This window comes from Ambystoma mexicanum, chromosome 14 (genome assembly GCF_040938575.1).
Source record: "Ambystoma mexicanum isolate Mex_15411 chromosome 14, UKY_AmexF1_1, whole genome shotgun sequence".
NCBI lineage: Eukaryota > Metazoa > Chordata > Amphibia > Caudata > Ambystomatidae > Ambystoma > Ambystoma mexicanum.
The window spans coordinates 461,324,460-461,396,548 of record NC_090940.1 but is presented as its reverse complement, the minus strand read 5'-3'; positions in this window follow the sequence as shown (position 1 = coordinate 461,396,548).

Sequence of the window (72,089 nt, the reverse complement as noted above, 5' to 3'; positions counted from 1 at the left end):
ACCAGGGAAGGGTAGTTTAGGGATCAGAAGCCTTTCGAGAAATTGGTTTCTCTTAACATTTCCTGCCATAAGGTCTCCAATATATACAAGCTTCTGGTTAGGGATACGGGAGAGGAGGCAGAGGCATACATGAGAAGCTGGGAGAAAGATTTGGGTCACATGATCCCTAACACATCATGGTAAATTATTTGGAGGAGGACCTCTAGGGCATCTATATGTACCACCATGTTGGAAAACACCTATAAGATTCTCTACCACTGGTATTGCACGGCTGGCAATTTGCATACTATGTACCTGCTCGTCTCTTCTCATTGCTGGGGGGGTGGAGGTCGGATCCAAGGCTCATGTGGGGGGGGGGGCATTGTACTGTTATTAAGCCATAATGGGGAGCGGTTATCACCTTAATCCATCAAATTGTGGATATTCATTGCCCCCCCCCCCTCAGTATTATCCACTCATATGCTTACAGCAGCTTAGTTAACTATTTCCCAATACTGGAGAAAGATACAGGCTCTTTCTCTTAACATGTGGTGGGCAACAATTTGTAATTTCTGTGACATGGAAAAGATTACTGCCAACCTTTCCGATTCGTTAACTAAGTATAGGCGCATATGGGGCCCTTTTGTAACTTATGTGATATCAAATATCCACAAGTCGCCCACCAATTACAATCGTTTTCATTATTGCAAATAAGAGACATTATGGGTGGAAAAGATGTACGCTGTTCTGAAGGTGGTGTCCCCTCTGTTTCTGCCCCCCTGGGTACATTTGTTTTGCACAGCTGCAAATGATTTTGATGCTTTCCTCTTTGTGTTCAGACTTATTCCTCTCCCCTTCAGCCTCATTAATTGTGCATGTACCTACAACGATAATATGGATGACGCCATTGTTCTGCTATACCTCTTCCTCGTTATTTGTTTGTTTGAGTTGGCATATTGCCATTTCTCTTTTCTCTTATTTGATAACCTCAATAAATATATGGTTAAAAAAAAGAAGCAGTCTATGTAAATGTACACCCGCAGGCACATGATGTTCCGAGGAAGTCGGGTTCATTTGCTAGTTTATAGCTATGAGACACTTTCAATTCATCTCCTTTTAAATAGCGAATGCTGCCAGAAAATGCTCTGGACTTCCTTAGTGTTTTGCAGATAATAGGTTAAGATAAACATCAACACTTGCTTCTGAACATCTTGAGACACCCTGCTGCCATGTAGATAGGTTACTTTATACTCACAGTTGCCTTTCCCCTCTCAGGCACTCATTAGTTCCCAGGTAATTACCTTGTTATGAGCTTCTCCACTGAGGGTTCATATCACACAAAATGATTTCTTGCTGTTAGTTCACCTCTTCTGATTTTTGTGTTGATGCACGTCTTCCCTTCTGTGAAGCAGTTGGCACATTTTATTTTGCTTCTGAATTGAAACATTATTACTTAGCTTTCCTCAACAAATGTTTTCTACCGATGTGCCTTCAAAAATGTACATGAAGCTATTTACACACTAACACGGTGGTTGCATTGTACAAGGCTCTTGTACGCGAAACTACGGAGGGGGCTTTTTACATAAATCTCAAATGAGAGATTTAAAACATGGACAATTAACGAACGAGTTGAATGTCTTCGTAATTAGGGAAAGATTGCTTTAAGTGTTCGGGATGGTATATGTTGCGATAGAATGTAGAAATGCTGATAACCATGGAAATCATACCACAGAAAGCTATCTAAAGGCAAAATTAAATTCATTTTACAGGTTCATATAGTCAATCAATCAATGTTAACTTTATTTCGGTTAATAACCATACAAGTACAAAACATTAAAAAATTACTTTTAAATACAGCAATTGCACACATCATTCCTAAATAATGCAATACTCCAAAATTATTGCTATAAAAACAATTGGTAAATACATTAATATGATATTCCTAAAATAATTGTCCTTCAAGTCAGTGAAATCTCTTTAGCTAAATTTACTAGACATGTTCTCTCTTTTCCACCATGCCTTACCAAGACATCTCAACACAGATAGTATGGTGTCATTGGTGTTTGACAATTTGTATATTTCTTTCGACTTTAGACTGAGACAGTAAGCCCTTTTTCGCCAAACCAGGTTTTAAAGTTTTCTTACAATCTCTGCGTACATGGGACAATGAATGAGAAAATGATGCACCGTTTCTAAAGACCCCAGATTAAATGCACTGCAAACAGAAAAAGCTTTGTCCCAAATCGCCTTAACAGAGGCCATTGGTGGTGTGCCCGAGAGAAATGTAATACATAATGCTCTCTGGGTAGGGTTTATGATAAGGCACAGGTACAAGTACACTTGCAGCAGATTACTTTGCAAATAAGCGTGTCCAGTTGCAAACTTCAGACACTTGCCCATAGGATGTCTTATGCTATATAGAGAATAGGCATCCAATACTTCCTGCCTGCTGCTCTTAGAGATACCATCCGGGTTGGCCCAATAATTTAGCACTCCCAACAAAACGCTAATATGTTTCAGCCATGGGATAGATAGAGCATTCTGATGGTGTAGAACATCTCTTAGGGCTATCCTATACTCAAGATGGGTATCACTAGACCAAATGCGTACCCAAAAGAGAAATGGCTTCAAAGCAACCTGGATAAGGCCCAATGCTAGGTAGTGGGACATTCAGTGTATTTTTTGGGAGCCACAGAAAACATGTTAAGAAATGATTCTCCATAGTTGAGATGGGTTCCCTTTTGTAATGACCCCAAATCTAACATGATATGTGGCAGTTGCTATCACCTGTGCACTATAGATTTCCAGCGCACCAATTACAATGTTATCAACATATGTTTTTGAGAATCGTAAGATGCCCCTACACTTTCTTCCGACGTAAAGGCTGGCTTTAATTATATGTCTTGCCCTTTTGCCAATGCCCAAGATTATGATCCACAGTTAATCAAAATATATAAAGTCCTCTATATATGTTCCACCTATTCTAAGGTTAATAAGTGTATTGGTCCCTGTTGCTTACCACATCTCAATGTTTTAATTTTTTCTGTGTTCATTTCAAGGACGCTGTGATCACAAAATGTGACAAACTGCTCAGTTAGTTTCAAAAGGCCAGACGGGCTTCTGGAAATAAGAAACACATCATCGGCAAACATTAAAAGGCTCATCTTCTCTCCCCCAAAACAATGGCATCAGAGGTATCTGTCTGTAATTCGATTATACCCCATTAAAAAACAAATTAAAAGAGTGGGGGACAATATACAACTATGTCTAACCTATTTCTCAACAGGAAAGGGTTTGGTTCATTCTCCATCCAAGCCCTAGCGAACCTGGGCTGTTGAGTTATTGTAGAGGTCCATAATTCCCTTGAGCAGGGGAAAAGGGTGCTCCTTTTTAATAAGAGCTAGTCGCTGAGGTAGGAGCAGTCTTTGCAGTACACTACCTTCAGCGTGCTCCTGTCTCCTGAGACTTACAGTCTGTTCTCCAGCTCTACTGTTTCCTTGTGGGAGGACCCATAAGAGCATCTACTCGGCCGCGGAGCAGCCGCAGAGCTAGTCGCTGAGGTAGGAGCAGTCTTTGCAGTCCTTGCCAGGACTGCTGGATGCTGAGACCATGACTCCACCCGCGACCAGCTCCGCTGCAAAACCTCTTACTGAGGGTGACAGAGAAAAACGGTGCCTTCAGAGCTCCAAGGCCCCTCCTGCACGGAAAGACTCCCCGGCAGGCCAGCAGACAAGCAGAGGCCGCCTGCAATCAGCACCAGCTAAGCTTTTCGAAACGCCAGCCTACGCACACCCAGGCAACGAAGATGTGACTTTGGAGTTGATGGAAAGTACTTGCTTTGGCTCTGCCACCTCATTGATGTGTGCAACAAAGGGTCCAGGATCATTGCCCGTACCGGTGATTGATGTTTTGAAATGTTAAGGATGCTGCGCCGAGATGGTGGCGGGTTTAAAAAGATGTCTCTATCCGGCATTTGGCTTTGAGGTCTAAAGCTGCCATTTAGCTTCTGTGGTTCAACCGCTTTTGTTGGCAGGCTCTCACCGGCCGCGGTTGAGCTTGATGGTTCTTCGAATGGGATCATGGCGCTGCAGCTCTCTGGTTAGGTGAAAGAGACTTCAACGGTTGGAGCTCTGGAAAAGGTTGACTCGAAGAGATCAGAGTAGTCTCAGAGTTTGTAGTATGGGGCAAGTCATTTGGTGACATTACTGTACTATGTGTGCGCTCCTCTAGGTTCTGGCTCTGTATGTTGTTATGATTTGTGCCCGTGTATTCTGACTTTTTTTTGTGGGCTACCGTGTGCCATAGTTGTTTTGGGAGAGTTGCTTTGAGTGCATGTAGGTTGTGGCAATGTGGCCTCTGTGGATATGCCTGTTTTCCGAATTTTTATGGCCGGCAAGGAGTCCTGAATTGCCTCTAAAATCTCGGCATCCAACACAAAACCACAGAGTTCATCCTTCCCTGCCAGCAAGATTTCCCAGCCCATCCGATCGAAGACCACACCGAGTTGGCAGAAAGCCTGAAAGTTCGCCTAACAAAACAACTGTAAAGAACTTTAATCCGGACCACTCACGTTCTCGCACCTCAGGAAGGACCGACGGCCGCCTTCCGCCATTGGATCTTGGAGCACAAACATCGAAGGACCGCGACCAGCGAGGCAGTCCAATCAGGAGGAGGCACCTTACCTCCACGATAACCCTCAAATTAGAAGAATCCCACCGGAACCACGAGAACATAATTCTAAACAGAAGAACAGTGAGGAAAATCTTTAGTAAAATAACCGCCTTGAAATGGCTGAACCGTGAGGACTACATGAGGGAGGAACCATACCACAGAGGCGGTATTACGAAGGCCTACATTCATATAAGAACATCCGCCTTGCCCTCCTCTATCAAAGAAGCATTGTAAGGGCTGTCAGATCAGGGATTCCATCTGTCTGAGTGGGCCAACGGCAGACATGAAGTGATTCCTCTAAGGCGGAGGCTCCAGCCAATGCAGGATGCCTGCCACTACAGATCCAAAACTGAAGACATGTACAAAACCAACAGAATGCCTCGCCACATGGCAAAACCCTCAGCTCCCAAGCCATCAGAAAATAGGCACCCTACCTAGGCAACCACGAATTAATCTAATGAAGATTCGAGGCCCAGAAACAAGACACCTGAGACCTCAAACCTGCATCTGCAACCCAACCAGAGTCCACGTATGCCGGATTGCCACACAGAATTGGAACTATCTAGAGCACAAGCCCGGGGCCTACAAGGCACCAACCTAGCCAACTCGTCTAATTCTTCTTCAAAAGCCCCTCATCTTTCACCAGTGAAACAACTCTGGGCCTGGCTGCCAAAGACTCTTATGAACTATGCCAAGAAATACCAATCCGCGACCCATAGCAATGATCCTTGAACATCTGGGCCATCAAAACACGCCAACCAGTCTACCACCACATTGCAAATGGGTTCATGGAACACACGAGGAAACCAGCACTTGACGAAAAGGGGTGACGTCAACTTGAGCAATTTTGACATTCTAGCCCTGTAGGAAACGTGGCTAACAGAAAAACCGCACTTAGACGGATTCAGCATTGAAATTTCTCTTACAAAATATATCGGTCTAAGTCGCCCATCGGCAGGTTTACTACTGGCTGTCCGCTCAGGCAGCGGAATCAGTATTCTAAGGACACTCACTATTTCTCTGAACTACTTGGTAGTGTTGACTACCTGGAAGATCTTTGATCAGAAAAAAAACTTTACCCAGACGACACCAGTAGCAATCATCATTGTTTACTGGAACCCTCAAACATCATCGGACCTGAAGTTCTTAAATTCCATCGAGAAAGAGTTTGTCGAGCTATGTGCTGAAAAAGAAGTGGTGAACATTGTTAAGACGGATTTCTGAACTCTGTCCTGGTGGCGCAGAAGTTCAGAAGGCCAACCTAATTACTTGGAACAGGGTAACCTCTGGACGAGCCAGACCAATCAAGGTAGCGATCGCGGCGGTCAAGACTAGGTCTCAAGAGGGGTGAGGGTGACTGAAAGCCCGCAATGAGCACACAAAGCAAGAGCGCTTACAAACTACTCCAAACAGTTGTTATATCAAAAATGTATACACATTTATTTTAAGGCCTTTAAAACAATGACCGTAGCGAGAAAATCACAATATCACAATACTAAGCCAACACATACCATATCAACACAATATATATACAAATACGACAGTCGCAAGCATTAGAGGTACGAAATGTGTAGTCCACCTACAAGGGAAGGAAAACAGGCAGTGCGATAATGCTTTAGACTCAGTTCGCCTTCAGAGGCACCTAACTAGATGGAAGTCCGAGCCCTGCGAAGAGTGGAGCCTTGTGCTCAAAGTACCTGCCACGCCGGTGCCAACGGGCAAAAGGAGAAGCTCTTTGGAGGAAGTCAGGCAGTTCGGGTTAGTGCACAACAGAAGAAGAACAGGTTCCGCGACTCAAGCGCAGCCTCCACAGCGAGCAGAAGCAGAGCGCGAGTACGGACAAAAGGGTGCTGTTTTTACACAGCGGGGAAAGGCAATGGGCTACTGCAGGAGGGTGACCAGATCCTAGCTAAACTACTCACCGGTCCCCGATGCAAGCAGACCCAGGCTTCTCCACGTTAGTTTCAGCAGCTGGCAGGTTCAGAAGAGCAGGGAACGCCTAGTAGTCGTGTAGAGCAAAAAGACCTCCCAATCGACGAAACCAGCACAGTTTGTTGCCGCATCAGGACAACGGAGCGGCCGTGTGTATCCGAGCCAAATGTACACTCCTCCCTTCAGACTTGGGAACGCCAAGTGTACGAAGCGTGGGAGAGTGACAAGGACTCGAAATACAACACAACCTGGCAGCGGTTACAGAGCAGGACTCCCTTGTAAGCTGGTCAGTCAACTGGATGGCCCAGAGACACTTCCGAAGGCTTACTTGGCAGGAGATGATGAAGTCGCCGGGAATAGCTGTTCCTGCTATTCCAAAGGTCGAAGCACCAGTACAGGCCTTCTGGTTCGATCAAAGGAGGAAAGGGTTTCACAGGACGACAGCAGTGCAAAGGAGGATTCCTTCAGCGGGTCACCAGCGATTCCTCGGTCCAGCCTCGTGGTTGCAGGATACTTGGCTCCTGTATTCCTTCGTTCGTGAGAACTCAGGAGATCGACATGGTAGTGGTGTTTCCAGCTCCCTCTTATCCACGGTTCCCTTCGCGCCAAAACGGAGGGGAGCCAATGGGAGATCCGCTCATCAACACACATACCATACGCGGACCAATCACGGACCACGGTGGTCCCAGGCATTCACACCACCCTAGACTCTCTGGCACCCAGGATGTGCATTGGGACCAGACATCCCAGCCCACACCCTGGAGGCACACAAACGACATGTAGAAGCCCGCGAAAGCAACCACGTTTCGCGGGAAAGTACATGCCCAAATAAGGAAGGCCCCGGGTCGCTTGACCTGGGGAAGGTGAAGGGAGCAAGACGGTCAGTGGACAGGACAAAGGAGCCTCGTGGTCTGGCCATTTTGGGAGCCAGGCCTCCATTTTGGGTTCAGTGCGAAAAATGCGCTCAGAACGCCAAAAGGAGCTCAAAATACACAAAACGATCGCTGCCACCATTCCAATCCCTGAATGACTTGCACCGATCAAATACAATCCTAAACGAGTATCTAGGGCCTGTAGAAGGCTAGAGACCCAAGAGAGCTGTAACTTAGCTTACAGTGCCCTCTTGTGTCATGTTGCACTAAAGCCGCAACATGATAAAAGAAACTACGGGAAACAGCGTTCCCCGGTACTGACTGTCTTAAGGGCATGTCAGTTTCCCCATAAGAAAAGAGCGAAAGCCCAGAGGAGTGCGGCAGAAGGCTGCACTTCTCTGGCAAAGTCAAGAACAAGGTGAAAAACAACAGCAAAAAGTTTAGGGGTTGCCACATGGAAGGAAAATTACCTACAATTACGAAATCTTTCCTAACACTCGCCCCTCCCAGACTATGGACAGGGGGAACTAATCCACCCCTGGATGAGTCTCTTGTTCAGGTCGGTTAAACATTCTGGACAACCCATCAGCATTGCTATGTTGGACACCTGGCCTATGCTCAATAGTGAAGTCGAAGCCTTGTAGACTTATGGACCACCTAAGCAACTTTGGATTCTCCCCCTTCATGTTCATTAGCCACTTTAACGGCTTATGGTCAGTTTGCACAGTGAAGTGGGTCCCATAGAGGTAGGGCCTCAGCTTCCTTAGGGCCCACACAACAGAGAAACATTCTTTCTCTACCGTGGACCATCTGAGCTCTCTGTCCTTAAGCTGGCGACTAATAAAACCGATAGGGTGTTCCTTACCCTTCTCATCTACTTGTGATAGTACAGCTCCTATCCCAGTGTCAGAGGCATCCGTCTGCACGATAAAAGGTCTTTGATAATCAGGGGCCCTGAGGACAGGGGCCTGGCACAAGGAGTCTTTTAAGCCATTGAAGGCCTTCTCACACTCGTCGGTCCAAGTTACCTTCTTGGGTTTCTTCGGAGTTGTGAGGGCAGTCAGAGGAGCAGCTATGGTGCCATAGTCTGCCACAAAATTGCGGTAATACCCCGTGAGTCCTAAGAAGGCTCTCACTTGGGTTTGCGTAGTGGGGGTAGGCCAGTCTTGTACTGCTTGTACCTGACTGAGTAGAGGCTGTCTCCTCCCTCCACCTACTTCATGTCCAAGGTAAACCACTGAGCCTTGTCCATTTTGGTGAGGGGCCACTCGGACACCCTCAAAAGAGCTATCTGAAGGACTGCTTGGGAACAGGTCGGGGAGAGGTTCAGACTCCTCTCCCGCAACGTCTGAAGCCAGTAGCAGTGTTGCGATTTCGACGCTTGGGCCGAAAGCCTTCAGCCTATTCACGTGAAGCACTTTTGGAGCCTGTCCAGGCCTTCCAAGGTCCACTGAATAGTTAACCTCACCCAGGGGCTCCACCACTGGGTAAGGGCCTGACCAGTTGTCCTGTAAAGCTCGAGGCCTTAAGGGATTCATGATCAGGACTTGCTGACCAAGTGTAAAGTTGATGAGGGAAGCTTTCTGGTCGTACCAAGGTTTCACCAGCGCTTGTCCTGCCTTCAATTTATCACTAGCCAAGCCCATCAGAAGTACCATCCGTTTTCTGAGCCCTAGCACATAATCAACTACATTGGTAGTAACAGGGGGAGTGGGCATCTCCCATCCCTCTTTGACGATGGCTAAGGGTCCCCGTACGGGATGACCGAACAGAAGTTCGAAGGGGCTGAAGCCAACACCCTCCTGTGGTACCTCTCGGTAGGCAAACAGTAAGCATGAAACAAGAAGATCCCATTTTCTTCTCTGAGGCTCCTCCAGAGCCCCAATCATGCTCTTTAACGTCCTGTTGAAACGCCCCCCCAGACCATTGGTCTGGGGGTGGTATGCAGAAGAGAACCTGTAGGTGACCCCACATTCTTTCCACATAGCCTGCCTATACTTCGACATAAAGTTGCTGCCATGATCCGACACAACTTCTTTAGGGAAGCCAACCCTAGTAAATATGCCGAGTAAAGCTTCTGCAACTGACTTGGCAGTTACAGTTTTCAATGGGATGGCCTCAGGATATCTGGTTGCATGGTCGACCAGCACCAGGATAAACCTATTGCCTGAGGATGTTTGCGGGTCAAGGGGACCAACCATGTCGATCCCTACCCTTTCAAATGGTACCCCCACAACTGGGAGCGGTACCAACGGAGCTTGGATTGTCGCGCCAACCTTACCAGACAACTGGCAGGCGGCACAACTCCTGCAGTGACTTTCTACTTGCTCCCCCATCTTGGGCCAGTAGAAGTGCATGGGTAACCTTTGCTTGGTCTTCCTCATACCGAGGTGACCAGCAAGGGGAACTTCATGCGCCAACTGCAGGAGGAAGGGCCTAACAGCAAGGGGAACCACCAACCTCCTATGGTCTCCTTCTGTAGACTCTGTGGGCTCACTATACAGGAGACCACCTTCCTGGTAAATCCTATGCATCCCAGGAGGCTCACCCTCAAGCTGGGAGCAGGCCTGTCTCCTTAGGCCTTCCAGAGATGGGCACTCACGTTGGCCTTTACTGAATTCGTCCCTATCAGGACCTCCTTCAACTAACAAGTCTTTTAGTTCAGGATGATCGTTGGGGTCGAATACTTCAGGCATCGCCACCTCCTCGTCAGGCCCGGGCGATTGACCAACTTCCTCCACCGCAGTGGTAGGCGAGCTCGGGGGAATATTCTCTTTCCCTCGTTTTGACTTGTAGACTCCTTTCGCCTTGGGTTTCCCCTTTGGCTGGGGCGGCGTATTGGACTTGGCCAATGCTGCCCGTGTTTGAGACCGTGTGTAGGGTCTTTCGGCAGTGTCTCCTACGAGCCCTAAAGCTCTGAGATCATTACCTAACAAGACCTTTCCCGGGACGTTTCTCTGAATGCTCACTGGAATCCTGACTGCTGTACCATTTAAAGTAAGATTTACAGGTATTACTGGAAACATACGGAGGGGGCCGTCAGCCAACTTAGTGGGCATCAGAGTAGCTCTGGCAACTTCCTCTGAGTCTACCAAGGTAGAATCCACTACAGTGCGACTGCACCCACTATCCCTAAGAGCTGGAGTATCCACTCCATTGATCAGCACACTGTCTTTAAAGTAGTGCTTGGTATTATCCGGAATCCTAGCATAAGCCTCTGCGACTTTAGGCTCCCAGGAACCCAGGGACACTAAAACTACCTCAGCCTCTATTCCGCTGGGAAATGAGTCTGAGGAGAAGGATGCTCCTGTAATCTCTTCTTCCTCGTAGGAGGAGAAGGCCAGATTAGCGGAGTGGTCTAACCTTACACCGGGGATCCCCCTTCACATGGTCAGTTGCTCCACAAGAAAAACAAGCCCCAGTGGGTCTGTTTACGTAGGGAGGCTTATTGTAACCAGAGTTCTGTTTCGGAGGCTGACCTCCACTACCCTGTGAGTTCTCTTGTGTCTTACCCTTGTTTTTCTTTTTGTGGCCCTTATGGGAAGAAGATTTAGCAGATTCCCCACCCTCCATATCTTTGGACTTTTTCCCTTCCTCCTGCTTACCAGGATGAATTTTGTCCTTATGGGAAACTCGATGTGACACCCATAAGTCTGCTGCAATGGCCAGCTTCTTAGGATCTATCTCCTTCGAATTGGCCAAATGCTGCTTAAGCTCCGGGGAAGAAGAAGCAAAAATGTGTTCCAGCATGACAAGATTTATCATGCCTTCGAAGGTAGAAACCTTATAACCTTCGACCCAGCCAGTTAAGTTTTTCAAAGATTCAGCGACATAAGATACCCAAGTACCACCTTCCTTTTTCTTATACTCTCGAAAACGCTTTAAATATTGGGCCGGAGTCTTCCCAAACTTTAAAATGAGAGTTTGCTTTAACATTGCGAAATCAGCTCGCTCAGCCTTCGACATTTCCATAATGGCACTACAGCCAGAATGGGACAGTCTGCTGAGTAACCAGGCAATCTTATCAGCATTGTCAACTTCTTGAACCTCGCATGCATACTCAAACGCATTCAGCCAGTCCATAATGTCATTCCTTTCTTCATACACACTGAGCAGATCTTTCGGAAACCGTGGATGAGAGGAAGCCCCAGACCCATGTCCAGGACCCTTGGACCCATTTGCAACCTGAAGCTTGGCCAGTTCCAACTGGTGATCCCTGTCTTTCTGTTTTTCTGCCTGTTCGATTTTTAGTTTGGCTATGCTGAATTCAAGCTCCTGCTGCCTAAACCGCAGCTCTTGCTTCTTGAATTCAAGCATAGCCTCCCCATCAACACTGGCAGAGGAAACATTAGACATCTCGTCCTCCCTGTCCTCGTGGTCGCGATGGATCAGTGCAGCGGCAGAACCGTCGGTTCTACCAGTGAGAGCAGCCCCACCACCTTCTGCACTGTCCTCAGAAGTTATAGCGTCAAGCTGCGCTTCTTGCCACGCCACGATTCTCTGGATCATTTCCAATTTTGTGCCTTGAGAGGAAACACCTCTCTCCGCACACATCTTTTTCAGCGTTTTTGATTTGGAAGCATTTAAAGTTAACAAGGTATTTGTTTCCATACTGTTTGATAGGACTATGGCCTTTTTAAAGTTATACTACAACAATTCACTACGTGTACTGGTTGGAATAACCTGAAATGCCTTAGTTCGTGCGCAACACTGGATACCTTCAGTCGTATCCCACCGCTGTACACCAATTTGTTAAGACGGATTTCTGAACTCTGTCCTGGTGGCGCAGAAGTTCAGAAGGCCAACCTAATTACTTGGAACAGGGTAACCTCTGGACGAGCCAGACCAATCAAGGTAGCGATCGCGGCGGTCAAGACTAGGTCTCAAGAGGGGTGAGGGTGACTGAAAGCCCGCAATGAGCACACAAAGCAAGAGCGCTTACAAACTACTCCAAACAGTTGTTATATCAAAAATATATACACATTTATTTTAAGGCCTTTAAAACAATGACCGTAGCGAGAAAATCACAATATCACAATACTAAGCCAACACATACCATATCAACACAATATATATAAAAATACGACAGTCGCAAGCATTAGAGGTACGAAATGTGTAGTCCACCTACAAGGGAAGGAAAACAGGCAGTGCGATAATGCTTTAGACTCAGTTCGCCTTCAGAGGCACCTAACTAGATGGAAGTCCGAGCCCTGCGAAGAGTGGAGCCTTGTGCTCAAAGTACCTGCCATGCCGGTGCCAATGGGCAAAAGGAGAAGCTCTTCGGAGGAAGTCAGGCAGTTCGGGTTAGTGCACAACAGAAGAAGAACAGGTTCCGCGACTCAAGCGCAGCCTCCACAGCGAGCAGAAGCAGAGCGCGAGTACGGACAAAAGGGTGCTGTTTTTACACAGCGGGGAAAGGCAATGGGCTACTGCAGGAGGGTGACCAGATCCTAACTAAACTACTCACCGGTCCCCGATGCAAGCAGACCCAGGCTTCTCCACGTTAGTTTCAGCAGCTGGCAGGTTCAGAAGAGCAGGGAACGCCTCGTAGTCGTGTAGAGCAAAAAGACGTCCCAATCGACGAAACCAGCACAGTTTGTTGCCGCATCAGGACAACGGAGCGGCCGTGTGTATCCGAGCCAAATGTACACTCCTCCCTTCAGACTTGGGAACGCCAAGTGTACGAAGCGTGGGAGAGTGACAAGGACTCGAAATACAACACAACCTGGCGGCGGTTACAGAGCAGGACTCCCTTGTAAGCTGGTCAGTCAACTGGATGGCCCAGAGACAGTTCCGAAGGCTTACTTGGCAGGAGATGATGAAGTCGCCGGGAATAGCTGTTCCTGCTATTCCAAAGGTCGAAGCACCAGTACAGGCCTTCTGGTTCGATCAAAGGAGGAAAGGGTTTCACAGGATGACAGCAGTGCAAAGGAGGTTTCCTTCAGCGGGTCACCAGCGATTCCTCGGTCCAGCCTCGTGGTTGCAGGATACTTGGCTCCTGTATTCCTTCGTTCGTGAGAACTCAGGAGATCGACATGGTAGTGGTGTTTCCAGCTCCCTCTTATCCACGGTTCCCTTCACGCCAAAACGGAGGGGAGCCAATGGGAGATCCGCTCATCAACACACATACCATACACGGACCAATCACGGACCACGGTGGTCCCAGGCATTCACACCACCCTAGACTCTCTGGCACCCAGGATGTGTATTGGGACCAGACATCCCAGCCCACACCCTGGAGGCACACAAACGACATGTAGAAGCCCGCGAAAGCAACCACGTTTCGCGGGAAAGTACATGCCCAAATAAGGAAGGCCCCGGGTCGCTCGACCTGGGGAAGGTGAAGGGAGCAAGACGGTCAGTGGACAGGACAAAGGAGCCTCGTGGTCTGGCCATTTTGGGAGCCAGGCCACCATTTTGGGTTCAGCGCGAAAAATGCGCTCAGAACGCCAAAAGGAGCTCAAAATACACAAAACGATCGCTGCCACCATTCCAATCCCTGAATGACTTGCACCGATCAAATACAATCCTAAACGAGTATCTCGGGCCTGTAGAAGGCTAGAGACCCAAGAGAGCTGTAACTTAGCTTACAGTGCCCTCTTGTGTCATGTTGCACTAAAGCCGCAACATGATAAAAGAAACTACGGGAAACAGCGTTCCCCGGTACTGACTGTCTTAAGGGCATGTCAGTTTCCCCATAAGAAAAGAGCGAAAGCCCAGAGGAGTGCGGCAGAAGGCTGCACTTCTCTGGCAAAGTCAAGAACAAGGTGAAAAACAACAGCAAAAAGTTTAGGGGTTGCCACATGGAAGGAAAATTACCTACAATTACGAAATCTTTCCTAACACACATCATAATTTGTGGGGACCTAAACGCCAGGTGTCCCACACTTCCATATGAGAAGAGCCAGCAAAAACGCCAGCCGAAATAAGAGGAGCTCGCTGTCAGAGCAACTGAATACTTGAGATGGAGCGAGTTGCCTCGTAGTGTAGACGAAGAAGTCTTCCAAATAATGTACCTGTCTGATTGTTAGAATTCACAACCAGAATGGTCTATTACTGGAAAGACAGGAGACCGATGACACTGGCGTCGTAGAACTGGACACAAGATAGGCAGGAGTACACACCACTGGCGTCGTAGAACTGGACACAAGATAGGCTGAAGTACACACCCCCAGCTGAATAGTCAATATCGTGTAACCAGGAAAACACAACACAATGTACCCAATAAAATGATAAGCAGCCAACTGAATTCACAGAGAGGGGTACCAGGAATTAGGAATTGGCTAAGGCAGGTACATGAAAGAGTCAAATTAGCAGAATAACAGTCTTACCGTATTGGACTCCTGTCCGACGGAAAAAACGAAGTTCCAGAGCAACTGACATGCGTGGCAAGTTCCTTTGATGGCAAAACGTACACCCAGAAGTCTCTAGTCCGTGTACCTAGTCCCCAAATACAAAGTTATTTCCAGGCACTGTGCAAAGTTCCGTGAAGCAAGGTGAGCAAGGTAAGGAAGACGAAATCCAAAGACAATCCTATGAGTTTTCCAGGTCAGGCAACGTGCAGACGGCAAGGTACTCAAAAGTGTCCAAAGATAAACCCAAAGTCGGTCCGTGATCAGGCAGGAGGCAGGTAACGAAGAGTTGAGTCGAAATCCAAAGGCAAAACAGCAGCGGTCCGTGGTCAGGCAGGGTGCAGGCGACAAAAGCAGAATCAGAATCCAGATATGCAAAACTATTAGCGGTCCGTGGTCATATCGAGGAAGGCAAGAAGGAAGGTTTACAAAAACATAAACAGCAAGGTTCGTAACGCCACCGAAGGTTGTTCAGAAGCGCCGGCAACTTCAGTGGGAAGGGTTTAAGAAAGATGAATCATGTGGCTGCATTGCGTGCTGCCGTCAGCGCAGGGCGGGCCAACCTGTGGTGTAGAGGACACCAGCGTTGCCAAGCGACCTTCCAGGCGCCAGGCTGCGTTCCAGGTAAGCAGAAAGTTTTATTCATGCAGCCCGCATCCTTGTGAAAAAGCATGTGATTACGGGCGTGCCTACACTTGTATTTCGCTACTGCCCGCACTTTCCCTGCTACCGTACCAGGACGGCAGGGAAACCTGACACTCGCTGGCAGGAGCCAATGAACTCACAGGGTTGCCATAACATCAGCCAGGCTTTCCTCAAGCAAGATTGCCACCGAAAATTGGGAAAAAGACACCTCGAGTGCAACAATTGACTACATCTTTGCATCAGATAGCATGATGAAGCTTGCTACCTCTTTAGAAGTCATAAAAACTGCTGCAAGTGACCAGAACCTTCTGAAAGCAACCTGGGCCACCCCTAACCGAGTGATGTTACCTCCTTCACTCCCGACTGAAATCAACTGCCAAGGCAACCGCCTCAAGCTCACAGCCAGCAGAATCAAAGCTCTAGCGCTCAACTACCAACGACTGCTGGATTACAGCAAAACGAACGCTCCTGCCAAAACAGATTATCAACCTCTACTGAGCCCCTACAAGGCAGAAGCTAGAAAAACCCCTAGTCGAGGCAACCCAAGCACCCACCAATATGACAAGCTATTGGTAGCAAAACGCGCCCACTTAAGACGCATAAAGCGAAAGGCAAACAACACAAAGTCACCAACGGACCACATTGAGCTTAAAAACGAAACCAAGCTATACAAATCATGGATAAGGAATCATAGAATTGCCCTCTATCAAAGAGAGTCGGAGGCGATGTTGAAGAAACTGGTGGGAAAGAACGCTAAAGACTTCTGGACATTAATAAAAACATTGGGGGCACACCCCGAATCATCACAGTCGAATTGTGTGAGTGAAGCAAGCTGGATAGTCCACTTCAGGACGCTCTTCAGTGAAACTCCAGATGTCATGCCCGGCTTCTCCATTGATAGGGAAGTTCTCTGGATCGACCTCTCCAATAATGAGCATATCCAAACAACAATTCGCAAGCTCAAAGCTTCACGAGCACCGGGACCGGATGGAATCACTAACATTGACCTTAAAAACTTCCAAGTAGAGTGGTCAACCCTTATCAGCATGATGTTTAAAAAATGTGCCTCTACAAGATCACTGCCAAAGTCGTGGACCTCATCTGTGGTGGTGCCAATATTCAAGAAGGGCGACAGGGCCGATCCACAAAACCATCGACCAATCGCCCTCCTTGACACCATCGGGAAACGGTTCGGCATGCTCCTCCTCCTGAAATTTCAAGCTTGGGCAAAGACCGCCCCTAGTGACGACCTCTTTCAAGCCGGTTTCCTGAAAAACTCGGGGACTACAGTAAACATCATGATTCTGAGTATCCTGAAAAGCAAAACTCAAGAGGGGGCCTCAAGGGTGCACTTAGCGTTCATAGATCTCACCCAGGCATTCGACAAAGTCAACAGACCTTTGCTATGGACCAAACTACAGGCTGGGAACTGCCCGAAAAATATCCTGGAACCGATAAAAGCCCTCCACCTCGGAACTTCTATCAGGGTAAAGCTTAACAGAAACGGGAGCCTATCAGACGAATTCCCGACAAGGAGAGGGGTAAAGCAGGGATGCCCGCTGGCACCGGCTCTTTTCATAGCCTTCATAGGGGACTACAAAGACTCTTCCGCCTGTGTGAGAGCATTTCCACTGAAACTAGGCGGAACGCCGGTGCCCAGAATACTCTACGCAGATGACATTATTCTGCTGGACCAAACCCTGATTGGCCTGAAACACCAACTAGCCAATCTGTCGGACTACATTGGACGTAACAAGCTGGAAATTAGCAAAAAGAAAACAAAGGTCATGACCTTTGAGAGAAAGGCAAAACGATCAAATTTAACCTCCTGGCAACTTGAAAACACCAAAATAGAAACAGTAACTGAATTCCAATACATGGGAGTAATGTTGGACAACACTCGCTCAGAACTGAGCATGCAAAGATTCATCTGGTCCAAGGCTCGCACTTTGATGACACAAGCGAGAATGATGGACAACAAATTTGACCGCTTTTCCATGCTTCCTGTAATCAAGTACTACAAAGCAAAAGTCGTTCCCTGTCTGATCTATGGCACCAAGGCGATGCCAACGATTCTGGAAGCAATCTGGCAAAAAATCGAAGGTTTCTTTTGGAGATCTGTGATGTCCTTTCCTAAATCAACCTTGTTACTGGCAATCACAAGAGAGCTTGGTCTCATTTCCCTAAAGGCAATAACGGAAAACAGCCGCATGTCACTGTGCCGTAAAATCCTACTACCGGACGCACCGCACCTATACAAACTGATAAACAGAAAAATCAAGGAGGGCGGCTCCAAAATGCTGGCAATTTGGGCATCCAAACAAAGGAACCAACTTACCTCTATATACTGCACAGAGGACCACCTGATCCAAAATCCCCTCAGAGTAAAAAAGAAAACTAGAGGAACTTGACTGGATCACTAAACTGGAAAAGGCGGGGAAGAACAAACTTCTAACTCACTTGCCGATACTCCCAATGAAACTAAGCGACACAGCAGAAATTTACAAAAGATTTCCCAGGAGACCGTTAAGACAGATTTTTTTGAGAACAAGACTAAACCTACTGCAACAAATGAAATCCTGCACGTACGAGGTCTCTCAAGCACCAACATCTGCAGGCTTTGCAAAAAGGACGACGAGATTGAATCAGTACACCACTTACTGACATCAAGCTCGGCGTTAGGAAAAATCAGACAGATTTATCCGTCCTCTATTCTAGAGAGTTCAGCTTTTCGTGAGGAAGAGGCCTGGTGTCCACGCCTGATAAGCAGACAAAAAACTTCATGGTCAATAGCCACCACGAAAATCCTACAAACAGCTTTAACACTAATTGAAGCCTCAAAACAACAAGAAAGTGACCCACAAGCACAATAACTTGGAATGTCGGCGACTCAAAATCTCTACTCTGAACCCGCTTTGTAAAACCAAAAAACAATAAAAACAATAAGAGCATGCCAGAGTTCACACCTTGGGATGCTATCGAAAGCAGACTTAAGGTCTAGGAAGGTCATATATTTGGCTTCTTTTAAGTGGGACATATTTGTATAAAATCAGTACTAATCTAAACACTTGATCAAAAGTGCTCACCTGTTAGTGGAAACCAGCTTGGAGATAGCTCAGAGCACCTCAATTCGCAGCCCAATGCTCAAATTTAGTTAGCAGGATTTTGCCAACTATCTTGCTACTTGCATATAGCAGCGGGATCGAGTGATAATTCCCACCAAAAACAGGGTCAGCCTTTTTGAAAATTGAAACAATCTCTGCATTATGCCATGCCATTGGCTTCATATCAGTTTTAAGAACAGCATTAAATAAAAGCAGGAGATAGGGGGCCCATATCACAGGTTTGTTCGAATAGAGGTCCACTGGCATATGGTCGGGGCCCGGAGCCTTTGCCTTGGTTTGTTTATTAATGGCTGTAAGGGCTTCTGACAATGTAAATTGTAAAGGTGTTGGATCCTATAGCAAGACCTATCGGCCAAAGCTTCCTTTGAAGGGTGTAGTAAAAACCCTATCTGTACTCCTTGTAAAGAGATTTAAAAGTAAATAAACCATATATTTTCTGAGATTTACACAGGAGGAAAATACCTATCGGCTTGCATACCATTTGCGACTATTTTCCCAAAACCTTTAACATTTTTATCATTGGTGGCTTTTCCTAAAGCGTCCCAGTTTTTATTGATCTTTCGTTTTCTTTTTATCTATGAATACCTTATAGTCTTCTATAATTCTCTTCACGGTATGTACCCCTTTTACAGTTGTTGGACTTGCAAGCCTTCACTAGATTTGCTTTCATTTTTCTACACTCACTAGCAAACCATCCTACTTTTGCCACCCGTATGGTGGCAAAAGGTTTCACCAGCTTGGTGAAAAAGGGTGCCATAGCAGCAGAAATAACAGGATGTAAATGTATTACTGCATGGGGATTGTTGGAAGTTGTCCCAGAGAACTTCACCAGGTCAGACAACATTGCCTGGTACACCAAGAGAAGGTAGTTTGTTAAATCAATATCCTCCCATTTGCGCCTTTTCCTACTGTATTTGGGGCACACTCTATCTGTACATTTCAGCAATATTACCCCCCATGGTGTAAAATTTGAGTGTTATGTACACTGGATTGTGATCACTTTGCGGTCTCAGGTGGACTTCTAGTGATTTAGCATACTTCCAGTTGGGAAGATCGATTAAAATATTATCAATATGGCTGATTTTCCTGACACAGTTATAGGTAAGGAATGATGGAATATCGGGTTTTAGCCAGCCGTTACAGGCTTGAAGGCCCATTCTATAGTATAGCTGTGCCACTGGGGCTGCGTGTTTATATGATTTTTTACATGGCAATGATATTAACTAGGGAATGTCCCAAATGAGATTCTCCTCCTCGATCATGTCATTTTGCACTTCAAATTGGAGCTCCATATCTCCCATAATTACCACAATAGGGTGCTCAGTCCCCAGATGTATCCATTCCTCTATCAGAGACTCCATTTGATTCATAGTGTTCATACCATTTGGGCCATAAGGTCGAATACAGACATTACAAATCAAAAAGTTGGTCCCACCCGGAAGTGAGATGAACAGCAATGGTGATCAGGGAAGTTTGCGACCAGTGGTTTAGTAGTGGCCTTTAGATAAGCTTTTACCCATATACACAGTCCCCCAATAGGACACCCTATTTAATGTTCCAGCCAGGTTTCAGGGACCATGTAGGTAATATATCCATCCTGTGTTATGTCATTATATTGCCTATGTTTCCTGGAAACCGATAATATCGCAGGTGGAGATAAAATGTACCCACTCATGGTCTAGGTGTTTGACAAAACCAGCAATATTCTATGTTAGCACCGTAAGATCGTATATATGATTTGCGGCAGTGGGGTGGCTATTAGCTGCACCTGGCAGAATTAATTATAGTGACCTTGGGGGCGCATGAACCATACAGTCACATACCCTGTCAGATGCGCGGGTTGACAGACCATATAGGGCTGTTTTTCGGGCACATCTAAGTGACTGCTCTAGTTCGCATCTCAACAAGTCCATTATGGACCATTCTTGGTCAGCCACTAGGGTACCGTTGGTCTTTGACGCTTGCCCACCAAAAGCTGAATGACGCTCACATAACCCTTCTACCGGATCATACCAGGTATCATGCAAATTGCATATATTAAACCTTGCTTCATAGTAGATGTCTATGCCATATTTGTTGCCAAGACTGCCCTAAAATCTAGGATAAACACACACAAATCTGTTCCTGTTTAAACTAATAAAAAAACTATAAATACAATTTCATCAAATGTGCCTTTGCACCCAGTTTGGCAGTACTCTAAATGGACTCTTCTGAAGATCAATGTATATATTCACAAGACAATCCTTTTTACAATATTTCATCATGGAAACCTTATATTGATGATTTTCTCTTGATTTAGCATGGCAATAGTAATCGTATTCTCGAGGTCCATAACTGGCTTAATAACTGCAATCCTAACATCAAATTTACCTTAGAATTCAGCAATTCTACAATAAACTGTTTGGACCTATGTCTCATGGATGTTGACAATGTCCTGCAATGTACTCTATATCGCAAACCAAGTGAGAGAAATAATTTGCTACATTATAAGAGCTTCCATCCGAGAAGTTTGAAAGATAACCTTCCATTTGGTCAATATCTAAGGTTACTTTGCAACTGCACTGAACTGACTCCATTTGTCCATATTGCTGGGATCCTTGATGATAGATTGCTTTCATGGGGATACCCTCGAAAGCTTCCAAATAAATCAAAAAGAGGGACGGATTCACACTGAGAGAAACCCTTTTGAACAGCCATGAGAGGAAAATCAACTAATCTAGGATGACTTGTGTAATTACACGTTCCTCGACAACTCTGGGCCTGAGGAAAATGATATAAAGCAATACTGACCCATTTTTAAATTGATTTTTCAGAGTGGGGAAGTTCTGATTTTTGCACTTAAGCGTGCATCCAATTTAAATGATACATTGTATATTCCAGGTATGAAAAAACAATTCAAAAGAATACCCTCTGGAACTTGCACCTGCTCACAAGTCACTGCCCCTGTGGCATGTGTTTGGTGTGCAAGTTGACGGAAACAACTGCAGCATTCAAGGTAGGGAACAGGATGTGCCAATTACAAGAGTTGACGAATTGCAAAACACAAAAAGTGGTTTACTGTATAGAATTTCCTTGCCACTTAAGGTACATTGGCCAGACAAGCAGAGCAGTGCACACCAGGATCTCAGAACATAGATCCTGCATCAGGTGCAAATCACAACTGCCACCATGGTCCAGCACTTCCTTCTTCAAAAACACTCCCCCGATGATATAAGATGGTGGGTAGTGGACACTGTGAAAGGAAGCAACAATATAGAACAACTATTGTTATCCAAAGAATCCTGCTGGATTCCCAGGATGAGTATTTATACTCATGGTCTGAATGAACAGTTTGTGATCAGATACTCTTGATTGTTAAGTAGCCTGCATTTTGATATTGATTGCATATTTATCTGTAGTCATTATCACTTTGTGATTACTGTAGTGTGGCTGCACCATAGCTCATGCATAGTCAAAAGATCGGCAAAATGCAGTTAGAATCACGTTACTGTAGGGATCATGTTGACTTAAGGACGTCTACGAAGATGGTGACCTTGTTACGTTACGCTTCTGCATTATATCTTCACGTCCATGTGTAAATTATACACGGCTTGCACAGTGTTCTTTTCACTACAGTGAAATCAAGCGCACGGACTATGTCGTGAGGTTTCGTTTTTCAATGGGAAGAGCTTTGTAAATTCCTTCATAAATGCAGCTCTGTCTCCATTATGCCTACCCGTAGAATTGTGAGTGTATATGATCAATGTTCCCTTTAATCTTAGATGGCCCGGAGAGAGAATATTAATTGGCTCATGAGGACGTGGCTTGTTCGAGCAGCATGAAAAATTAAAATGGACTCCAGAAGCTACACTGAGAGATATGTTCTGGGCATCCTAGATAAAAATATGAGCTATAATCCATTGAGATAAAGGGGGTAATTCATAGAATTCAGCGCACAAGTGGCGCACGCGGCTGGCGCACAGTGTGCGCGTGCGAATCCCTGCGCCAGCCGCGTGCGCTAAAATCCATTTCCGCGCACAGCGTATTCATGGATTCCAGCCACCAAAACCAGCCGTGGCGCACAGTGGCGCAGCGACCCTGCAGCAGCGCCAGTTACGCCCCCAAGAACACCTCTTGCGCAGGGAAAAGCCATCAATATACCCAATCCAGCGCAAAGGGCTGCGCTAACCCTGTACCAGCACGGCAAGCGGGCTACGTGTATCACTGGGGTGCGCGGGAAGTACCTCACGCGATTGGCCCCATGCGAGCAGGGTACGCGTATTTCAGGGGTGCGCGGGAAGTTCCACACGCGATTTCCGCAGGGTTCACGTATCTCAGGGGTGCGCGGGAAGTACCACACACGATTTCAGCAGGGTACGTGTATTTCGGGGTGCGGGGCAAGTTTCACACGCGATTTCAGCAGGGTACGTGTATTTCAGGGGTGCGCGGGAATTTCCACACGCGATTTCATCATTGTACGTGTATTTTGGGGTGCGGGGGAAGTTTCACACGCGACATCAGCAGGGCACGTGTATTTTAGGGGTGCGCGGGAAGTTCCACACGCGATTTCATCAGGGTACGTGTATTTCGTGGTGCGGGGGAAGTTTCACACGCGACATCAGCAGGGTAGGTGTATTCCAGGGGTGCGGGGGAAGTTCCACACGCGATTCCATCAGGGTACGTGTATTTCAGGGGTGCGCGGGAATTTCCACACGCGATTGGGCCCGTGCGAGCTGGGTACGCGCATTTCAGGGGTGCGCGGGAAGTTCCACACGCGATTCCATCAGGGTACGTGTATTACAGGGGTGCGCGGGAAGTGCCACACTTGAATTGCACGTGTGGGTCCTCCCAGGTGTTCCCTCTACACCCTCCACGGCCCCTGCAGGTGGCTCACACCACAGGGGCCTACCCTGCACATGTCCTGCAGGCACACCATCCACCATGGCCATGACCCCCAGCCAACCCACATGTCAACTTGCACTACTGCCCACCAACGCCTGTCCCCCTGCACCCCCAGCCACCAGGGGCACCCTCCACCAGGCCCCCACCCATGTCTCCCACCACCCCCACCCCCCAGCAGTGCAGGGGCACCCTCCACCAGGCCCCCACCCATGTCTCCCACCACCCCCACCCCCCAGCACTGTGGGGCACCTGCCAGCAGGCCGCCACCCATGTCCAACTCATGTCTCCCACCACCCCCACCCCCCAGCACTGTGGGGCACCCTCCACCAGGCCCCCACCCATGTCTCCCACCACCCCCACCCCCCAGCACTGTGGGGCACCTGCCAGCAGGCACCCACCCATGTCCAACTCATGTCTCCCACCACCCCCACCCCCCAGCACTGTGGGGCACCTGCCAGCAGGCCCCCACCCATGTCCAACTCATGTTCCCCACCACCCCCACCCTCCAGCACTGTGGGGCACCTGCCAGCAGGCCCCCACCCATGTCTCCCAGCACCCCCACCCCCCAGCCACCAGGGGCAGCCTCCACCAGGCCCCCACCCATGTCTCCCACCACCCCCACCCCCACAGCAGTGCAGGGGCAGCCTCCACCAGGCCCCCACACATGTCTCCCACCACCCCCTCCCCCCAGCCACCAGGGGCAGCCTCCACCAGGCCCCCACCGATGTCTCCCACCACCCCCACCCCCCAGCAGTGCAGGGGCAGCCTCCACCAGGCCCCCACCCATGTCTCCCACCACCCCCACCCCCCAGCCACCAGGGGCAGCCTCCACCAGGCCCCCACCCATGTCTCCACCCACCCCCGCCCCACCAGCCACCAGGGGCAGCCTCCACCAGGCCCCCACCCATGTCTCTCACCACCCCCACCCCCCCAGCAGTGCAGGGGCAGCCTCCACCAGGCCCCCACCCATGTCTCCCACCACCCCCACCCCCCAGCCACCAGGGGCAGCCTCCACCAGGCCCCCACCCATGTCTCCCACCACCCCCACCCCCCCAGCAGTGCAGGGGCACCCACCACCAGGCCCCCACCCATGTCTCCCACTCCCCCACCCCCCAGCAGTGCAGGGGCACCCTCCACCAGGCCCCCACCCATGTCTCCCACCACGCCCACCCCCCAGCAGTGCAGTGGCACCCACCACCAGGCCCCCACCCATGTCTCCCACCCCCACCCCCCCGCAGTGCAGGGGCAGCCTCCACCAGGCCCCCACCCATTTCTCCCACCACCCCCACCCCCCAGCACTGTGGGGCACCTGCCAGCAGGCCCCCACCCATGTCCAACTCATGTTCCCCACCACCCCCACCCCCCAGCACTGTGGTGCACCTGCCAGCAGGCCCCCACCCATGTCCAACTCATGTTCCCCACCACCCCCACCCCCCAGCACTGTGGGGCACCTGCCAGCAGGCCCCCGCCCATGTCCAACTCATGTTCCCCACCCCCCCACCCCCCAGCACTGTGGGGCACCTGCCAGCAGGCCCCCACCCATGTCCAACTCATGTTCCCCACCACCCCCACCCCCCAGCACTGTGGTGCACCTGCCAGCAGGCCCCCACCCATGTCCAACTCATGTTCCCCACCACCCCCACCCCCCAGCACTGTGGGGCACCTGCCAGCAGGCCCCCGCCCATGTCCAACTCATGTTCCCCACCACCCCCACCCACCAGCACTGTGGGGCACCTGCCAGCAGGCCCCCACGCATGTCCAACTCATGTTCCCCACCACCCCCACCCCCCAGCACTGTGGGGCACCTGCCAGCAGGCCCCCACCCATGTCTCCCACCACCCCCAGCCACCAGGGGCAGCCTCAACCAGGCCCCCACCCATGTCTCCCACCACCCCCACCCCCCAGCCACCAGGGGCAGCCTCCACCAGGCCCCCACCCATGTCTCCCACCACCCCCACCCCCCAGCAGTGCAGGGGCAGCCTCCACCAGGCCCCCACCCATGTCTCCCACCACCCCCACCCCCCAGCCACCAGGGGCAGCCTCCACCAGGCCCCCACCCATGTCTCCCACCACCTCCACCCCCCAGCCACCAGGGGCAGCCTCCACCAGGCCCCCACCCATGTCTCCCACCACCCCCACCCCCCCAGCAGTGCAGGGGCACCCACCACCAGGCCCCCACCCATGTCTCCCACCACCCCCACCCCCCAAGCAGTGTAGGGGCAGCCTCCACCAGGCCCCCACCCATGTCTCCCACCCCCCCACCCCCCCCAGCAGTGCAGGGGCAGCCTCCACCAGGCCCCCACCCATGTCTCCCACCACCCCCACCCCCCAGCCACCAGGGGCAGCCTCCACCAGGCCCCCACCCAAGTCTCGCACCACCCCCACCCCCAGCCACCAGGGGCAGCCTCCACCAGGCCCCCAACCATGTCTCCCACCACCCCCACCCCCCCAGCAGTGCAGGGGCAGCCTCCACCAGGCCCCCACCCATGTCTCCCACCACCCCCACCCCCCTGCCACCAGGGGCAGCCTCCACCAGGCCCCCACCCATGTCTCCCACCACCCCCACCCCCCCCGGCAGTGCAGGGGCACCCACCACCAGGCCCCCACCCATGTCTCCCACCACCCCCACACCCCAGCAGTGCAGGGACACCCTCCACCAGGCCCCCACCCATGTCTCCCACCACCCCCACCCCCCAGCAGTGCAGGGGCACCCTCCACCAGGCCCCCACCCAGTGTCTCCCACCACCCCCACCCCCCAGCAGTGCAGGGGCACCCTCCACCAGGCCCCCACCCATGTCTCCCACCACCCCCACCCCCCAGCAGTGCAGGGGCACCCACCACCAGGCCCCCACCCATGTCTCCCACCAACCCCACCCCCCAGCCACCCGGGGCACCCACCACCAGGCCCCCACCCATGTGCAACTCATGTTCCCCAGCCAACATGTCATCACAATCTAGATCCCTGGTCCCTATGGTCAGCCTCCAAATGCAAAACACCCACCCGAGTATTGCATTCACCCACTCATAATTTGCAATCACATCACAGAACACCAATTGCAAGTTCCGAAACAAACACATTTCCCTCACATACACCCAATGGGTGTCAGTGAATCTCAAAACCCATATCATGAAATGCATGAAACCAATGAGATACCACACATTGAAGTTCACCAAAAAAAATATGTATTAAAGGAAACATAAATATAATCAAAAATGAAGAAACAGAAATGTGAATGTACAAAAATTAAAAGAAGCATGTCCGTGAAAAAAAGCAAAACCAAAAATAAAATTCCAAGGTAATGGTGTCCAAAGTCAATGTCCACAAAACAAAATCCAATGGGAAATAAAAAAGAAAGCCATTGCTCCATGGTTAAAATGTGAAAAAAAAATACAATCCAACAGTGAACTATGTACATGGGAACAAGCCAGGGTCCATTATCCCAACAAAAGAAAGGAAACCTATCTAACTACACTAACTAATAAAATAAACTATATACAAAAATGTGGCCAATGTCCGAAAGGTCCAAATAAAATCAAAACAAAAATGAAACATAACACTACCTACATAACTATGTACAAGGGCAGCGGGCTAGTTTCATGGCTCACTTGTGGATGTCCCGGGCCAGGGCATCATCAAACTCCTGCTCAATGTCCCGGAGGCGGTCCTCCTCCATGGCCCCGAGGGTCCGCAGGGCCGTCGCCGTGTCCACCTCCAAACCCCTGCGGATTGCCTCGAGGCACTCGGCCCGCCTCAGGGCCCTCCGCATGGAGTTCTCCGCCCTGACCATTGTGAGCCGTGCCTCTTCCGCCCGCTGCCGCTCCGCATCTATGGCGTGGCCCAACCGCTGCCACACGGAAGACACTCTCTGTCCTGGGTCCTCCTGCCCTCCGGCCGATGCCTGCCCCTCCGATGTTGAAGGCCCCGAGCCTTCATGGCTGCCACCACGTTGCTGCTGCTGCTGTGCCTCTGCCCGTGCACTGCCTCCTGCTGCCTGCACATCCTCCGCCGGCTGGGGTGCAGTCGTAGATGTGGCCACCCCTGCTGGACGTCCGACTCCCGACTGTGGCAGGGATGCCTCCTCCACCAGCCTGGCCGCACCGTCAGAGGCAGCTCCACAGGGCACCCAGGTGACTGATGGGTGGGAAGATGGCACGGAGGACGAATGGCGCGTAGGGGGTCCAGTTGAGGAGGGGGTCGCAGCAAGCCCCATCATACGGAGGAATCCGGCCTGGGTGACCTGTCCCAGCAGGCTGACGTGGTCAACGAGCCATTCGAGATGACGTGCAGTCTCCTCATGAAAAGACTGCAGGTCACCTTGCATGGCCCGTTGACGCAACGCCACACCAGTCAGGACAGGCTCAACCCGGACCCGGATAGCCACGTCCGCAGGCAGAGGAAGGCCAGTTGACGTGAGCTCATCCCCTGCCTGAAAACGGGTCTGGACGTAGGCATCCCTGCTGGTGCAAGATGATGCAGGGACAGGATCAGGGACAGGATTGCACACAGGCACCTCCGCAGCGGCCTGTGCTGCCTCCTGTCCCTGGTCCTGCACTGCACCACTAGCACCAGTGGGATCCCCACCTCCAGACCCCGTCTCTGGTGCTTGCACGGCCTCCTCCTCCACCAAACCCCCCACCAACCTGGATGACTCCGTGCCATCTTCCCCTGTTGGGCCCTGTGGGGTCTCAGCTGCCCCTTCTGCTGCCGAGGAGTCCAACTCCAACCTCCGCCTCTTGGACCTCCCCCCGGCAGCTGCGGCCTGGGACGCGGCACCGGACTCCTCACTCCCCGATGAGATGACAACATGGGAGGGGAGCCGGGCCTTGCGTCTCCGGCTGGCGGTGGGATCCCCGCCGCTGTGCTCCACAGCACCTTCTCCGCCCTCTTCATCAGTTGACGCTGCAGACAGGGAGAAACAAAACACAGGCATCAGGGCACTGTACAATGGACACATACACACATGACAGTTGTACATGAGTGGCATTGGCAAACCTCAGACATGTCATCAGAATCCCCAACACACATGTCATTTCAACTCGCACACATGAGCCATACCACAGCCATATCGCAACTGCCAGCACCATCCATACACATACAACAGCATGAGCAGGCAAAGGTGAGCCAGACATCACATGCAACACAGGAAGTGCACCACACATGTACACACACCACCACACTTGCATGCATGTGTACACCCCTGCCAAGTGTTGCAGTGTTCAGACGGGCATCCATGTCACATCTGCCAATCAGGCTTCCACATACCGCTGTCACATGCATCCATGTTGCATCACTGTTGTCAAATACACACACATGCACATGTACACAGTGCTGATACATGCAGCCAAAAACAACATACATGCGTGACATCACGGACATGTCTACTTACATACACATTCATCCAAACATGTGTGCCCACACAACTGCATTTGGCATGCAAGCCTACACACACAAGCACCATTCATGTCTCACACATTCCAGCCCTCGCATGTGTTAGCCCCACGGCCCTGTACACCCCCACCCATACTCGACCCCATACAAACAGATGTGCAACCTGCACACTACTGAAAAATCACCACACGCACTGCTCACAATCAGGATGCATGTACACTTACCGCTCGACTCCAGACGGGTCTGCCTCTCAAGGACCTGGACGTGGAGTGCTGGGGATATGCGTTCCAGGACCCTCATCTGTTCTTCCGACAAGTGGCCCCGGCGCCCCTTGGCATCCGCTGCCTTCAAGAGGTGCCGGGCCTTGTTCAGGGTCCTGGACCTGAAGTCCTCCCAGCACTTCTTGACATGTTGTAAGTCGCGGACTGCCACCCCCTCCGCGTTGATGGCAGTCACGATGTCAGTCCAGATCCGAGTCCGTCCTTCCTTGTCGGCGCAGGAACTTCCGAAGAGGGCATCATACTGCCCCAGGACTTGCTCCACCAGGACACCAACTTCGGTGGCACTGAAGCTGGTGCCCCTCTGCCTCTCTGGCCGGGGGTTGTCAGTGGTCTCAGATGGTGTTTGCCCCGACATGACAACCCCAGAGGCAGGAGTGGGTGGGCAACTGGGTGCTGGGGCTGGGCTGTGGAGCGATGGAATCCCAGTCGGGAGTCTTCGGTTCCAGCAGGGGTGGTCACAGCAACAGCACCCCTGGCTGATGTGCAGGCAGCAAATGGCAGGGCACGTGGGCAGCAGGCCGTCAGGCAGCAGCAGATGGCAGGTGGGAGAGTGCTCGGGGCTCTGGGGGGCAGTAGTTCGGCCTTCTGGGCAGGAGCGTGGTCTTCCGTGTGCTTACGCATGGCCAGCTTGATACGGAGTGATTTGGCACGTGAAAAATCTGCACGTCAGCGTGTAATTCGAGGAAAGGCCCTTAGCGCGTAAGCGCGTCTGCACGCATACGCATTTTCATTGGACAGAAGGCCCCTCAAGCGCAAGCGCCCCTGTTACGTGACGCGTACAGACGTGCATGGGCATTTCAGCGCGCGTGAAAAACTGCACGTCCGCGTGCAATACAAGGAAAGGGCCCATGCGCGTAAGCGTGCGTGAAAAACTGCACGTCCGCATGCAATACGAGGAAAGGGCCCATGCGCGTAAGTGACGTGACGCGACGCGCGCGTGCGTTTCCCTCAGCACGGGTTAAAGGTGAGCGGGCCCAGCAGTTCGCTGTACATGCCTTTCTTGGAGACCGACGTGTGTTGCTGCTTCCTGTTGTTTCGCGCGCCATCACAACTTCACAGCTATCAAGGACGTATCTCTTCTTTTGGCGGGGGTATTGGCTACGTGTGTTTTTCTGCATCGCGCTAGTCAGACGGTGAGTCGCACACGCTCTTTTTCCCACTGCAGGTGCCCCTGTGTATCGCACCCATTTTCGATGTCATAGTAGCCTGCATGTCCCACGCGTACGCGTTATTCGTGTTACTGGGTGCCACCGCGTACTGCGGGAGGTTGAATCCACGCACGTAGGCTGCAGGGTTGCGTGCACGGTTTTACTGCAGTTTTGGGGTGCCTGAGCGTTGCGTGACCCGTCACCACATCACCGGGGTCACATACAGCCTTGCAGGTGCAGGGGGCTGTTAACATCTTGCTTCCCACCCCCTTCACCCCAATTGCCCAGGTCAATTGTGGTGTACACCTCCCATTGGCACCACTCCATCTGTGCCAGCACTACTACATCTGTGCCATGGTTGGGAGGGCACCAAAGGTGAGGGGCGCCTCAGCTGGGCGTCCTCCTCGTGGCGGGCGTGGTCGGGGACGTGGCCGTGGTGACCAGGGAGTAGGGGGACTCCAGAGTGTCCAGGGCAGCCACAGAGGGGGAAGAGGCAGGGGTGCGCCACTTGAGCACAATGTTGTGCCATGTGTCGGTGCAGCCATGCCACCACCCCCTGTGGTTCTGGGGGATGCAGCTCCTGCATCTGGCACTGGCACCCGTACGACCCGGCAGTCCGTTCCATCGACTGCCACGGGCTCAAGGGTAGTGGTAGCTGCAGGTGCAGCTGTGGACACCGCCACCCAGGCTCAGGGTCTGCCAGCGCAGGCTGCGTTGGCACTTGAAGAGCCCTTGGTAGATCTCCAACAGGCCAGGGGGGAAACCATAATGGCAGGCCGGGCTGCTCAGACCAAGACACGTGTCCCTGGAGCAGTCATGTCATCTGCTGCCCCGAACAGCCGGGTGTTGGCAAGTGCAGGGGCAGATGCACCCAACAGCACCCCGTTGTGAGTCTGCCAACCAGGACCGTTGCGGTCAATGACCCTGCCACAGCTGATGTTGCTGCGCAGGGTCCATTAGTGGGCACCCAGCTGCCACTGACACAAGTCAGGCCTTTGGTCATCCCTCCACCTGCCACTCCCTTGGCTCAATCCACCGAACCCACTGGCCATACTGGTCAGGGCAGCATTAGCCAGCCAGGGTCTGCGCCACAGTCCAAGAGGAGGAAGGTTGCACCTGCAGCACAGGCTGGGACCCCACACACAGCCACGACCTCCTGCACGTCGAGGAAGAAGCCTTTCTGTAAGCAGGAACTGGACTTTCTCGTGGACTACGTGCAGGGCCACAGCTGTGACATGCTAGTGGGTGCCAATAGTCAGACTACGGCTGCCCAACGTGACACCCACTGGAAGCATGTTGCGGAACATGTCAGTTCATTCGGCCATGAGGTGCGCACGGCGCAGGAGTGCAAAAAGCGTTGGAATGACATCAAGCGCAGCACTAAGGCTACGCGTGCCTCAAATTACAACTTGACTCTGGTGACTGGCGGTGGGCATGCACCAGAGGATGAAGAACTCTCTCTGCATGAGGCTCTCGTTGCGGAGTTCATACCACCTGAATTGGTCGAAGGAGTGGGAGAGATGCTGGACTTTGATGCCCAGTCCAGTGAGTGTTGATGCGTGTTTGTTGAGGACGTGTGTGTTTCACTTGTGGGATGTGTTGTGCATGATTGCTGCTACATGTGACGTGCACATGGTTCTGATGTGTAAGTAATGCAATGCTTCCATCATGCATGTCTCCTCTGCCTGCATGCGGGACTCCATGTGGGCATGCTCCCTTGCCCCTCCTCCGCCACTCTGCACCCCAGTTCCACCTTTGCACTGGTCTGCTTCAATCTTGCCAATGTGTAGTTTCTTGTTCATGTGTTCTGTGTAGATGCAAACTTCCAGCGTAGAAACTGCCAGACATATGCCGTGTGGTACAGCCTTAGTACTCGATGCAGGGTATCTCACTTGTACTGTGCATGGGTCAGATGTCCCGCAGGGACATGAGTGCCCATTCATGCTCCATGTGCATTGCACGCATGCCCCTATGTGTCCTTGACTGGATGATCACTGTAATATGAGTCCTTGGTTACATACATTGCCTGCCATCTCATCGGCCTCCCCATGTCAACTGTGGCTCAGTCCTGCGTTGCACACATGTTTAGGCTCTGACAATCTGTGTGGCTCACAGGCCTAAGCCTGTTCAATGGCCAATGACTCTGTCCAACTCTTGTTGTGTCTTCTTCACACGTGGGCGGCCTCCGGAGTTTTCATCATGTGTCCTGCCCACTGTCCCAGCATCATTTGCAGTGTTGTAATTTGAATCACATTAAGCTGTTGATGCCAGTCAACACTGCCTGTCAATACACAGGTGTATGGTCAGCCTTTTGATACCATGCTAGGCATCCCTGCTTTGGTACTGGGGTGGAGGGGTGCTTGGCTTCTAGACATGGTACACATTGAATGCACAATGCACATGATGTGTGAATTTGACATTGCACTGCCTTCACATTTCCTGGCACACACCATGGAGTGCTTGTACATGTAGGTAGTGAGTGGCATACACATTTTCTGCACTGCATAGACCCACTTCCATGGAAACTGCCACCTTTCAACAGGTCTGATCACAGAAGCTATTCAAAGTAGACCCAGCATGCATGCCAGGTCATATGTTGTGTGTCACATGTCTGCCGGATGCCTTTGCTGTCGGTGTGTGTGTGTGTCGTGTGCTTCTGACATGTGTAGTGACCTTTTTTCTCTCTATTTTTCAGGTGATGACGCAATGGAGGCGGAGGATGGTGTTGTCATGCCAGACACAGGGTTGGTAACACCACATCATCCCGGCACTAGTGGGGGTCGTGGGGTGGTAGGCCACGAAAACCCCCAAGTGCTGCAGTCCATCTTGTCTCTGGCTGCCTATGAGTCCAGCCTTGATGACGACTCTGACGTCCATGTTGAGTTGGATGAGCATCAAGTCCATGTGTCAGGGGTGAGTGATTCTGATGTGGACACTCCTCTGTCTGCGACACCTGCACTGAGGGATCAGACAGTCTTGGTTCCTCCGCCCATGGTGGATCGGGACGCAGGGTCACCCTCCACACCAGTCACTGATGTGCCTGGGACATCACGTCGACGGGGGCATGTAGTCGTGCAGCCGCAGGCGGTGCCAACACAGTGAGGACCCCCGGTCCTTGGGTCCCGCAGGGGTCAAGCCCGGCAACGCGGTCGCCGCGCGCAACCGCTGTATACTGAGTGGGAGCAAGACATGACTGCCAATTCCGAACGGCAGGGGGTAGCAATGGAGAACATCGCTGAGAGCATGGAGCGTGTGGCCCGATCTGTGCTCCCCCCTGCTAGGCAGGTGCTTCTTCAGCAGCAGGCGGCACGGTCCACGGCCCGCTCGCTCAGGCTGGGCATGGCGGCCTCAGACAGGGCACCCCAGGCTGAAATGTCGTCTCTGCGTCAAGCAATTGCTGCTCACGCAGAGGCGCATATGGATGCCCTGAGGGAGGAGTATGCTTCCCTCAGATCCACTCTGGGTGTCCTTATGATGTCCCAGAGGCAGCAGGCAGAGGAGAGGTTTGCACAGCTTGAGAGTACCATCTCGGCTGAGCTACAGGCTTGCCGGGAGGTGCAGCGGTTGTCCAGCCAGGCCTTGCAGGAGGAACTCCGTGTTACACGTGCTACCTTGCAAGAGGAAGCACGTGTATCACGTGAGGTTCTGCATGCAGACCTATGTCACATCGCCACACAGAACCAGGCTCACCCGTCCGGCAGACTTGCTGCCGACGAGGGGCAAGCTGCGGCTAGGCGTGGCCAGGCTACTGTGCCACGTCCTCCTTTCCAGGATGAGCCAGACTCGGACGACCATCTATCTCCCACATAGGTCGGGCTGTGCAGGCGTTGAGCCCATGGAGGTTTTTTTTTTTGGCTCAGCATCATCGCATGTGGATGTTGAGCAGCACCCTGTACCTCCCCCCTCCTGGGTGCCTCCCCTCCCCCCCGGGTCGTATGTGGCCGTTTTTGATTTTTCTTTTAGTTTAGTTAGTTAAGTTTCTGTTTGATAGTTAGTTTAAATAGGTAACGTAGGTTTTCCATTGTTAGTGCAATTAGTTAATAGTTGATTTAGTTTAAAATTGCTAGTCTATTGTGCTTTCATGTGATGGTGCGGTGCTTTGTGGCTTTTGAAGGCATCCACTGTCTGTTCCAGCTGGGCCCTTCATGGTTGTCTTGTGTATGTGTTTGCTGCTTGGGGTCCTTGACTCACATATGCCACTCCTGCATCCCTTATCCAAGGGCTCGCAAGGATGGTTCGGTGTTACAGAATATTACACAAGGACTTTGGACTGTCATATCTGTGGCATGTCTGGTGCTGTGTGACTTGTGTTGACACCCCTAGAGGGGATGATTTTGGTGTCATTGTCCACTGTTTGGCTTTTGCTAGATGGGGTGTGTCATGAATAATGTGTACATTGATTGCTATGCATTGTGTAGTATGTTTCATATCTTTCCTGTACACGTGCTTGTTGCAATTCATGCTGTAGATAGTGTACCACACTTTGGATGTGAAAGACGGACTGGTGGTGTGATTTGTGATGTGACTCTCTGACATGGTCAAGTAATGAGATGCCTGATGAGACACACACAGATGACTTTGAAGCATTAATCATGTGTTTCATGCCCTTTCTGCAGGGGGATGAGTCTCCAGAGCACCTTTGCCAGCAGACATGGCCCATTGGACGACGGAAATCTGGACCCGTTTGTTGGTGCCCACATGCACATGTGTGCACAAGCAGAGGCACAGGGATTGCAGACCCACATCCTAGAACTGCTGACATGTTCCAAGGAACTCCAGGCAAGGTGAGCATCACAGGGGGGCCACGACACAGCAAAGCTTGCACCAGGCAAGTTGCACATGCAGGCTCAGTCACAGCACTGAGGGTGAGTTTAGACGAATATTGGTGAAGCACACAATGCAGCTCAGATGTGTTTGTGGACTGATGGCTGTTGATAGTAGGGTTGTCTGGTACACATGCAGGGGCAGTGGCACAAACCCTCCGGTACACCAAGGTCCATTGAGGTACTTGCATCAACCATGTAGCCTTCCGAGACATGGAAAGGGGCAGCTCACAGGGACATACAGCAAGGGACATACTCGGGTGCAGTGCATTTCATTTCCATGTACTTTATGATAAATGCACTGCAAACTTTGTTTCGGTCATGGTGGTACGCAACTTGCACTGAAGTCATGGCTTGCTATATGGGTCTGTCTGCTTACCCAGGGAACATTGCATGTTGTGTGAATTGTGACACACTGGTGTTCCATTTGCCACGCACCCACCGGCGGCTGACTTACTGCATTGACTGTGTATGACCCGTCACAGGGGTACTGATATATATGGGTACGAAGCATCTACACCAGATTGTCTGTTTGTAGAGTACTCTGTTGCTATGGGGCATGTTTGGTGGTGTGTTTTTGTGTAATTGGCACGTACTGGTTGTTGACTGTGGCTCTCTTTGCAGTATTGCAGTGCTCCTGTAACCGGACCTGAGAGTGCGCAGGCAGGAGGCCAGCACTCAAAACCAGAGCTAAGTGTCTTGTTGTTTTTCTTTCAAACTGCTCTGCATAGGCTTGCTGGGGGGGTGCACTAATGCATGGATGTATGTGTGATTCAATTTGGTATGTTTTTTTCCCCCTAATGACCCGGAATCCTATGCAATTTTGAAACCTGTACCCTCTACCCGGTGTTCCTGCTTCCCGTACCTATCCAAGCAACGTTCCCTAACCCTCTTTCCCCGCTGGGGTTGCGGATGCCTGTGTAAGCCCCGAACTTGCAGGCGCCAAAACCCTAGAGGGGGTGGTTGGTTCGTACCACTACTAAGCCTGGACTACAGAAGGCCATAACAATGATGTCCAAGTTCATTTGGATTGTGTATGTGTTCATGCAGGTAGTACATTTTTGTGCATTCCCTACTTTCATGTGTCATTGCTCCTCCCCTCTCCTGCCACTCATTCCAGTTATCCAGTGTGCCAACACCTGTCCCGACTGCATATCCCTGAACCTCCTTCCCCACCAGGGTCTCAGGGGCCTGTGTGAGTTTGACCTTGCAGGCACCCGGGACACGGTGGGGGTGGTTGTTTCATGACACTCCCGTGCCTGTACACGGGACCTGTGACAATACACATCCGTTCATGATGCATCATCCTATGTTATGTACCACACATGGTTCACATCCTGTTGTGACATTGTTTTACTGTGCTACCTTGGTTGTTGCATCATTGTGGTAGTACTTGGCCTTTGTGAGGTACTGCTATGTCAAGTCATCTACTGGAGGGTGTTCGGGTTCGTTTTTATGCCTTGGATTTTGTGATTTTGGAAATGAGTGTGGATGCTGAGGGTTCAGGCATCTTTTTACACACAAGGTGGGAGATGGTGACGAAGGGTAAAGGTGATCCTGTGGCCAGGTGGAATTGAGGGTTGGAGGCTCCATGACCCAGGTGCAGTTGTTCAGTGGGTCATGGTCATTTGTGAGGGAGGGGGGTTGTTGTTGATAGTTGCCTTGCCCTGCAGTGTCATGGGAACCCTGACATTGTAATGGTGGTATCCTATGTACATGTTGTGTTCTGCTGATCAATGCCTGTTCATGTGTTGTGTTTTCCTTTCAGGTGCGAGGGGATAGTTGTGGTTTGACATGCTGGGGTGTACACATGGTGAATGTTCACATGTGATGTGTAGGGAACACTGATGGTCACTTGAGTGCACATGCATATGTGGAGTGCATGTCCTTGCAGAACCACACACTTGCACTCTGATGCACTACATGTACTCCCACCCTTGCATATCCACGTGTACACTGTTTGCCTTCTGGTGCCCACTGTGTCCCTGCAGCACATGTTCTGTGACCGATTATGGATCCAGTACATGCCTAATTTGATGTTTGATGTGGTCTGTCACTTAGATGTGATGCTCAGGGTGTGCATCACACACAATGGCTGTTCACTGTGCTGTGCGCTGAGCAGTGTGTTGCAGGAGTAGGACACTGCACACATGAGCTGCAGTGTTGATTTTGCAATGCATAATGTGCATGTAGACAGGCATTCATTGTTATGTTACGTCTACAACTGTTGTAATGCATTTGGAAATGACTTATTTTGGGTGGGAGATTTTGTTGGTCTGTCATTTCATCTGATTCCGGGTCAGGCATCATTGTCTGATGCCACTGTACATTTAGGACATGGCAATGTGTACCTTATCGTTACTGTGTTGGTGTATGGGTATGGCTTGCCATGTCATGTTGTGGTTTGGGAGGGTTTGAGTGACATAACAGTGATGGCCATGGCCTGTTTTGCAGGTGTGTGTGATGCACACCTTGCATGTCAGGGTCATCCGCTTCTCAGAGCAACTAGCTGGGGGTAGATTTCTCTCCGGGGCAGGGCCCTCCCCCTGGAACATACTTCCTGCCTGACTTGAACCTGAGGGGAACCATCTCCAGTTCTGGAAGCACCTCAAGACCTTCCTCTTTGCTTCTGCTTACTCTCTGCCTCTTCCTTGCAAAATTCTTCACTGGAACTGCACAGGAGCTGCAACTGGGCCACTCTCACCGACCTCGGTCCCTGGCCCAGCCACTCTCCACTTGCACTGCCTCCCTGGCAACCCCTGCACTGCAGTACTGTCTCTCTATCCCCACAGCCCTCCCTTCCCAGCACTTGTCTGCACTTACCTTTGCAGTTGCCACCAGCCAACCTATGTATTATTTTTTTGGGCTACTTCCCCTGTACTGGACTTCCCCCCCACCCTTCCCCTTGCACTTTTCCCTTCCCCCTACCCCTGCACTTGCACGATCTCAATGACACCTGGTCTAGTAGTACCGTTGTCTGTCTTCCCTTGTTCCCCCCTCCCTGCCTCATCGTGCCTTGAAATACTTGTGTATGGGCCATATCATGTCATATGTCATGTGTGCCTTTTGGTCGCACAGAATAGCTTGTGTTTAAGTAACTAGGGATGCAGACGATGTGGCACTTCCATGGCAACTATCTCGTGGTAGGGTTGTGACAGTTGACTGTCTCTTTGTCATCATCGATTGTCACCTGGTATGTGCCAGGCCTGTGTGCACTCCGCAGGGGTGGGAGTTTAGGTGAAAAATGTGGCCACAAGCTTGGTCTGGGCTTCCTCGCCACATGCCCTGTCCCCTCCCATGGGCAGCCCCTTGCCTGTGGTTGGGGATGTGGGGGCACCACCATGTCCACCGGGACGCCCTGCCGTGTTGCAACATTGTGCAGGACACATGCTGCCACAATGATCCTGCACACTACTGGTGGTGCATAGAGTAGTTGCCCACCAGAGCGGTCAAGGGAGCGGAAACGTGACTTGAGCACTCCGAATGTGCGCTCCACTATGCCCCTGGTTGCAATATGGGCGGGGTTGTATCTTACCTGGGGTGGTGTGGTGGGGTTCCGGATTGGCGTCATCATGTGATTGCTCAGAGGGTAGGCACTGTCCCCTGGGGAGGTGATAATAGTTGAGATTATTAGGGTTTGGATATTTGTCTGTGTGTGACTTGCATGCATGTGCAAGGGCATTTGTACTGACCTAGGAGCCATGTGTCGCCATGCTGCCCAGCTTCCAGGGCCCGGCTCAGGGCGGACATTCTGTATATGAAACTGTCATGGGTGGAGCCAGGGTAGTTTGCATAGACAGAGGTGATGATTCCCTTTGCATCGCATACCACCTGTACATTGATATGATATGATATGATATGATATGGTATTTGTAACGCGCCTATACACAAGTGTTTCAAGGCGCGACGAGGCAGGGAGGGAGGGAAACAAGGGGAAGACAGACAAACGATCCTACTAGGCCAGGTGTCATTCAGATCGCGCAAGTGCAGAGGTAAGGGGAAAAGGAGAAAGTGCAAGGAGAGGAGGTGGGGGGGAAGTGCAGTACAAGGTAAGTAGCGTAATAAAATAATAAATAATAAATAATAAATAATAAATAAAAAGGGCCCGCTGGTGGCAAGTGCGAGGTAAGTGCAGAGCAAGTGCTGGGAAGGGGGGCTGTAGGGATACAGTGACAGTCCCACAGTGCAGGGGGAGCCAGGGAGGCAGTGCAAGTGGAGAGTGGCTGGGCCCTGGACCGAGGTAGCTGAGAGTGGCCCAGATGCAGGTTTAGTGCAGAATTCAGTGGGGAGTTAAGCAGGTTTAGCAGGGGAGAGGGAGAGAGAAGGCAGAAGCGAAGAGGAAGGTTTTGAGGTACTTCCGGAACCGGAGATGGTTCTCCTCAAGTTTCAGGGAGGCAGGAAGGCTGTTCCAGAGGGAGGCCCCTGCTGCGGAGAGAGATCTACCCCCAGCTCGTTGCTTCGAGAAGCGGCTGACCATGAGGGAGTTGGAGACAGATGAGCGAAGGGCTCGTGAAGGAAGATATTTAGGAAGAGAGAGTTGAAGGTATTTAGGCCCCAGGCCCCAGAAGGCCTTGTGGACAATGCAGAGGGTTTTGAACTTAATCCTCGCAGCCACTGGGAGCCAGTGAAGAGATTTCAGTCCTGGAGAGATACGGTCCCTGGGCTTGAGGCCAAGGACAAGTCTCGCAGTTCTGTTCTGGATAAGTTGCAGAGGGCGGAGAGTGGAGGCAGGCAGATTAAGATAGAGGCTGTTACAGTAGTCCAGCCTAGAGAGAACCAGGGCTCGGGAGACAGTGAGTTTCTGGGGGAAGGAGAGGATTCAGGGAGGCAGGAAGTACATTGATGGAATGCCAGTGCTTGCGGTTTCGGTAGATGTGCTCAGTGGCCCTAGGTGGACGTAGGGCCACATGGGTGCAATCTATGGCACCGAGCACTTTGGGGAAGTGTGCCACCCTGCAAAAATCCAGGACAACGGCCTGCCTTTCTGCGGGTGTTCTGGGCATGTATATGTGCCTGCGGACTGAGGGGGCGCGCTGTCATGATTGCCAGTACCTGGTGTAGGCAGCGTGACTGCGTGGCCTGTGAGACGCCCCCTAATATGGCAGTGGTCCGCTGAAATGACCCAGTGGCCAAAAAATGCAGGACATTGAGCAGCTTCTCCAAGGGGCTCAATGCTTGGGAGCAAAGGGTGGGGGATGTAAGGTCATCTTCCCACTCCCTGACCAGGTCTAGGATGATATGGGGTGGAAACCTATACCTGCCGTAGACCTGGTCGTCAGGCATCCCAAAAAGGCTTGTCCGTGGTGCGAAAATGCGTGCCCTGGCTATTCTCCTCCTCCTGCGGTGTCCCATGAAGAGTGCAGCGACAAATGGGGCATTCATCATAGCTGTATATACGCGTTTGTTGTTTGCGCGCACTTTTATGCTGTGCGCGGGGACGCTTCCGCCTGCCTTCGTGTGGGTGGACGCGTTGACGCCTGTGCACGTCTTTTGCCGTGCGCGGGTTTCCCGTATTCGGATATGTGGTAAGACTGTACGTCCGAGTGTCATCGCGTGTGATCGGAGGGGAGTGAGCGTACACGCGATTGGCCTGGGTACGTGTGTTTCGGGGTGCGCGGGAAGTTCCACACACGATTAGCCTGGGTACGTGTGTTCCGGCGTGCGCGGGAACTTTCACACGCGATTGGTGGAAATCCATGTGTGTTCTGTCATCACGTGCAATGAGGGAAACACCCGCGCGCGTCACGTCACAGACGCGCTCACGCGCTAAGGGCCTTTGGTCCAATGAAATCGCATATGCGTGCTGCCGTGCATACGCGCTAAGGGCCTTTCCTCGAATTACACGCTGACGTGCAGATTTTTCATGTGCCAAATCACTCCGTATCAAGCTGGCCACGCGTAAGCACACGGAAGACCACGCTCCTGCCCAGAAGGCCGAACTACTGCCCCCCAGAGCCCGGAGTACGCTTCCACCTGCCATCTGCTGCTGCCTGACTGCCTGCTGCCCACGTGCCCTGCCATTTGCTGCCTGCACATCAGCCAGGGGTGCTGTTGCTGTGACCACCCCTGCTGGAACCGAAGACTCCCGACTGGGAATCCATTGCTCCACAGCCCAGCCCCAGGACCCAGTTGCCCACCCACTCCTGCCTCTGGGGTTGTCATGTCGGGGCAAACACCATCTGAGACCACTGACAACCCCCGGCCAGAGAGGCAGAGGGGCACCAGCTTCAGTGCCACCGAAGTTGGTGTCCTGGTGGAGCAAGTCCTGGGCAGTATGATGCCCTCTTCGGAAGTTCCCGCGCCGACAAGGAAGGACGGACTCGGATCTGGACTGCCATCGTGACCAAGGGGCACCGGGGCCACTTGTCGGAAGAACAGATGAGGGTCCTGGAACGCATATCCCCAGCGCTCCACGTCCAGGTCCTTGGGAGGCAGACCCGTCTGGAGTCGAGCGGTAAGTGTACTTGCATCCTGATTGTGAGCAGTGCGTGTGGTGATTTTTCAGTAGTGTGCAGGTTGCACATCTGTTTGTATGGGGTCGAGTATGGGTGGGGGTGTACAGGGCCGTGGGGCTAACACATGCGAGGGCTGGAATGTGTGAGACATGGATGGTGCTTGTGTGTGTAGGCTTGCATGCCAAATGCAGTTGTGTGGGCACACATGTTTGGATGAATGTGTATGTAAGTAGACATGGCCGTGATGTCACGCATGTATGTTGTTTTCGGCTGCATGTATCAGCACTGTGTACATGTGCATGTGTGTGTATTTGACAACAGTGATGCAACATGGATGCATGTGACAGCAGTATGTGGAAGCCTGATTGGCAGATGTGACATTGATGCCCGTCTGAACACTGCGACACTTGGCAGGGGTGTACACATGCATGCAAGTGTGGTGGTGTGTGTACATGTGTGGTGCACTTCCTGTGTTGCATATGATGTCTGGCTCACCTTTGCCTGCTCATGCTGTTGTATGTGTATGGATGGTGCTGGCAGTTGCGATATGGCTGTGGTATGGCTCATGTGTGCGAGTTGAAATGACATGTGTGTTGGGGATTCTGATGACATGTCTGAGGTTTGCCAATGCCACTCATGTACAACTGTCATGTGTGTATGTGTCCATTGTACAGTGCCCTGATGCCTGTGTTTTGTTTCTCCCTGTCTGCAGCGTCAACTGATGAAGAGGGCGGAGAAGGTGCTGTGGAGCACAGCGGCGGGGATCCCACCGCCAGCCGGAGACGCAAGGCCCGGCTCCCCTCCCATGTTGTCATCTCGTCGGGGAGTGAGGAGTCCGGTGCCGCGTCCCAGGCCGCAGCTGCCGGGGGGAGGTCCAAGAGGCGGAGGTTGGAGTTGGACTCCTCGGCAGCAGAAGGGGCAGCTGGGACCCCACAGGGCCCAACAGGGGAAGATGGCACGGAGTCATCCAGGTTGGTGGGGGGTTTGGTGGAGGAGGAGGCCGTGCAAGCACCAGAGACGGGGTCTGGAGGTGGGGATCCCACTGGTGCTAGTGGTGCAGTGCAGGACCAGGGACAGGAGGCAGCACAGGCCGCCACGGAGGTGCCTGTGTGCAATCCTGTCCCTGATCCTGTCCCTGCATCATCTTGCACCAGCAGGGATGCCTACGTCCAGACCCGTTTTCAGGCAGGGGATGAGCTCACGTCAACTGGCCTTCCTCTGCCTGCGGACGTGGCTATCCGGGTCCGGGTTGAGCCTGTCCTGACTGGTGTGGCGTTGCGTCAACGGGCCATGCGAGGTGACCTGCAGTCTTTTCATGAGGAGACTGCACGTCATCTCGAATGGCTCGTTGACCACGTCAGCCTGCTGGGACAGGTCACCCAGGCCGGATTCCTCCATCTGATGGGGCTTGCTACGACCCCCTCCTCAACTGGACCCCCTACGCGCCAGTCGTCCTCCGTGCCATCTTCCCACCCATCAGTCACCTGGGTGCTCTGTGGAGCTGCCTCTGACGGTGCGGCCAGGCTGGTGGAGGAGGCATCTCAGCCACAGTCAGGAGTCGGACGTCCAGCAGGGGTGGCCACATCTACGACTGCACCCCAGCCGGTGGAGGATGTGCAGGCAGCAGGAGGCAGTGCACGGGCAGAGGCACAGCAGCAGCAGCAACGTGGTGGGAGCCATGAAGGCTCGGGGCCTTCAACATCGGAGGGGCAGGCATCGGCCGGAGGGCAGGAGGACCCAGGACAGAGAGTGTCTTCCGTGTGGCAGCGGTTGGGCCACGCCATAGATGCGGAGCGGCAGCAGGCGGAAGAGGCACGGCTCACAATGGTCAGGGCGGAGAACTCCATGCGGAGGGCCCTGAGGCGGGCCGAGTGCCTCGAGGCAATCCGCAGGGGTTTGGAGGTGGACACGTCGACGGCCCTGCGGACCCTCGGGGCCATGGAGGAGGACCGCCTCCGGGACATTGAGCAGGAGTTCGATGATGCCCTGGCCCGGGACATCCACAAGTGAGCCGTGAAACTAGCCCGCTGCCCTTGTACATAGTTATGTAGGTAGTGTTAGGTTTAATTTTTGTTTTGAATTTATTTGGACCTTTCGGACATTGGCCACATTTTTGTATATAGTTTATTTTATTAGTTAGTGTAGTTAGATAGGTTTCCTTTCTTTTGTTGGGATAATGGACCCTGGCTTGTTCCCATGTACATAGTTCACTGTTGGATTGTATATTTTTTTCACATTTTAACCATGGAGCAATGGCTTTCTTTTTTATTTCCCATTGGATTTTGTTTTGTGGACATTGACTTTGGACACCATTACTTTGGAATTTTATTTTTGGTTTTGCTTTTTTTCACGGACATGCTTCTTTTAATTTTTGTACATTCAAATTTCTGTTTCTTCATTTTTGATTCTATTTATGTTTCCTTTAATACATATTTTTTTTGTTGAACTTCAATGTGTGGTATCTCATTGGTTTCATGCATTTCATGATATGGGTTTTGAGATTCACTGACACCCATTGGGTGTATGTGAGGGAAATGTGTTTGTTTCGGAACTTGCAATTGGTGTTCTGTGATGTAATTGCAAATTATGAGTGGGTGGATGCAATACTCGGGTGGGTGTTTTGCATTTGGAGGCTGACCATAGGGACCAGGGATCTAGATTGTGATGACATGTTGGCTGGGGAACATGAGTTGCACATGGGTGGGGGTCTGCTGGCAGGTGCCCCACAGTGCTGGGGGGTGGGGGTGGTGGGGAACATGAGTTGGACATGGGTGGGGGCCTGCTGGCAGGTGCCCCACAGTGCTGGGGGGTGGGGGTGGTGGGGAACATGAGTTGGACATGGGTGGGGGCCTGCTGGCAGGTGCCCCACAGTGCTGGGGGGTGGGGGTGGTGGGGAACATGAGATGGACATGGGTGGGGGCCTGCTGGCAGGTGCCCCACAGTGCTGGGGGGTGGGGGTGGTGGGACACGTGAGTGGGGGCCTGGTGGAGGCTGCCCCTGCACTGCTGGGGAGTGGGGGTGGTGGGAGACATGGGTGGGGGCCTGGTGGAGGCTGCCCCTGGTGGCTAGGGGGTGGGGGTGCTGGGAGACATGGGTGGGGGCCTGGTGGAGGCTGCCCCTGGTGGCTGGGGGGTGGGGGTGCTGGGAGACATGGGTGGGGGCCTGGTGGAGGCTGCCCCTGGTGGCTGGGGGGTGGGGGTGGTGGGAGACATGGGTGGGGGCCTGGTGGAGGCTGCCCCTGCACTGCTGGGGGGTGGGGGTGGTGGGAGACATGGGTGGGGTCCTGGTGGAGGGTGCCCCTGGTGGCTGGGGGGTGGGGGTGGTGGGAGACATGGGTGGGGGCCTGGTGGAGGGTGCCCCTGCACTGCTGGGGGGTGGGGGTGGTGGGAGACATGGGTGGGGGCCTGGTGGAGGCTGCCCCTGGTGGCTGGGGGGTGGGGGTGGTGGGAGACATGGGTGGGGGCCTGGTGGAGGCTGCCCCTGGTGGCTTGGGGGTGGGGGTGGTGGGAGACATGGGTGGGGGCCTGGTGGAGGCTGCCCCTGGTGGCTGGGGGGTGGGGGTGGTGGGAGACATGGGTGGGGGCCTGCTGGCAGGTGCCCCACAGTGCTGGGGGGTGGGGGTGGTGGGGAACATGAGTTGGACATGGGTGGGGGCCTGCTGGCAGGTGCCCCACAGTGCTGGGGGCTGGGGGTGGTGGGGGACATGAATTGGACATGGGTGGGGGCCTGCTGGCAGGTGCCCCACAGTGCTGGGGGGTGGGGGTGGTGGGGAACATGAGTTGGACATGGGTGGGGGCCTGCTGGCAGTTGCCCCACATTGCTGGGGGGTGGGGGTGGTGGGGAACATGAGTTGGACATGGGTGGGGGCCTGCTGGCAGGTGCCCCACAGTGCTGGGGGGGTGGGGGTGGTGGGACACATGGGTGGGTGCCTGGTGGAGGCTGCCCCTGGTGGCTGGGAGGTGGGGGTGGTGGGAGACATGGGTGGGGGCCTGGTGGAGGGTGCCCCTGCACTGCTGGGGGGTGGGGGTGGTGGAAGACATGGGTGGCGGCCTGGTGGAGGGTGCCCCTGCACTGCTGGGGGGTGGAGGTGGTGGGAGACATGGGTGGGGGCCTGGTGGAGGGTGCCCCTGCACTGCTGGGGGTGGTGGGAGACATGGGTGGGGGCCTGGTGGAGGCTGCCCCTGGTGGCTGGGGGGTGGGGGTGCTGGGAGACATGGGTGGGGGCCTGGTGGAGGCTGCCCCTGGTGGCTGGGAGGTGGGGGTGGTGGGAGACATGGGTGGGGGCCTGGTGGAGGCTGCCCCTGGTGGGTGGGGGGTGGGGGTGCTTGGAGACATGGGTGGGGGCCTGGTGGAGGCTGCCCCTGGTGGCTGGGGGGTGGGGGTGGTGGGAGACATGGGTGTGGGCCTGGTGGAGGCTGCCCCTGGTGGCTGGGGGGTGGGGGTGGTGGGAGACATGGGTGGGGGCCTGGTGGAGGCTGCCCCTGGTGGCTGGGAGGTGGGGGTGGTGGGAGACATGGGTGGGGCCTGGTGGAGGCTGCCCCTGGTGGCTGGGGGGTGGGGGTGGTGGGAGACATGGGTGGGGGCCTGGTGGAGGGTGCCCCTGGTGGCTGGGGGGTGGGGGTGGTGGGAGGCATGGGTGGGGGCCTGGTGGAGGGTGCCCCTGCACTGCTGGGGGTGGGGGTGGTGGGAGACATGGGTGGGGGCCTGGTGGAGGCTGCCCCTGGTGGCTGGGGGGTGGTGGTGGTTGGAGACATGGGAGGGGGCCTGCTGGCAGGTGCCCCACAGTGCTGGGGGGTGGGGGTGGTGGGGAACATGAGTTGGACATGGGTGGGGGCCTGCTGGCAGGTGCCCCACAGTGCTGAGGGGTGGGGGTGGTGGGGAACATGAGTTGGACAGGGTGGGGTCCTGCTGGCAGGTGCCCCACATTTCTGGGGGGTGGGGGTCGTGGGGAACATGAGTTGGACATGGGTGGGGGCCTGCTGGCAGGTGCCCCACAGTGCTGGGGGGTGGGGGTGGTGGGGAACATGAGTTGGACATGGGTGGGGGCCTGCTGGCAGGTGCCCCACAGTGCTGGGGGGTGGGGGTGGTGGGGAACATGAGTTGGACATGGGTGGGGGCCTGCTGGCAGGTGCCCCACAGTGCTGGGGGTGGTGGGGCACATGGGTGGGGGCCTGGCGGAGGCTGCCCCTGGTGGCTGGGGGGTGGGGGTGCTGGGAGACATGGGTGGGGGTCTGGTGGAGGGTGCCCCTGCACTGCTGGGGGGTGGGGGTGGTGTGAGACATGGGTGGGGGCCTGGTGGAGGCTGCCCCTGGTGGCTGGGGGGTGGGGGTGCTGGGAGACATGGGTGGGGGTCTGGTGGAGGGTGCCCCTGCACTGCTGGGGGGTGGGGGTGGTGGGAGACATGGGTGGGGGCCTGGTGGAGGCTGCCCCTGGTGGCTGGGGGGTGGGGTTGGTGGGAGACATGGGTGGGGGCCTGGTGGAGGCTGCCCCTGGTGGCTGGGGGGTGGGGGTGGTGGGAGTCATGGGTGGAGGCCTGGTGGAGGCTGCCCCTGGTGGCTGGGGGGTGGGGGTGGTGGGAGACATAGGTGGGGGCCTGGTGGAGGGTGCCCCTGCACTGCTGGGGGGTGGGGGTGGTGGGAGACATGGGTGGGGGCCTGGTGGAGGCTGCCCCTGGTGGCTGGGGGGTGGGGGTGGTGGGAGACATGGGTGGGGGCCTGGTGGAGGGTGCCCCTGCACTGCTGGGGGTGGTGGGAGACATGGGTGGGGGCCTGGTGGAGGGTGCCCCTGGTGGCTGGGGGTGCAGGGGGACATGCGTTGGTGGGCAGTAGTGCAAGTTGACATGTGGGTTGGCTGGGGGGCATGGCCATGGTGGATGGGGTGCCTGCAGGACATGTGCAGGGTAGGCCCCTGTGGTGTGAGCCACCTGCAGGGGCCGTGGAGGGTGTAGAGGGAACACCTGGGAGGACCCACACGTGCAATTCACGTGTGGTGCTCCCAGCGCACCCCTGTAATACACGTACCCTGATGAGATCGCGTGTGGAACTTCCCGCGCACCCCTGTAATACACGTACCCTGATGGAATTGCGTGTGGAACTTCCCGCGCACCCCAGGAATACACGTACCCTGCTGATGTTGTGTGTGATACTTCCCCCGCACCCCGAAATACACGTACCCTGATGAGATTGCGTGTGTAACTTCCCGCGCACCCCCGAAATACACGTACCCTGATGTGATCGCGTGTGTAACTTCCCGCGCACCCCCGAAATACACGTACCCCGCTCAATCGCGTGTGTAACTTCCCGCGCACCCCCGAAATACACGTACCCCGCTCAATTGCGTGTGTAACTTCCCGCGCACCCCCGAAATACACGTACCCCGCTCAATCGCGTGTGTAACTTCCCGCGCGCCCCCGAAATACACGTACCCCGCTCAATCGCGTGTGTAACTTCCCGCGCACCCCCGAAATACACGTACCCCGCTCAATCGCGTGTGTAACTTCCCGCGCACCCCCGAAATACACGTACCCCGCTCAATTGCGTGTGTAACTTCCCGCGCACCCCCGAAATACACGTACCCCGCTCAATCGCGTGTGTAACTTCCCGCGCGCCCCCGAAATACACGTACCCCGCTCAATCGCGTGTGTAACTTCCCGCGCACCCCCGATGTACACGTACCCCGCTCAATCGCGTATGTAACTTCCAGCGCACCCCCGAAATACACGTACCCCGCTCGATCGCGTATGTTACTTCCCGCGCACCCCCGCAATACACGTGCCCCGCTCGCACAGGCCCAATTGCTGTATGTTGCCACTTTTGTGATGCGCTGGGACTCTTCCGCCTGCCTTCGTGTGGCGGACGTGTTTCAGCTTGTGCGTGTCTTTGGCTGTGCGTGGCTTTGCCCTATTCGATTCCATGAATACGTGTGGTTCGAGTGCGTGTGGGCGTTCCGTCTGCTTCCCTGCAGTACATCCACAGTTACGCCCTTATTTTCGCGCATTGTTCCCCATTCCGCGCGTTACGCCCCGTGTCCCGCCCACTTTCTGGTGTATGCGCCGAGGTTGTGCGCTTTCACTGTGCGTGTCGCGCACGCCTTTCGGGATGTTGCAGTGACTTGTGCGACATGCACGTGTTTGGCGCACATCCCGAGGTAAACACGCGCAGGGACTTCCATGAATCGCATGCGTGCGCGTGCGCCTGCTTGCGCCTGCTTGCGCCTGCTTGCGCAAAGATTTTCGGCGCATGTTTGTTCCATGAATCGGCCCCAAAATAGGAATTAAATTGTACGAGCTAGTGAATGACAGTATTTTGCTCTACTGCTTATGTCCACACAGGCCTACATAATTACAGTGATTTGAATACACAGGGTGTATACAGAAAAAGACTGTATTCCACTGAATATCTGGACGCAGAAAACGTTCTGAATGTCGGTGAGTTGTAATTGCACACTAATAAGCATCTTTCATTGATGTTGTGCATAGATGTACTCATGGTTATTATTTTATACTGACATGGGTATTTGGTCCTGAACAAGGCGCCACAGTGTTGGTTCGCCGAAACGCATTTTATGTGTTGAACCCGGGGTCTTGTAGTTATGGATTGTTAGAAGTGTAGTGTCTTGGAAATGTCTTAGTTGCACCATTCATCATTAGGTTTATAGGTATTAGTAATGTTTTTGTACATCATGTGTTTGTCTTCATAATGTATAGTTAAACCGTGTATGAAGATATGTTTGCCATTGATTTGGGATGAAAATAATTATGAATCTGATGTAATTAAAAACATATCAAAATCTCTCTTAAATTAATTTGAAGTTTAATAAGAAATAAACTCGAGTGAAAAAAGAGGAACACTGTATAAAATTAGCTGGTCTTGATAAACTCATATACATGCTTACAGATGCCTAAATTGTTTTAGTAGAGTAGTCTCGGATTTGATGAAATTGATCTTATAGTTTTTGATTAGTTTCCCACAGGAACAGCTTTTTGTGTGTTTATGCCCCCCCCCCCCACCATCCCCAGTTCCGGATTGTGTAGGGGATCCCTCCCTTCTGTGCTTACCTAACATTTAGGATGCAAAAACTAAGGTGTTGGTTTGCTAAGCAGAACCGCACATTACAAAACATGCAGTCTGAAAGGATGCACACAACCGGAAACAACCTAAAATACTTATCTTCTACATCCAAGACTTCTGAAAGAGCCTTGATAAAGGTTTTTTATACTAGTTTTTGTACCCATGGGTTAGCCCTTTGAAATAGAATACTACATTTTGTTCCCTCCAACCCTCCAATGGGTCTGGGATTAGTTTTGTGCCCCAAGTATTCTTGTCCAAAGATGTTGGTGGAGACACACACTGGAGAATCATATAGTCCAATTGAGGGCCAGTGACAATGCAGCCTAGCCTCCTCTGCTGGCCAGGGGATAGGTGGCTATTTGGTACTTCTTCCCAACAACAGTCAGTCAGAGTCAGGGCCCTGCGGCTGTCTTCTTGGGCAGGATCCGAGATCCAATCGCAGGTGATGCAGTTGTATGGCCAGCCCTATAGCCAACGATCTCCGAGCTAGTGAGGATGGTTGCTTTATGGTTCTTTTGCTGTGCAATATCTTGGACTGTGGTTTCATCATTGCTGTTCTCTGTCTGTTTAGTCAGCTCAACAAGAGTTGCCGGTAACATCTTAGTTGGATTAACTCTTCCTATTGATATGATATGATATGATATGGCATTTATAACGCGCCTATACACAAGTGTTTCAAGGCGTGACGAGGCAAGGGAGGGGAAACATAAGGAGGAAGACATAGACAGAGATCTTACTAGGCCAGATGACATTGAGATCGCGCAAGTGTGGGGGGGAGTGTTAAAGCGCAGTACATAGGATAACAGTAAAATAAATAAGACCATGAATAAAAGTGCAGCCACCTGGTAGCAAGTGCAAGGGTAAGGGCAGACAACAAGATGTCAAGTGCTGGTAGGGGCTGTATAGATAGAGAACAGTCCCCGAGTGCAAGGGTTGCCAAGTGGGTAGTGCAGGTGTGCAACTGGTGGGGAGGGGACCTGGGCCCAAGATCAGAGGGTAGCCAGGTAAACAGTGCAATTTCAGTTTCAGCCAGGAGATAAGCAGGGGGAAATGAGAAGAGAAAGCAGAAGCAAAGAGGAAGGTCTTGAGGTGCTTCCGGAACTGGAGATGGTTCTCTTCAAGTTTCAGAGAGGCAGGGAGGCTGTTCAGAAGGAGGCCCCAGTAGAAGAAAGGGATCTACCACCAACTCGTTACTTGGAGAAGCGACTGACCCTGAGGGAGTTGGAGGCGGATGAGCAAAGAGCTCGAAAAGGAAGATATTTAGGAAGAGAGAGATGAAGGTATTGAGGCTCCAGGCCCCAGAAGGCTTTGTGGACAATGCAGAGTGTTTTGAACTTAATCCTCGCCGCCACTGGGATCCAGTGCAGAGATTTCATTCCTGGAGAGATACGATCCCTAGGCTTGAGGCCAAGGACAAGTCTCACAGTCCTGTTTCGGATGAGTTGCAGAGGGCGGAGAGTAGAGGCAGGCAGATTTAGAAAGAGGCTGTTGCAGTAGTCCAGCCCAAAGAGAACCAGAGCTCTGGAGACAGTGATCTTCTGGGGGAAGGTGAGGAAGGGAAGAATACCTCTGAAGAGGTGCAGCTGGTAATGTGACTTCTTAGAGACATCAGAGATGTGAGGAGAGAAGGAGAGTGTGGAGTCGAAGATGACCCCAATGTTTTTAGCCTCACAGGTGGGAGCAGGAAGAGGGCAAAGAAAGGCCAGCCAGAGAGTGACAGGAAAGGAGGGAGCAGGTGTGCTGATGAACAGAATCTCGGTCTTACTGGCATTAAGGCAGAGATCATTGGCGGCACACCACATCTGGATAGCAGACAGACAGTCAAAGATGAGAGAAGGAGAAGAGGTGGCGGAAGAGAGCCTGAAACTGAGTTGAGTGTCATCTGCATAGCCCTGAAAGTTGGGGCAGACACTGGCAATGCAGTGGGCAAGAAGTACCAGGTATTGGTTGAACAGCCAGGGAGAGAGGTTAGACCCCTGGGGAACACCAAGGTAGAGAGAGAGGAAAGGAAGGACCCAAGTTGGACCTCAGTGGGTCGATTGGAGAGGAAAGAAGTCAGCCAAGCCAGGGCCTGATCAGTGATGCCCAAGTTATCACAGAGATGGTTGAGCAGGATGCCATGGTTGACCATGTTGAAGGAAGAAGAGAGATCAAGTAAAATGAGGGGGTGTTGGAATCAAGGTTGGAGAGCAGGTCTTCACAGATGTTCAGGAGAGCAGTTTCCATGTTTCTGGCAGCTCTGAAGCCAGACTGATGGTCATGGAGACAGCCAACAGATTCAATGTGAAGATTAAGCTAGGAGATAGCCAGCTTATCCAGGAGTTTTCCCAGTAAAGAAGTGATCGAGATTGGGCAATAGTTAGCCGGACAGAAAGGGTCGGCAGAGGGTTTCTTAAGAAGCGGTTGTACAAGGGAGTGCTGTTAGGCAGAATCACCTGCAGTACCCTTTGGGAACACTACAGGTAATTGGGACTACAAGTGTAAGCACAATTTCACCTTTGGTGCAAGCCTGTACTACACAGTAAAGTGGTAGCGATGGCTGAGCAGCCAGACTTATCTCAAGAGTTTAAGTGAGCAGTAGAACAAGTTACACAAAGGACCAACCAATACAGTGATTCAAGTAAACACTTACTCATGGTTTCTCAGTAAAAGAATATACATTTATTTACTCAATCATTTATAAAACATTACACTAGCACAAGCAGCTCAATATCACACACTAATACACCACAAAAATCCAACCGGCAAGTAACTAAACAAGTTTAGCTCAAAATTAAGTGTGAGCAAAATGGCACGTTGGATACTTAGAAAAGGAGGGAAAGACAAGGTTATAAGAATAGACAGCCCAAATACATTAATAGGCAGGGCAAAAGGTTCAAGTTAAATACAACCAGCAATTCTTCTCAATAGGCATGGGCCAAAGTCAATGGTTCAGAGTCTTTTGTATAGGATAGCACAGTTCTGGTATGCAACGATTAAGTCTTTGCCACAGATTTTTAAAGGATTTGACTAGGTGAAAAGTTTTACGAATGTTTAGGGAAGGACAAGCCTTCGTAGTTGAGGAAAGTTTCATGCACTTTCTCGATGCCCGAAAAGATTTTGCACAGTACCTTTTAAATGAAGAAAGCTGTAGCTGAGGCAGTTGTTCCTGGCAGTTCAAGCAGATCTCGCTGTTCCTGAGCTTCAGTCGTGGGGACAAAAAGGGGGACGTCGGGAGGTTACTGCACTGCCCAGGGAAGAGGCCAAAAGCCATAGCAAGACGTCAGTTTAAGGTGCAAGTGCCTTAAAGTCCCCCTGGTTTCCTTCCCTCTGGCTATCCGGTTTTCAACAGCACTCTGAAGAAAATTCGACCAGAATAGGATGGTGTCCAGGTGGCTTGCGAGTTGGTTGTTCCCACCAAACTCAAGGTAACAGGTTAACCTTGAAGGGCTTCTCTGTCGTCAGAGTTTCAGGCAATTCGGACCTGCAGCAGGGCTTCACCGTTCGTCTAGGAGTTGCAGCAGTCCTCTTCCTTCCTCTCCTCTTCGGTTCTTTTGTTCCAGTGGTCGACTCTGCTCTCCAAGTCCCAGAGACCTGCTTTTAAACAGTTTTACCCCATTCATTCAGCCTGGTTGTCACTCACACAGCAGGGTTGCTGTCCTTGCCGGACAGCCAGCCGGCCAATCACACCAGAGTGCATTTAGGTCTCCTAGGAGACTAAGCACAGGGAGTTTCGGGCACTTCCCTCACATCCTGTCCACCCCAGACACTCTGGCACCAGAGGAGGGATTCAGCACAGGAGCCCGCCAAAGGGCATGAACAAAGGGAGCAAACCTGGTTTGACGCACAGAGACAAACACAAGAAGGACTTTTCCTAAAAGAAATGGCGAAAAAGATGACTGGAGTCTGATTTTACAGATAGGTCTGGGGCGCCATATTGAAAAACATGGCTACCCCTGATTTTGAGCTATCATTATTAGCGGTCGCGAAACATCACGGTAATTGATCTAACCACTGCCACTAGCCTTTTAAAATAGGTAAAGGTAACATTTTACTGTTACATGAGTGTTTTGACTCAGGGGAAGCTAAGCAACCCTTCCAGCACGCTATAGTAAGATAGGGTGTTTTGGGTCAGTAACTTTAAAGAGACTAGTAAAGTCAATTTAACTTTACATGCCCTGGGAGACAGTAGTCAGTCCCAGGAAAGGTATTTAAACCTTGGGGAGTCTGAAATACACCCCTGTGCCACTGCACTGAAGGTGCTGTGTGACACACAGAAAAAATGATGCCATGGAGGTTGTTTTCAAAACTCCATTACCAAAGAATCACAAAAGTAAAACACACACAAAATACATGGAAGAGTGGGGAAAAAAGGCTCCCACTCTTCCCAGGTAAAAAATCAAATCCTAGAAATCCAGCAAAGTTGCTGGAGGTCTTAAAAGGTAAGGGAAATTAGCACATTTGGAGAATTCTCCCTAACAAGTGCTTCAGGGGGGAAGGGAAGACTCCAGTGGCAAAGGAGTGGTTGTAGAAGTCAGCCAGAACAGGAGCCAGGGTGTCAATGTGGTCCTTGATGGTTTTGAAGGAATAGGGGTGAACTTGTTTTGACGAGACTTTCATAGATCAGACTTGTCTGGCAACCTCGTCTGGGGAGAACAGCGGAAAGGCAGAGAAGGGGGGAGGAGAGGTGGCCGAAGAAGGGCCAGAGGAAGAGCAGGAAGTAGAGGGAGGAAGAGGAGGAGAGGAAGAGAGAGAGGACAGGATGTCCTGAGTTTTAGAGATGAAATGAGAAGCTAAGGCTGTGCAGAGGGCCCCGTAGGGGACAGGAGAGGTAGAGACTGCCGAAGGATTGGCCAGCTCCTTCCAGATTTTAAAGAGCACAGGCGAGTTGTTGGATGCCGCAGAAACGCAGGCTTGGATGTGGGCTCTCTTCTTGGTGTGGACAGAGAGCCGGTATTGCCTTTGGAGCAGGTGGCAAGCCAGTTTGTCAGAAGACCGGAAGCACACCATTTCCTCTCAGCCACCCTGCACTTGCGTTTAAGGCTGAAGAGGTCAGAGTCGTCACAAGAGTTGCACTTGGCTTTGAGCTTCAAGCAGATCCTCATGACAGAGGTAAGAACATTGAGAGTATCAGAAATAGCAGAGTGGAGCATGGAAAGGGCAGTGTCAGGGTGTGAGTCAGCCAAGAGGGGAGGGGGGGGGTGAGAAAGTGGCAGCGAAAGCCTCAACTGACACACGCTTCATGGGTTGGGTAAGCGAGAAGTTAAGTGGCAGTGCTGGAGTTGTCTTGGCCTGAGGGGTAGAGAGGGTGAGCTGGGAGGAAAGGAGAAAGTGATCACTCCAGGAGAGAGGAGAGGTGAGAGGGATCACAAGGGGAAGATCTTAACAGATCAGAACATCCAGAATGTGCCCTGCAGAGTGGGTCAGGCCACAGGGGAGAGTAGAGAGTGAGAGTCACAGAGGTTGCAAAAGAGTCCAGAGGAAGGACAGGAAGCATCCAGGTGGATGTTAAAGTCTCCAAGAAGGAGGAGACCAGGAGGGAAGTGGCAAGGTCTGCCCACTCAGAGAGGAAGGAGGAGATCTGACCAGGTGGTCGATACATGGTGGCCACAGTAAGGGAATGGCCAGGAGAGAGAGAGGGAGCCTGCAGACTAGGCATTCAAAAATGAGTAAGCCTGCGTAGGAATGAGAGAGGCAGGAATCCACTCAGGGAAGATCAGGGCTACACCCCCTCCAGAGCAGTTGGATATGGGCGCAGAGAGGATACTGTAGCCATCAGGGAGGAGAGTGTCAAAGCTTGTGACAGAGCGGGCCGTGAACAATGTCTCAGTGAGACCGAGGACATCAAGGTCAACTTCCTCCAGGAGGCGGCAGATGTCAGAAGAGTGTTTGACAGCTGAGCGAGAGTTGAGAGTGACAATATAGAGAAAGTTGCCATCCTTGAAATACTTTCAGAGGGGGTATAAATCAGAGGTATGCCCTGCGGAGGTGTAGAAGAAGCCTGAGGGAGGGCAGAATAGGAAGGAGGAGAGGGCAAGGAGCCAAGAAGGAGACAGCATGGGGAGGCAAGGAAGCCGAAGAAAGGAAAGAGGGGACAGCAGGAGAAGAGAGGAAATGTATGAGGCGCAGAAAGCGTCTATCAAAGAGGAGAAGGTTGGCAAGAGGGCCATGGACCAAGACGGTGCCATTCAGGTAGACATTAATAACGACCTTTTATGAGTGGATGGAAGCCAGGAGGGCCTCCCACCCGGTGCCACCATTAATGGGAGAAGAAGAGAAAGGAGAAAGCACAGAGACCGTATGAAGAGTCCATAGGTCAGGTGAAGGAACAACAAAGATGATGTCAGTGAGGGTTTGTCTGGAGGAAGCTACTGTTATAGGTATCAGTGATAGGGAGGCCATGGTTGGAGACCAGGATGTCCTTTTTAAACTTCTTCCTGCCAGATTTAGTGAGGAGAGCAGGATAGTCGATAGAGAAGCAGTTAGAAAAGATAGGAGAGACAGAGAACACCATAGAGTAGGTATGGAGAGGAGAGGAAGAGTGTGTGAGGGGGCAGGGAGAACACTAGGGAAAGGTATAGGGTGGGACGCAAGCAGATGAGACAGAGAGAGACGAGACAAGTAGACATTTGGACAGGAGCTTAGAAAAAGGTAGAAAAGATCACTAAATGAGTGCTTTGTTAGGAGGCAAAACCACAGAATGGCGCTACTTTCACAATGCAATTTCAAAATACTTTCCCAATGAAATTTTAAATGACGGAGAAAAAACCCATAAGACTGAGAGTCCTGTATAAGGGGGAAAAGGCCTAGGTTTCACAATACAATTTTAAAATTCTTTCACAATGCAATTTTAAATGAGGAAGAAAAAACACCTAGGTCTGAGAGTCCTGAGATTCCTGTATAGTGGGGACAGTGTCTTGGACAGGTCGAATATAATGTCCAGGCATTTTCCAAATGTTTTCAGGTAACTGCTCCAAGTGTCCCGTATGGATCGCATCTCATATTTTTGCTCGGCGATGGAGGCACTCAGTTGGTTCAAGTATTTGGCTAAATAAGAGTGCTGTTAAAAAACGGATAGCCAGAGGGAAAGAAACCTGCTCGTGGACCTTTTACGGCACTCACTCCTTAAACCGACATCTTGCTAAAGCTTTTGGCCTCATCCCTGGGCAGTGCAGGAACCTCCCGACGTCCTCCTTCTCCCCACCACTGAAGCTCAGGAACAGCGAGATCTGCTCGGACTGCCAGGAACAACTGCCTCAGCTACAGCTCTTCTTCAATACAAAGGAAATCTTTTTCGGCCATCGCGAATGTTCATGGAAACTTCTCAACTTCGAAGGCTTGTCCTTCCCTAAACATTCGTCAAACTTTTCGCATAGCCACATTCTTCTAAACTCTGTGGCAAAGACGTAACCGTTTACTACCAGAACTGTGCTATCCTATACCAACTCTCTGAACCATTGACTTTCGCCCAGGCCTAGGAACTGAATTGCTGGTTGTAGTTTACCGAAACCCTTTGCCCTGCCTATGCAAGTATTTGTGCTGTCCATTCTTGTAACCTTGTCTTTTTACCCCTTTTTAAAGTATCTGAAGTGCCATTTTGCTCCCACTTCAGGGGAGCTAAACTTGTTCATTTACTTACCGCTTGGGTATTTGTGTTTTATTAGTGTGTGATATTGAGCTGCTCTTGCTAGTGTAATGTTTTCAAACTGAATGTGTAAATAAATGTATATTCTTTTACCAAGAAACCTTGAGTAAGTGTTTGTTTGAATCACTGTGATTGTTGGTCCTTTGTGTAACTTGTTCTACTTCTCACTTTAATGTTGAGATAGGTCGGGCTGCTCAGCAATCGCTACCACTTTACTGTGTAGTACAGGCTTGTACCAAAGGTGAAATTGTACTTACACTTGTAGTCTTAATTGTGTGTAATGTTCCCAAAGGGTACTGCACATGATTCTGCCTAACACTGGTGTACAGTGGTGAGGATAAAGTATACTTGTTACATCGAGAGTGCTACTTTTACCTTTGTTCAAATAATCCTCACAAGGCTAAGCAACACTAGAAAAGCAATTGTTTTATCATGACTGATATGGAAAGCTACAGACAGGAGAGCCTAGTTACTTTAACAGTTGATCAATTGAGAGATGTGTAAAGCTAGGAATCTCACTGTAAAAGGCAAAAAGGTTGAATTGATAGAAAAGTTGTTAGAATACCAAAGTCTAATGAGTGGGTCTGAAACCCCCACCCCTGCAGCAAATGTGGGAAAAGTTGATGAGGATGATAATATGTCAGAGCCCAGCTCTTATATTGTGGATGAGTTAGATGAGGCTGAAGAGTCTCAGAATGAAGGCCCTGCCTTACCTCTACCTGTTCATAGGCCTCAACCTTTGATCACAGGGACCCCATCAGGTCCAACATTAGGTCCTGAATGTATCGCTTTAGAAAAAATGAGACTTAAGTTAGAGTTTAAAAGAATCCAAGCTCAAACTGAAACCAAACATCAAGAACTTAGACTCAGAGAAATGGAGTTGAATCATGCACTTGAAATGAAAAAGTTGTCTCTTGAAACTTGTTCTCTACCAGAGTCATCTAGGTCTTCCAGTCCTAAGAGGCCTTGCATGCCAAAAGATGCAGAAAGTATGTATGAGGTTAAGCTTGATATTTTGGATTGGTTGGCTGCTCTTGTATATAACCATGGGATTCAAGACATTACAGGGAATCAGTTGATTCCTTGGCTTTTGTCTAGGCTACCCCCTGTTGCAACTGATGTGTTAATGGTGTTGAGGGATATAGACAGAAAGGAGTGTAAAACTGTGAAGCTAGCCTTGATAGCTAGATTTGGGAAGACCCCTTCTCAGTATCTTAAGAGGTTTGGAACCCTCAAAAAGCATGATGGTACCCCTTGGGCTACCTGGGTGAATGAATGTTTGAATAACTAAGATGGATAGGTTAAGGTTTACAGAGTTAACACTTATGAAGGTATGAGAAATCTGTTTATGATGGAGTCTATTTATGATGCCTGCTCTCCTGAGCTGAGACAGCACTTGGCTGACTCTAAGGAAATTGATCCAAAGAAGTTAGCAAAGGCTGCTGACTTGTGGGTTGCCAACAGGGCTACTCACAAGGATTCTGGGGTAACTCAGAAGAATGAGGAGGGAAAGCAGCACAAGAAAGACAACAAAGAGAATTCTAATACTTCCACTCCAAAATAGGGCCCCAAACATAACAAGGGTAAGCCACCAGGGAAACCGAATCAGGGTAGTGTACCTCCTGGTGCCAAACCAGAAGGAGGTCAGAACAAACCTCCATTCATAAAGACATTTGGAAAATGTTATGCTTGTGGGTCAACTGACCATGTGAAAGGGGATCCCAGATGTAAAGGTAAACCTTGAGGGATCCACACTGTATCCTTAGCCTTCTCCCCAGAGGATGAAGTACCAATGGCAAGTGGAAACCTTCACTTACTGGCTGAGGAACCCATGACAGTCTCAGCCAGTGTTTCTTTAGTATCCCTGGATCTGTGGGAACAACAGAACTTAGATGTGTATAATTCCATTCCAGACATTACTACAGAGTATTACAAGACAGTGTTCTTGTGAATGATACCTGTACGTGTGCAGATTGAAGGACGTGGGAGAGTCCTGTTGGGGAATTACTTAAACACTCTTGGAGTTGTATCAAGCAGCCCCAGGCCTCCCAGCAAAAGGAAACAGGAGCAGACTTGGAAGGTCAAAGAGAGTACTTTAAGGGGCTCTCAAGAGGAGATTATAGAGGAAATTATAACTCCCCGTCCACAGGACTTACTGACTATAATTTCTAAAAAGAAGGATGAAAAGGGGAAACCTAAGACCTCCAGGAAGAAACTAGCCAGCACTCCTGTGCTACCAACCAGGACACCCCTGAGAGGACGGTCCAAAAGCACACATGTGACTCCTCCACCAGCTGCGACTAAGTGTGTGGAACAACCTTGTGTGGTTGAATCAGCTGCTGAGAAATCAGAGCTGGAAGAGGACCTTGCTCCTGTTGGAGATCTGGATCCTGCAGACCATCCTGAGCTGCAGTCTTTACTGGCAGAAGGTAGACCCTGTAGGGCAGACTTCAGCAGAGGTCAAAGAAGAGTGGCCTACTATGGAAGGTCTTCTCCAACAGGCAGCTTCCCAGCTGGATGTGCAAGAGCCGGGGAAGCATAGGTTATACTGAGAAGATGGCCTCTTCTACAGTGAACTGACTAAGCCTATCCCAGGGGACTACAGAAGACTTGTAGTGCCTCTTGAAAGCAGACTCCAGTTCCTACAGTTAGCCCATGAGATACCTTTGGCTGGTCACTTAAGTTTTAAGAAGACCAAGGAAAGGCTCTCTTTATATTTCTACTGGCCTAAATTGGGGTCTGATGTAGATACATTCTGTAGGAGCTGTCACAATTTCCAAACCTCTGGCAAGAGTGGAGCCAAGAATGTGTCACCCTTGGTGCCTCGCCCAGTGGTGGGAGTCCCTTTTCAGAGGCTAGGAATCGACATTATTGGTCCCTAAAACCCCCCAACTTCTTCAGGAATAAGGGTTTATCCTGGTTGTAGTAGACCATGCTACTAGGTATCCTGAAGCCATACCTATGAGGACTGTTACAACTCAGGCTGTGGCTAAGGCCCTACTTGATATTTTCACCAGGGTAGGTTTTCCTAAGGAAGTTATCTCTGACAGGGGATCCAATTTTATGTCCCACTACATGCAGGCCATGTGGAAAAACTGTGGAGTAACTTACAAGTTCGCAACTGCCTACCATCCTCACAAGAATTGATTGGTAGAGAGGTTCAACCGTACGATGAAGAGCATGATAGGTGCTTTATAGGAACCCCTTAGAAGAAAGTGGCACCTTCTATTTCCATGCCTTCTATTTTCTTATAGAGAAGTCCCTCAGGAGGGAGTTGGATTTAGTCCCTTTGACCTTCTCTATGGCCATCCAGTTAGAGGCCCCTTGACCCTAATTAAGGAGAGGTTGGAGAGTGTTCCTTCCCCCAACCCAGTGAGAGTCACTGACTATGTGATAGGTCTCCGGAGGAGAATGTCACACATGATGGCAGAAGCATCAGATAACTTGAAAGCAGATCAGGCTCTGGTGAAGCATTGGCATGTCCAGAATGCCAACATGGTTGAGTTTCCTCAAGACCAGCTAGTTCTAGTTATGGTACCTACAAGGCAGAGGGCCTTACAGGACAAATGGATAGGACCCTTCAAGGTTGTGAGTAAACTTGGAGAGGCAACTATCAGGTGGATTTAGGCAATCCTAAGGAGGATCCCAGAGTCTTTCACACCAACCGCATAAAGGCTTATGTCTCAAGACCAGAAGTGGGAGTTTTGCGTCTAGCTTCAGCTCAAGAGGAGGAGGAGAGTGAACCTCTAGCTGACCTACTCAGAGGCCAGCCTTTAGATGAGGAAATAGAAGGAGTTAATCTCTCTTCTAGTCTGACACCTGAACAACAGGATGAGTGCAAGTTTCTATTAAATCAGTTTGCCTCCCTGTTTTCACTATCACCAGGCTTGACCCCTTGGGGCCAGCATGATATTCAAACTGGTGACTGTTTACCTGTTAAAAGCAGAGGTTACAGAATGTCAGATCATATAAGATCCCACATAAAGGAGGAGGTCAACAAGATGCTTGATCTTGGGGTAATAGAGCCCTCCTCCAGTCCATGGTCTAATCCATTTGTTCTAGTACCAAAGGCAGGATCCAAGGAGTTGAGATTCTGTGTGGACTATATAGCTCTTATTACAGTCACCATGACTGATGCCCACCCTTTACCAAGAACAGATGAACTGGTGGACAAACTTGGTTCAGCCGAGTACCTCAGTACATTTGATCTCACTTCAGGCTATTGGCAAATAGCACTGACAGACCATGCCAAGGAGAAAACTGCATTCTCAACCCCAGCAGGCCTCTACCAGTTTAAGGTAATGCCCTTTGGACTAAAGAATGCACCTGCAACATTCCAAAGGATGGTTAATCAAGTTCTGAATGGGATGGAGGAATTCTGCATGGCATACTTGGATGACATTGCAGTGTTCAGCCCTACTTGGAAAGAACATGTTGACCACTTAGGATATATTTTGCAGGCTCTTGAGCAGGCCCATCTGACCATAAAGGCTAGTAAATGTCAAATTGGTCAGAGTAAAGTGGTCGACCTTGGACATGAGGTACGAGGAGGTGAAATCAGGCCATTGCCTAGCAAAGTACAAGCTGTATAAAACTAGGCCACCCCTACTACTCAAACCCAAGTGAGAGCCTTCCTAGGCCTCACTGGTTACTATAGGAACTTCATAGAGAACTATGGGACCATAGCTTCTCCCTTGCATGTGGTCTCCTCTCACAAATTCCCTAAAAAGGTCAGGTGGAATGAGGAGTGCACTCAAGCATTTGAAGGCCTAAAGTAAGCCCTTTGTCAAGCTCCAGTCCTAAGAGCTCCTGACTATAACCAAACCTTCATTGTGCAGACAGATGCTTCAAATAAAGGTATAGGTTCAGTTCAGAGTCAGCTGGATGAGAAAGGTAGGGAGCACCTCTTTTGCTTCCTCAGCAGGAAGCTGAAGGAACCAGAAACAAGGTGGGCAACCATTGAGCGTGAGTGCTTTGATATTGTGTGGTCACTGAAGAAGTTTAGACCATACTTGTTTGGATCTACTTTTGTGATTCAGACTGACCACCAACCGTTGAGATGGTTGATGAAAATGAAAGGGGAAACCCCTAAACTACTGAGATGGTCAATCAGCCTGCAAGGGTTTGATTTTACCATTGAACACAGGTCTGGGTGTCACAAACAAAATGCTGATGGTCCCTCCAGGATGTTTGACCGACTGGAGTAAGGAGATTCATCCAGGAGTGGATTAAATCCTCCTGTCCCTTAGTCGGGGGGAACAAGTGTTAGGGAAAATTCTCAAGAATGTGCTAATTTCCCTTATCCTTTGAGACCCCCAGCAACTTTGCTGGATTTCTAGGATTTGATTTTTTACCTGGAAAGAGTGTGAGCCTTTTTTCCCACTCTTTCATGTATTTTGATGTGTGTTTTACGTTTGTGTTCTTTCGTTATGGAGTTTTAAAACAACTCCTTAGGCATCATATTTTTCTGTTTGTCACACAGCATCTTCAGTGCAGTGGCACAGAGATGTCTTTCCGACTTCCCAAGGTTTAAATACCTTCTCTGGGACTGACAACTGTCTCCCAGAGCATGTAAAGTTAAATTGACTTTACTAGTCTCTTTAAATTTACTGACCCAGTACACACTATCTTCTGATAGAGTGCTGGAGGGGTTGCCTAGCTTCCCCTGAGTCAAAACACTCATGTAACAGTCAAATGCTACCCTTTCCTACTTTAAATGGCTGGTGGCAGTGGTTTAGATCAAACTACCATGATTGTTCCCAACCACGAACAACAGTAGCTAAAACTCGGGTCAGGCGCCCCAGACCTATATGTAAAAACAGACTCCGGTCGACTTTTTTAGCCATTTCTTTTAGGAAAGGTCCTTCTTGTGTTTGTCTCTGCACGCCAAACCAGGTTTGGTCCCTTTGTTTGTTGGTCTTTGGCGGGCTTCAGTGCTGAAGCCCTCCTCTGGCGCCTGACTGTCTGGGGCGGACAGGATGTGAGGGAGGTGCCCGAAACTCCCTGTGTTTAGTCTCCTAGGAGACCTGAATGCACTCTGCCGTGATTGGGCGGCTGGCTGTCCGGCAAGGACAGCCACCCTGCTGTGTGAGTGACAGCCAGACTGGAATTAAAGGGGGAAAACTGTTTAAAAGCAGGTCTCTGGGACTTGGAAAGCAGAGTCGACCACTGGAACGAAAGAACCGAAGACGAGCTGAAGGAAGACGACTGCTGCAACTTCTGGTCCACCGGTGAAGCCCTGCTGTAGGTCCGAATTGCCTGAAACTCCATCAACAGAGAAGCCCTTCAACGTTAACTTCTTCCCTTGAGTTTGGTGGGAACAACCAACTCGCAATCCAATTGGACAGCGTCCCCTTCTGGTCAAATTTTCATCAGAGTGCTGTTGAAAACTGGATAGCCAGAGGGAAGGAAACCAGCTTGTGGACTTTAAGGCACTCACACCTTAAACCAACATCTTGCTAAAGCTTTGGTCCTCATCCATGGGCAGTGCAGGAACCTCCCAACATCCTCCTTCCTGTCCCCATGACTGAAGCTCATGAACAGCGAGATCTGCTCGAACTGCCAGGAATAACTGCCTCAGCTACAGCTCTTCTTCAATACAAAAGGTACTGTGCAAACGCGGCCCGGAAATCTTTTTAGCCATCGCGAAAGTTTGTGGAAACTTTCTCAACTTCGAAGGCTGGTCCTTCCCTAAACATTCATCAATTTTTTTGCCTACCCAAATTCTTCTAAACTCTGTGGCAAAGACTTAACCGTTTACTACCAGAACTGTGCTATCCTATACAAAGACTCTAAACCATTGACTTTGGCTCAGGCCTATGAACTGAATTGCTGGTTGTAGTTTACTGAAACCCTTTGCCCTGCCTATTCAAGTATTTTTGCTGTGTATTCTTATAATCTTGTCTTTTTATCCCTTTTTAAAGTATCTGAAGTGCCATTTTGCTCCCACTTCAGGGGAGTTAAACTTGTTCATTTACTTACCAGTTGAGTATTTGTGTTTTATTAGTGTGTGATATTGAGCTGCTCTTGCTAGTGTAATGTTTTCAAACTGAATGTATAAATAAATGTAGATTCTTTTACCAAGAAACCTTGAGAAAGTGAATCACTGTATTTGTTGGTCCTTTGTGTAACTTGTTCTACTGCTCACTTTACTCTCAAGATAAGTCTGGCGGCTCCCCCATCGCTGCCACTATACTGTGTAGTACAGGCTTGTACCAGAGATGAAATTGTACTTACACTTGTAGTCTTAATTGTGTATAGTGTTCCCAAAGGGGGGTACATGATTCTGCCTAACATGTATCAGTCCTCACAGGGCACCCACGAGCAGTCCAGTAGGCAGGGTGGGCATGAAGGAAGTTCCCTGCGGCTGTGTAGGGACCATTTAATTGCCAACTGGAGGCTTCTTCCAGCAGGTTTCATAGGGGCCTGCATACCCGCAACTCTACCCTTTTTCCTGATAGGTTGCCGGGTTCTTTGGGTCTAGGTTTAATAGCCATGCTGCTGGTGAAAAGACGTGATGCTCCTGGGGGAAAGGATGGCCGCAGGATATAACAGGTAGCAGGGTAACAGGGTAACACAAAAACAGGCCTCCAATACTGTATGGCGTCTAGTTACATGTCAAGCTCCCAAGAAACAGGCAATACAATGAGGTTGGACATACAGTATACAGCCACCCCCGCTCCCACTCCACTTTGACCTGCAGCAGGGGCATTTGCCACATCAAAGTAGGCCCAGGTAAGTGCAGGTAAGCCCAGGTAAACCACTTCCTGGATTGGCTGCGACTACAGCCTGCTATGACATACCAGAGCCAAAGCCAGGACCAGGGCAAGTAAAAACAGGCCAGAGACTGCTGCTGCTAGAGGACCCTCATGCAAGCATGCCCCAGCACGGCAGCAATGTTTTATGCACCAGTGGACCACGGGAGGTCAAAGGACACAAAAGAGAACAAAGAAGGTAGGGGCAGGCAGCAACACCCAGTGCTCTGTAACTGTTAGAGTAATGGACCCAACGGTGTGGAGAGTATGTGGGGAATGTGACATCTAGCGTGTTAAGTCGCACTCAACTACAATTCAGAGCTGCTTTGGACACTTCGGTCATAAAGTGTATGTTAGGGAGAATTCTCATTCAATGGCTAATTTCCCTTACCTAGTGAGGACCCCAGCAGCTTTGCTGGATCTCTGGAGTTTATTTTTCCACTTGGTAAAAGTGTACCCCTTTCTTTCCACACTTACCTGTGTTTTGCCATGTGTATTTCATCTGTTTTTGTGATTGTGGACTCTGGAGTACACCACTTCAGTAGCCCCCTTCTTTTGTGAGTTACACAGCACCTTCAGTGCAGTAACACAGGGTTGTCTTTTAGACCTCCCACCGACTGCATTTCTGAGGCTGACTACTGTCCCCGAGAAAAGGGTAAAGTTGCCATTAACTTTACTTAGTCATTTAACCATAGATCCAGTACACCCCATCTTACATGGAGTACTGGAAAGGGTTCATTTTAATCCTTATTATCTGTACCTCCTAGAGCATTCTTTCGCTCTTCTAACATTTAGACTTGGCTGGTGGCAGTGGTATCTACCCTAACTTTTCTACCGCAATTATACTATATAAAGTGTGGTATTGTTTTAGGCTATTATATTAGCCTCGAACTTAAACCCACTTGATCAAATGCTTTTTCTTTTGGCTCCGGTTGGGTTTATTCGCCATTTCTTTTTGTTAAAGTCCTTCTTGTGTTTTACTTTGCGTGGCAAACCAGTTTTGCCTCCTTTGTTCACTGTCTTTTGGCGGGCTTCTGCCCAGAAGCCCTCCTCTAGGCGCCTGGGTGTCTAGGTGGGCTGAATGTGAGGGAAGGGTGTAGTCACCCCCTGCACAGGGTATCCTAGGAAACCGAAGTCGCACTTTGCCATGATTGGCTGAGGTGGTTGTCCGGGCAAGACAACGCCCCTTCTGCGTGATTGACAGCCAGGCTGAGTGAATGGGGGATTTTCGCATAAAAGGCAGGTCTCTTGGTCTGGAAGTCAGAGAGTCGCCACTGGAACTACAAGGAACCGAAGAGAAGCGGAGAAGAAGTCGACTGCTGCAACTATCCTGTCCCGGTGAAGCCCTGCTGCAGTCCTGAGTTATCTGCCCTTCGACGACCAGAGAAGATCCAATCCGGAGTCTTCTTCCCTTGAGCTTGGTGGGGATAACCAGCTCATCTTCTACAGCCAGAGGATCCTCTTTGTGGTCAAAATCGCTGCACACTGCTGTAGTGGTCCGGATAGCCATCTGAAGAGCCTCTCCTGTTTTTAAGGAGCGCACCTTTTATTCACCGTCGCTGCTGCCAGCTTCAGCCCTGTGTTGTGCAGACCCCTCCAGACATCCTCCTTCGGATCGAAGCTCCAGGAACCGAGCGTCTGCAGGAAACTACCAGGAACAACTGCCGTGGCACCAGCTTCTTCCTTGAATAAGGTACTTTGTTGTGCTCGAGGAATTTGGGTGAATCCCTTTTTCTTTGTCTCCAAGGCTTGCCCTTGTCTTCCCTCCTTCTTATAACTTTTGCTTCCTCTGTTGACAATATCTAAGTACTCCTGGCTCAGCCGAATTGGGAACTATCTGACTGTGTGATCCTCGCAATAGGAACCCGGTTGCACTTGACACTGGCTTCGGCCTATTGACTTTTGAATTTCTGTCTAGGAGTGTTCCCTGATTCTGTCTGCCTTGACAAAAGTATTGCCTATGATTTTTGCCCCCGACTCTCTCTGTGTTTCTCAGGTGCTAAGTGTGTTTTTGCCCGATAACATTTCTGCCGCGGATACGCGTTTCTTTAGTAAGACCGAACTGTCATTAATGTCAAAATGTGATGCAAGTGTATTCCCGGTAACGTCTTTTGTTTCATAACACCGGTCCGCTAAAACACAGGGTACTTACCTTGAAGTATTCCGTACAAAGTGAATTGGTTAGTTGTAGTATATTTTACGTGTGGTTTTTGAATTAATAGAAGAGTCGTGTTTATAACAACTGGTTTAAAAATAAACATACCTATATTTTTTTTACCTGAAACCTTGAGTCAGTGTTTGCTTGAGTCACAGGGCCTCATTACGACCCTGGCGGAGATCCATGGTGCAATTTGCACCATGGTCCATGGCGCTAAGCTGCCAACTCCGCCATGGTGGTTGGCGGACTTACCGCCCCATTCCGACCTTGGCGGGGCGGTAAGTCCCCAATCCCCATTTACCCTTCCCCATTCCCATTTTTTCCCCATAGGGTATAATGGGAGTGGGGAAGGCGTTAATTATGCCACCGTAAATTACGGTGGCGTAATTAACAACAAGTCCCGTAGCGCCATGGATTTTTCCGCCTGCAAAAAGCAGGCGTAAAAATCACCATGGCGCTACGGGAACTCGTAGTCAGGCGGAAAGGGGCGCCATGGTTTACGCCGGCGTAAACCCCTTTCCGCCAGGGTCGTAATGAGGGCCACAGTAATTGTGGTCCCTTTGTGTAATCTCTGCTACTGCTCATATACTCTTGAGATAAACCTGGCTGCTCCGCTACTGCTACCACTTTAACATAGTAGTACAGGCTTGTACCAAAGGTAAAACTTGTATTGCCACCTTTAGTCTTAATTGTGTAGTGGTCCCTAAGAGCACTGCACAGGATTCTGCCTAACACTGGTGTACATCAGTGAGGATTTGGAGTAGAGTGATTACACTTAGAGTGTTGCTGTTGCTTGGGTTCAACTAACCACAAGGCTAACACCACCAATTCTATTTAACTAAGAAATCATGTCAAATATGGAAAACTACACTGAAGAGTGTCTCTTGAACTACACTGCTGAGGTTTTGAGAACCATGTGTAGGGAGAGTAGTCTCTCTGGTAAAGGAAAGAAATCTGAATTGATTGCAAAGTTAAAGGGAAAACAAAGTCTGGAGAGTGGGTCAGAAGGGCCTTCCCCTCCAGCAAATGTGGATACTGATGTTTCTGATTCTGAGAGTGTTAATTTTGAAGAAGTAGATGAGTCCTTGTTGGGAAACCCTACAACTCCTTTGCCTGCTCAGAAAGCACAACCTCTGTCCACAGGGACACTCACAGGTCCTACACTTACTCCTGGATTTATTGCACTTGAGAAAATGAGACTCGAATTGGAAGTGAAACGTATAAATGCCATGAAACACCAAGAGTTAAGGTTCAGAGAAATGGAGCAGAATCATGAACTAGAGATGAAGAAATTGTCTGTAGAAAATGTCTTACAGCCCTAAGAGACCCCATATGCCAAAGAAAATGATTAGTATGTATGAGACTAAACTTGATGTTTTGGATTGGTTAGCAATGTTTGAGTACAATCATGGGATTCAAGGTATCTCGGGGAATCAGCTGATTCCCTGGCTTTTCTCTAGGCTTCCCCATGTTGCAAGTGATGCTGTAATGGAGTTGGGGGAGGAGTATAAGCAGGATTATGAGTGCGTGAAGCTAGCATTAATAGCTAGATTTGGGAAGACCCCATCGCAGTATATTAAGAGGTTTAGAACCATCAAAAAGCATGATGGTACCCCTCGGGGTACCTGTGTGTGTGAATGTTTGAAAAACGTAGATTAGATGGTTGGGTTAAGGGTTACAAAGTGAACACTTATGAAGGTTTGAGGAATCTTGTAATGTTGGAGTCTATTTTTGATATCTGCTCCCCTGAGCTTAGACGGCACTTGGCTGATTCAAAGGAGATAGATCCTAAGAAGCTAGCTAAGGCTGCTGACTAGTGGGTTGCCAACAGGGCTACTCACAAACATTCTGGGGCAACTCAGAAGAAGGATGAGGGAAAGCAGCCAAAGAAAGACCACCAAGAGAATTCTAATAACTCCCATCCGGAAGAGGTCCCCAAACATAACCAGGGTAAGCCACAAGGGAAACCAAATAGGGCTAGTGTACCTCCTGGTGCCAAACCAGAGGTAGGTCAGGACAGACCCTCATTCCAGAGAGCATTTAGTAAATGCTTTAGTTGTGGGTCAACTGACCATATGAGAGGAGATCCCAGATGCCAGGGTAACCCTTCAGGGGTCAGCACTACCTCCTTAGTCTTCTCCCCAGAGGGAGGAGTACAGATGCCTAGTGCCCTTTTTCACTTGTTTGCTGAAGAACCCGTGGCTCTTCAAGCAACTGTGTTAGGCAGAATCCATGGCAGCACTCTTAGGGAGCACTACCCCAGATTAGGACTACAGGGGAGAGCAATAAATCCCCTTTGGTATCAGTCTGTACCACAAAGATTTAGTTGGTAGCTGTGGCTAAGCAGTCAGACATATCTCAAGAGGGAGATGAGCAGTATTCAGGGTTGACACAATAGGCAGTACAGTACTATGGAGCAAGGAAACACTGACCAAAGTTTTGTATTAAAAAGAGAATATATATTCATTTATACATCTCTAAGTCAACACATAGATCACAGGTAATAAAGTACATTAAGTTTAGTCAAAAGAAAAGCATATACAACTCCCTATTCAATTGTAGACAAGTTTGCGATATAGTGAAAACTGAGCAAAACGGCACAGTGAAAACCTACTACAAATGGCACTCTACCAATTCAACGAAAGAGAGGGAAAGTACAAGTTAAATCAAAATATCTTCAGACACCCCTAGCAACACTTCGCTGAAGTTTTGTGAACAAGTAATGCACAGTAACACTTTAACCAAAAGACAAGTGAATGAAAACTGAGCAAAATGGCACTCCACAAGTTAAAACAGTAGGAAGGAAGAGGGGTTTAGAAGATGTAGGTGCATCAACACATTTCTCATTGAAAACTAATCTAGTGAGAGCAGATCTAACAAATCAGCCAGAGTCTATAGGCCTGAGCCAGAGTCAGTTGTACAGGACCAAGAGCTTAGGAGCAAAAATGTTCTTGAAGCTGCAGTCAAGTCTTTAGAAGAAAAATATTGAAGAGGTAGATGTGAGGCGAAAGACAATGTTAAGAGAGAGGGCGGCTGACCCCACAAGTAGTTAAAGGATTTAAAATACCTTTAGGGCTACCACGGAGAAAGGGCGGCCTGGCGGAACAATGTACCTTAAACGTGAAGAAGTGGCTCCTGCGGTGGCGGTTGTTCCTGGTAGTTCCTGCAGGTCGAGGGATCCAACAGAGGAAGAGAGGCTCTCATCCTGGAGGAAGGTTCGAGTCCCTGCACTACCCAGGGATGAAACCAGCCGCGGTGCTGCCAAACGAAGTTTAAAAGGTACGCTCCTTTTAATCGCGGTCCGGGTCGATAGGTGCCTGGCTATCCGGTCTCCAAGTGTGGGGCACTGTCGATTCAACCAAGGCAGGTCCGAGGATGCGATAGGTGAACTGATTGACCCCACCAGCTCAGGGGAAGGAGGCTCTTTCGCTGAAGATCTCCTCTCGTTGTGTGGAAGAAAAGTGGTGAGACGATCCGGCAGGGCTTCACCGGTGGTGTAGATGCTGAAGATGTCTCTGGCTTCACTCCCCTTCGGTTCCGTAGTTCCAGTGGCGACGTCTTGCTCTTCCAGTCCTCAGGACCCTGCTTTTATGCAGAAAGAGACCCATTCATACAGCCTAGCTGTCACACAGTGGAGTGGTCTTCTTGGTGGGAGACCCTCCAGCCTATCAGGTTAGAGTGCGACCTGAGTTGTGGTGGCAACTCTCTCCGGGGGTTCTACTCCCCCTGCCAAACAACAGACCCACCCCAGACTCAGTAGTGCCGAAAGGAGGGCTTCTTGGCAGAAGCCTGCCAAAAGGACGAACAAAGGATCCCCGACCTGGGTTAGGAAAGAAGTTTTATCAAAGTTCTGGCAAATAAAACCTACCGGAGTAAAGTTAATAATAAAATAAACCGGTGGTATGTTAGAGGCAAAAAAAAGTGGTAGCCTCGAATCCCATAGAGAAATATTCACGGTCGAATATAAAAGGTAGTAACTACTGCCACCAGCCAGAAACTTTGTAGAGGGGGACTAAAAAGGTACCCTCTCGAAAATGAACATAGGCGAAAAACTATTAACCCCTTCCAGTACTTCCATATTAAGATGGGGTGTACTGGTTAAGTTCCACAAAAAATCGACTAGTAAAGTCAATGGGGACTTTACATGCCCTGGGAGACAGCCCCCCCCCCCCCAGACTAAGGGACAGGAGGATCTAATCCACTCCTGGATGAGTCTCATACCTCTAGTCAGTTAAAATCATCCTAGAGAGACCATCAGCATTTTGGTGGTGACATCCTGACCTGTGCTCAATGGTAAAATCAAAACCTTGGAGGCAGATTGACCATTTTAGCAGTTTTGGGTTTTCCCCTTTCATTTGCATCAACCATCTCAAGGGTTGGTGGTCTGTTTGAATGGTGAAAATAGATCCATAGATGTATGGTCTAAAATTCTTCAAAGCCCACACAATGGCAAAACATTCTCTCTCAATAGTTGCCCACCTTGTTTCAGGTTCCTTCAGTTTCCCACTGATGAAGCAAACGGGGTGTTCCCTACCTTGCTCATCCAGTTGACTGAGTACTGCACCTATACCTATATTGGAAGCATCTGTCTGTACAATGAAGGGTTGGTGGTAGTCAGGAGCTCTGAGAACTGGAGCTTGACAAAGGGCTTTCTTTAGGCTTTCAAAGGCCTGATTGCACTCCTCATTCCATTTGACCTTTTTAAGAAACTTAGGAGAAGAGATTACATTTAGTGGAGAAGCTATGGATCCATAGTTATCAATGAAATTCCTGTAATACCCAGTGAGGCCTAGGAAGGCTCTCACCTGAGTTTGAGTAGAAGGGGTTGTCCAATTTTGCACAGCTTCAATCTTGCTGAGCAAAGGCCTTATTTTACCACCTCCTACCTCATGCCCAAGGTAGACCACTTTACTCTGACCAATTTGACATTT